This window comes from Copadichromis virginalis, linkage group LG3, assembly GCF_057382275.1.
Source record: "Copadichromis virginalis isolate Kocher_CV1m ecotype Utaka linkage group LG3, C_Virginalis_male_GT1.1, whole genome shotgun sequence".
Classification (NCBI taxonomy): domain Eukaryota; kingdom Metazoa; phylum Chordata; class Actinopteri; order Cichliformes; family Cichlidae; genus Copadichromis; species Copadichromis virginalis.
Window position 1 is genome coordinate 27,463,608 of NC_140620.1, and position 71,767 is coordinate 27,535,374.

Genomic DNA, 71,767 nt, shown 5'->3' on the forward strand with positions numbered 1-71,767 from the left:
AGCCATCTCCCTCTGCTGGCTGTAGCCTGAGCAGTAGCTATGCCCAGGGCCTCCTGGGCCCGCTCCTCCTGTCGGTTAGAGGGGGGCAGCCGGTGTGGGCGCAGACAGAAGGGTTGAGCAGAACCGATGTCGATGGTGCGCTGAACCTGCCTGCACTCTTCCTCACTAGCGGCAACGATGTCCACGTTGTCATCCAGGAGGCACCTCAAGCGCTGCCGCTGGTCAATGGTGAGACCGATGCTGCTGTGCTGCCACAGGTCATCAGCAGCTTGGGTTGTCTCGGTCGAGGGAAGGTTTGTCTGGCCTAGAGACTGGGGCTGAGGTGAGTAGAGATGGTTCAGAGCCACCGCCGTGAGAGTGATAGCCAGCTTCGCGGTGTCAACGCAGGCCCCCCAGCGGGTCAGCAGATCAAAGCCGATGATGCACTGGTCTTGGATGTCAGCAAGCCAGAAGTCGTGCACCAGCTCCAGATCCTTCACTCGGATCCGCAATGGTTTCTTCCCTCGCATGTCAGTTCTCTCCCCCGTCACCGTCATCAGCTGGGTGTCGGTGGGCGATCAACCCATCACAAGCGGCCCGGATGTTCCAGGGAGCACACCAGGTCGTATTAGGGAAATGATGGACCCTGTGCCCACCAGGGCCCGGCAGGGCTGGTCCTCAACACAGCAGCTCAGGTAGAGTCCCTTGAGGTGCCCAACTAGGCCCACCACCGTGCATCATTCCTGGAGGGGGGCAGGAAGCTGGAGCGGTGGTCCCCGCACTGCACCATTCCCCCTCTCATTTCCCTGAGGCCACATAGTTCTGGTCTTCGGGGCGGGCGCCAGGTAGTCGCGCGCCACGTGGCCAGGCTTATCGCACCGGCAGCAGCGGTCGGTCGGTCGACAGGGACAACTTCAGGGCACTGAGGGCTGCAGCTGGCATATCTTCGTGACTTCCTCCTCCCTGTCGCAGTCTGCGGCTCTGAGTTGGGTGTAGTTTGGGGGGGACACCTGCTGGTTAGGCCGCGAGGCCAGCACCAGCTCGGCCCTTTCAGCCTCATGGAGCGCCTCACGGAGAGTTTCTCGAAAAAGTCACTCTGGAAAAGGTCCTTGCAGAAAAGCATGCAGGCTAAGCTCCTCACTGGCTGCTGGGAACTCCGGGTAGCCACGACGAGCATACAGCAACACATCCGCTGCAAAGGTGCCCAGGCTCTCCCCCGGCCGACGGCTCCAGTTGGTCAGCTGCTCCCTGCTCTGATCAGTGGAGTGCCACTGCCCAAATCGCCTCTTGAGTGCTATAGTGAGGGCCTGGAGCTCATTCTGCTCTGACGGGGCTAGGTCTCCCTCCGCTCCTCTCCATCTCCCTATAAAAAGGGAAGGAAACCATTAACAGTCCAAATCGCCATCAGCTGTTCTCACCGGCATCTCCAGCACCGCCCCGTTGAGCCCACTGCACCACTCCTCCCCTGCAGCTGCGCCCGGGACCACACCTCCGCCACACACCCCCACCGCCGGGGAGCCGTCCGGCCGTACCTACTCCCCCCCCCCCCCCCCCCCCCCCCCGCAAGCGAGAGAGGAAATCGGCCACCGCCATCTGCGCCCCCGGCCTATGGACCACCTTGAACTTAAAGGGCTGTAAAGCCAGATACCATCAGGTGATCCGGGCGTTGGCATCCTTCATGCGGTGGAGCCACTGCAGCGGGGCGTGGTCCGAGCAGAGGGTGAATGAGCGCCCCAGGAGGTAATAGCGAAGGGAGTCGACCGCCCACCGGATATCCAAGCACTCCTTCTCCACAGTGCTGTACCGTCTTTCACGCTCTGCCAGCTTCCGGCTGATGTAAAGAACGGGACGGTCGGCCCCCCTTACCTGCTGGGACAAAACGGCCCCCAGCCCCCTGTTTGAGGCGTCGGTCTGCAGAACAAAAGGGAAGGAGTGTGAAGCAGCGGCTCCCCACAGAGAGACTTTTTCACCTGCACAAACGCCGCCTGGCACGGCCCCGTCCACTGAACCAGATCCGGAGCACCCTTTCAGGTGAGATCGGTCAAGGGGCTGGTCAGCTGCGCAAACCCCGGCACAAAACGGCGATAGTAACCTGCCAGTCCCAGAAACCGTCTCACCTCCTTTTTAGTCTTGGGGCGCGGGCAGAATGCTATAGCCGCCGTCTTCTCCACCTGTGGACGCACCTGCCCGCCCCCCAAGTGGTACCCCAGATACTGTACCTCCCTCCGTCCAACTGCACACTTCTTTGGGTTGGCCGTGAGCCCCGCCCTCCTCAGGGACTCCAGGACCGCGGCCACCCACTGCACATGCTCCGCCCAGGTGTCGCTGTGGATGATCACGTCATCCAGGTAGGCAGCAGCATATGCAGCGTGCGGACGCAGCACCCGGTCCATGAGGCGCTGAAAGGTGGCAGGGGCTCCGAACAAGCCGAACGGAAGCGTAACGAATTGGTACAAACCGTACGGAGTGGAGAAGGCCGTTTTCTCCCTGGACTCGGCAGACAAGGGAATCTGCCAGTAGCCCTTGGTTAAATCCAGTGTCGTGAAAAAACGGGCCGTGCCCAGCCGATCCAGGAGCTCGTCGACCCGGGGCATGGGATAAGCATCAAAACGTGACACTTCATTCACCTTGCGATAGTCGACACAGAACCGTATAGACCCATCCTTCTTTACCACAAGAACGATGGGGCTACACCAGGCGCTGTGCGACTCTTCTATCACTCCCATTTTCAGCATTTCAGCCAATTCCCTCTGAACGATTTGCCGTTTATGCTCAGGAAGCCTGTAGGGCCGTGAACGCACCGTCACGCCAGGCTGCGTTACAAAATGATGCTCAATGACAGATGTTCAGCCGGGCAGGGGGGAGAACACATCTGCAAACCGCTGTTGTAACGCGACAACGTCCGCTCTCTGGGCCTGTGTGAGATGGTCATCACAAGGGAGGGAGGCGGGGATGATGGAATTTGGCACCTCCGGCCCCAACTCATCTCTCTCCTTAACCAGGCTTACCAGAGAAGCAGTTTCAACCTCTCTCCACTCTTTAAGGAGATTGAGGTGATAAATCTGCGTGGCCCCTCCCCTGTCCGACCGAGCAACCTCATAGTCAACGTCCCCGACTCGCCATGTGACCACAAAGGGTCCTTGGCGAGCAACTTTGAGCTAGAAGAAGGGAGTAATACAAGCACTTTGTCTCCCGGTGAAAATTGCCTGAGTCTAGCCCCTCTGTCGTACAGGCGTTGCTGACGCTGTTGAGCCTGGAGCAAATTCTCCCGTGACAACCTCCCCAAAGTGTGGAGTTTCGCTCTCAGGTCCAACACGTACTGAATCTCATTCTTGGCGGGGCTCGGACCGTCCTCCCAGCTTTCTTTAATCAGGTCAAGCACCCCACGCGGCTTCCGGCCGAACAGCAATTCAAAGGGAGAAAATCCCGTGGAGGCCTGGGGCACCTCCCGCACTGCAAATAACAGAGGGTCTAGCCAGCGATCCCAATTGCGTTCATCCTCGTTAATGAACATACGAATCATGGACTTTAAAGTTTTATTCAGCCGCTCCACCAGCCCATCCGTCTGAGGGTGGTAGACGCTGGTCCTAATAGATTTAATGCCCAGTAATTCGTACAGTTCCCGCAGTGTACGAGACATAAACGACGTGCCCTGGTCAGTCAGTATCTCTTTCGGGATTCCGACTCGGGAGATGACCTGAAACAGTGCCTGCGCCACACTCTTTGCAGAGATGGTGCGCAGCGGGACTGCTTCCGGGTACCGCGTTGCATAATCCACCAGGACTAATACAAAGCGGTAGCCGCGTGCACTCCGATGAAATGGCCCGATGAGGTCCATACCAATGCGCTCAAACGGAACCTCTATGAGTCGGAGCGGGCGCAAAGGCGCTTTTGGTATGGCCGGCTGATTAACAAGTTGGCAGTCCGGGCAGGACGCGCACCAGCGGCGCACATACGCTCGGATGCCCGGCCAATAAAAGTTTTTTCGTATCCCATATGCCCTGCCATGGGGTTATAATGAGCCGCCTGGAAAATCGTTTCCCGGCGGCCCTGCGGCACCAACAGCTGGGTGTGAGTCTCCTCCGTGCGAGTGTCACGACTCACTCGATATAGCCTTTTGATAAAATGAAGCGCGGGTAGGTCCGCACGGCTTCAGGGCGCACCACGTGACCATCAATCTCAATCACCTGGTGAGCGTAGGGTGTCATCACGAGACTGCTCCAGTGGGAAATCACCCGTGGGGGAAACCTCTGGAGCCAGCGGGGATTCCCATGAAGGACCCGCCGTCTCCCCCTCCCCGGAGTCAGTGTCGGACGACCCCGCGTCACCGCTGAGCGCCGCGCAGACACTACATGCTACTAACGGTCGTGATCGCATTCCCGCATACTGTCCCAACAGATGATGAAACCCCGGCCAATTCGTGCCCAGAATCAGGGGATGCGACAGGCGCGGGCTAACCGCAGCCGTTACTCTATGCGTTTTGCCCTTATACTTTAATAACAGCGGAACTATGGGATACCTTTGAACATCACCATGAACACACTTCACCTCCACCCATTCTGCCTCCAGCAATGCCCCGGGGCAGACCAAGCCTTGGTGCACGAGGGTCTGCGTGCAGCCCGTGTCCACCAAAGCATGGCGTATACCCCCTCGAGTCCTTACCGGAAAGTTGTATGTCCCTCCTGGACCAGGAGAGGGTGCTGGGGCACCGGCAACCCGGAACACCTGCCCCACTTCCATCAGAGGACAGTCCCTCCTCAGGTGTCCCAGTTGCCCGCAGTTCTAGCACTCCTGCCCCGGCGTCTGTGCTGCTCTCCGTGGCTCAGGGGCGGCACCGCTCATGTCTGATCCCCGGGAAGGCACAAACGCAGCAAAAGGATTAGTGGGGCTCGGTGCCCGGCGCCTCGGTGCCGGCACTGGGGCTTGTTTGCTCGGCCTCCGGCCGCTGTCCCCGGGCTCCCCCGCTCTAGCGGCAAGGTGGTCCTCCGCCAACGTTACCACCACCTCCAGACTCGCGGGACGGTGGCATCATCTCGCCGTCTCCGCAGGCAGCCCATCCACGAACTGCTCCAGCACCACCTTGTCCACCAGCAGCGTCTCGCCCTCTGACGATCCCGGCTGCAGCCAGCGCACCGCCGCGTCGTGCAGCTGCCGGGCCCAAGCAAACAGCCAATCCGCCGCGGCTAGCCGACAGGCCCGGAACCGCCGGCGATGATCCTCAGCGGTGAGCCCCAACCTGTCCACCACCGCCCGGCTCACGTCCTGGAAGCTGCTCCTCGAGGTCGGCGGCAGGCTCAGGGCCGCCGTCTGAGCCTCCCCCGACAGCAGAGGAAGCAAACGTGGAGCCCACTCCCCCTGCGGCCACTGGCAGGCCTCCGCCGTGGCACGAAAAGTCTCCAGGAAAACCTGGGGGTCATCCCCGTTCCCCATCCGGGGCATCGCCACCGACAGCGGCGGAGGCTTCGGCGGGGCAGCGGCTCCAACCAGCCGCTCCAGAACCAGAGTCTGCCGGTCCGTCTGCTCCTGCAGCGCAGCCAGGTGAGCCCGCTGGGCCGCCGCTTGGTCTTGGCCCATCTTCGCCATCTCTGCCAGCATCTGCGCCAGAAACTGCAAAGGCTGGGCGGGCGGCGCAGCCTGTGGGTCGGACATCCCCACGCCGGCCGGACACTGGGTTTCGGCACCACTTGTGAAATGCACTATACACAGGTACACACACACACAGGTCTTTATCACCAGCTTCCACATTTATTTATAGTTTTCCCAGGTTATGATATGAACACAGTCTGACAGCTGTCGGTCTCAGCTGATTTCCCTCTCCCTCCGCTCCTCTCCGTCTCCCTATAAAAAGGGAAGGAAACCATTATCAGTCCAAATCGCCATCAGCTGTTCTCACCGGCATCTCCAGCACCGCCCCGTTGAGCCCACTGCACCACTCCTCCCCTGCAGCCGCGCCCGGGACCACACCTCCGCCACACAGGGCAAGTGGAGTTCAGCACACTGAGGACTTTCTCCAAAATACAAGGCAATCACACACAAATACATACTAGACATTTAGACTTAGATATTACTACTCATAGCTAACTAAATAATTTGGTGATGAAAGGAGAAAAAAAGCCTGTCCATAAGTACTTTAGGAAATGAGGTGAGGACACTCAGACGTAATAAAACTGCAGCTCCTGACCATGCCTGCTGGAAACCCCAGTCACATGAACACCTGAGACCTGGAGAGAAATTCAAATTCAAATGCAAGGGACCAAGAACAAGGAAAGCAAAAGGAGAGGGGATGGGTACAATGCCCTACGGAGCCATGACAAGTGTTGCATTTTTTTTCATTGAGCTATGTTGTTTGTCATACTTTGGCTGCAACACAAACACAGAAATTTTATTTTGACCTAAATAAAGCACATCTAATTGTAAAGACATTGCATGGACAAAAAAACTCTACTCAAAGTTCATACAAAGCGATTTAGTCTCCTGTGATCCTGTATGATCACATGTTAAACTTTTATGGCTTAAAACTTTCAAAGTACAGATTATAAAGTTTATAAGAGGGACAAGCTGCTTCCAAAGTTCAAACTGTGCTTTTTCCTGCACACAGCTGGGTATCCACTCTATTCTACAGCCAATCATTGTTGCTGAGAGGTGAAATGGCGCAGAGAGGAAATCAGCAAGATTCAAAAAGATTATCTTGTTCACTCTGTTTGGATCTACTAAAGGATCCAGTAACTATTCCCTGTGGACACAACTACTGCATGAACTGTATTAAAGGTTTCTGGGATGAAGAGGAGAAAAACAAGAAAATCCACAGCTGCCACCACTGCAGGAAAGCTTTCATTCCAAAGCCTGTCCTGGAGAAAAACACCATGTTAGCAGCTTTAGTGGAGCAGCTGAAGAAGACTGGACTCCAAGCTGCTCCAGCTGATCACTGCTATGCTGGACCTGAAGATGTGGCCTGTGATGTCTGCACTGGGAGGAAGCTGAAAGCCATCAAGTCCTGTTTAGTCTGTCTGGCCTCTTACTGTGAGAAACACCTCCAACCTCACTATGATGCAGCTCCATTAAAGAAACACAAGCTGGTGGCCCCCTCCAAGAAGCTCCAGGACAACATCTGCTCTCGTCATGATGAGGTGATGAAGATTTTCTGTCGTACTGATCAGCAGAGTATCTGTTATCTCTGCTTGATGGATGAACATAAAGGCAATGAAACAGTCCCAGCTGCAGCAGAAAGGACTGAGAAGCAGAAGGAGCTCGAGGTGAGACGACTAAACATCCAGCAGAGAATCCAGGAGCGAGAGAAAGATGTGAAGCTGCTTCAACAGGAGGTGGAGGCCATCAATGGCTCTGCTGATAAAGCAGTGGAGGACAGTGAGAAGATGTTCACTGAGCTGATCCGTCTCCTCCATAAAAGAAGCTCTGATGTGAAGCAGCAGGTCAGATCCCAGCAGGAAACTGAAGTGAGTCGAGTCAAAGAGCTTCAGGAGAAGCTGGAGCAGGAGATCACTGAGCTGAAGAGGAAAGACGGCGAGCTGGAGCAGCTCTCACACACAGAGGATCACAACCAGTTTCTACACAACTACCCCTCACTGTCAGCACTCAGTGAGTCTACACACTCATCCAGCATCAATATTCGTCCTCTGAGCTACTTTGAGGATGTGACAGCAGCTGTGTCGGAGACCAGAGATAAACTACAGGACATTCTGAGAGAGGAATGGACAAACATCTCACTGACAGTCACTGAAGTGGATGTTTTACTGTCACCACCACAACCAGAGCCAAAGACAAGAGATGAATTCTTAAAATATTCATGTGCAATCACACTGGATCCAAATACAGCAAACACACATCTGTTATTGTCTGAGAGGAACAGAAAAGCAACATTTAAGGAACAACAACAGTCTTATTCTGATCATCCAGACAGATTTCTTCCTTGTTGGCAGGTCCTGAGTAAAGAGAGTCTGACTGGACGTTGTTACTGGGAGGTGAAGTGGAGAGGAAAAGTTTATGTAGCAGTTTCATACAAGAATATCAGCAGAGCAGGGAGGCTAAATGATTGTGTATTTGGGTTAAATTACAAATCTTGGGCATTAAGTTGTGATAGCAAGAGTTATAAATTTTTCTACAACAAAGTCCAAACTGAGCTCTCAGGTCCCGAGGCTTCCACATTAGGAGTGTACCTGGATCACAGAGCAGGTATTCTGTCTTTCTACAGCGTTTCTGAAACCATGACTCTCCTCCACAGAATCCAGACCACATTCACTCAGCCGCTCTATGCTGGACTTATGCTTTTTGAGCAAGGAGACACAGCAGAGTTCATTAAATTGAAATAGACAGAGTGGGTAGGTTTATGTTAGAACTTCTGTTTGAAAGTTTGTGTCTAAAAAATATAGTGCTGTAAATAAACGTGTCGCTACATTTCTTGCATAAGTATAAACCTTAATTTTTCATTATAATCTAGAATTATAAGTTTAAAATATACTTCTACTCCTATTCAGCATTCTTTATCAGTCTTAAATTAATTAGATGTAGCAATACACTGGAGTTTGATTGGTTTGTTTTTAGTAAGCTGAATACCTTTGGATATCATTAAATATCTTTTATTATGATTTTTAAGAGAGATTTTTTTATCAGACTTCCTCATTTATACATCAAACTATGGTAACAAAATGATACAGGAAATATTTTATTTGCTCAGAAATGCATGCTTTACTCACCACACTCAACCAATCTAATGGTTGTTTTGGTTTATATGCTGGATGTTTCTGGAAGTTTAATGTCCCTTAATCTGTTTATGATCAATAAAATTGGTGTACTTTGGACAGTTTCACCTGCTATAAATAACACATATTTTATCGACTACTGTAGTGTTTTCAACAAGGATGTTGGGGACACCGAGTTAAACCACAAATGAAGACCCTGGAGTTTAGTTGCAGCTTGTTTAATTGTCTCCATGAACATGTGGTGAAAACTGAAATGACAGAAAATAAACTCCATCTCAACAGGCAGAAGCATATTTACATCAATAAAGTGCATTACTCTCACTAAAACATTCATGTTAGCAAAATATACATTAATATCCAAAGTTATCTGTATAAACTGTCATATAAAGTAACTTACGGCGTTCCAGCCTGATAATTCAGAGTAGATGGCATTTGATTCTTCTTTCTTACATTTGTATTGGCAGTTGGCAAACAACTGAAAGGTGCATTACCGCCACCAACTGGTATGGAGTATGGTCTGGAACGACGCTCAAAAAATAAATAAATAAATCCTCAAATCCTTCCAAACACGTCCCCCTCTTTTAAAAACTGAAATAAGGCCTGATAACTTTTACTTCCCGATTCCTTTCGCAACAAATCAACAAGACCCAGTTCGATTTGTAGGTTACTGAGATTTTGAATCAATTGTCTCCTCTCAACCTGATACCTCTGACACTGCAACATGACATGTTCTACAGTTTCCTCTACCCCACAGTAATCACATTTTCCGGTACTATGTTTCCCTGTCATGAATAATGTATTATTCAAGCCAGTATGTCCAAATCTCAGTCTGGATATGATCACCTCCTCCCTCCTAGTCCATCCTGCGTTTCTCATTCCTCCCTCCTTTGAATCTTATACAACCATCATCCCTTCCTTTCCTCCTCCCACTGCTTTTGCCATCTTGCTCTCATATCTTGCCTTACCATACTCCTTATCTCTGCTTGGCCAAAACTAACAGCCATGTCAACCACCCCATGTTTTACGGCCTCCTTTGCAACTCTATCTGCCTTTTCATTCGATGGCATTTGATTACATCTCCATACTGCCTTTAGCATGTGGAGCCTATGTCTAAATAAATAAGCAAAACTAAAATATACCTACCAGTTCTTGCAGATACCTCACGAAGTCTAAAATCTCATGTAACAGTGATTGTCAGTATCCCAGCTAGATAAGAATCAACCACCATACCGCATCCACAGAGTCACGTCGAGAGTCTAATCTCTTGTTTCCCTCATTCCGTTAAATGGTTTTGACACCTGTTCCCTTGTTACTCCAGGAAACATGAAGCAGATACAACAACTGGACTTCATTCAAAGTCTTGAACTTGCATTTGTTCTCTGGCGCTCTCAATATGAGGTCCAATGTGATAAACTTTTTTTTTTCTTTCTCTTTGTTTCTATTGCTCTGCCACCCTGAGCAATCTAGGGTTGCAGGTGAATGAATGAGCTTTTATTTCTTGCTTGCAGTTGCCTTCAGTGAAACTGGACCACTTCCATCCATACATACATTACACAAACGTCACATTGGGGAGACAGGTCAGGGTTAGGTTTAATCAATCAATCAATCAATCAATCAATCAATCAATCAATCAATCAACCAATTTATTATAAGGACATTTAAAAACAACACAGGCTGACAAAAGTGCTGTGCATAGTAAAAAAGTAAAAAGTAGAACAAACACACACAATTAAAAGCTAAAGAGTAAAAATTTGTTGTCAGACAGGCTTTTAAAATGTCGAGTGTTGGAGAGATCCTAATTTGAAGAGGCAGACTGTTCCAAAGTTTGGGCGCAGCAATCGCAAATGCCTGGTCTCCTGTTTTTAGCCTGCTTCTAGGGACAACTAGAAGCAACTTATCAGCTGACCTGAGAGCTCTATTGGGAGTATTTATACACTCTTAAAAATGCTGGGTTATATTCCTAACTCAACTGCTGGGTAAAAGCTGTAGGTTCGTAAGTTGGCTTATTGTGACCAAATATTGGTTCAAAAGTCATGACTCAAGAGTTGGGTTGGTAATGTGCCGGGTTCTTCAATTCACTCCACAGCTTGACTAATTCTGTTGGGTCATACTATGACCCAACAGAATTAGCCAATATTTTATCAAAGCTGCCCAACCTATGACCGTCATAGGTTGGGCAGCTTTGATAAAATATTGGGTCAAATTTTACCCAAATGTTTGGGTTGAAAATGAGCCTCAGAAGAAACCACATCATTAATCACAAACTGCCTTTTTCAATTAGACTGTGACCTGATCAGATATCACTGGACTTCTCCACTACTATGAAATAAAACATGGTAAGTAAAAAGTAAATTCTAATAGTTAAAAAAATCATGATGATTGATTATGCAATTTATTGGTTTAATTTAGAACTTTACCTACTCATTAAAGGTATTTTAACAGATAACACCAGCTGGGTTGTGATGATGAAAGTTATTTCTACTTAAAAATGCTTGATATCATCGTTTAAAGCTATAATTTGGAATGAGGCTGATGTTGCTCTGTTTGACAAACTGTTTAGAGATCACTGTATACAGAACAAAGAAAGTATGAGATAGGGTGTTGCATTTGTGGGAAAAAGGTAAAAAATAAAAATTAAAAAAAGGAACACAGTCTATGTAAACTATTTAATTATTTAATAATAAATTATTTTATTATTTAATGTCATTATTTAATTTAACCTAAATTACCTTTATGTTGATAACAACATCTTTTCATTTTAAAATATAAAGGAAATGATAATTTGTCCCATTAAGATTTTTTAAGGCTAGATTTTTTAAGGTTACCTTGACCCCCTTTTTTCCCTCGATCATTAGACCGCGCAAAGGGCACGTGCATCCCTGCACTTAGCTTGCTTGCTACTAATACAAACGTGATGGCAACACTGCCACAACCAATATTTAGCCACCATCTTCGATCCTCACTTGGAGATCTCGGTAGCTTTAAGGTCTGCCATCATAAGTTTACATGTAACCAAAGTATAATCTTTTTTTTTTTTTTTAAACAACAACAACAACAACAAAAATTACTGACTCCTGAATATCATTTAGCCTTATTAAGCCTTTTGGTTCTTAGTCAAAACAAAAGGCTAAGGTGTTAAAGGGTTAACCTGGTGGTGCTGAGAATGTTGGCTGCACTCAGACCCTGCTCAGTATACAGCTAATCTGCTCTGCACTTAGATGGAGGCAGTGCTACTGTTAGAGTTAAATTGTTAAATGTTTGTCATTTTTATGTTTACCATTTGTACAGTGTTTTAACTCTGATGAAAGAAATTCCACTGTCCTTCCCGCCAGATTCTCGAGGTTCCCAGGAATAGATGAATCCCAGGACATGAATCAAATATGATCAAATTAATGAGGGCTCTTTTAGCTATGATGGAAGTATAGAATGTTGCTCATAAAGGTGCATGACCAGAGCTGGATTCTTAATATATTCACATGAAATCACACTGGATCCAAACACAGCAAACACACATCTGTTATTATCTGAGGGGAACAGAAAAGTAACATTTATGGAACAACAGTCTTATTCTGATCATCCAGACAGATTCACTGAGTGGTTTCAGATCCTGAGTAGAGAGAGTCTGACTGGACATTGTTACTGGGAGGTGGAGTGGAGAGGGAGATTACTTTTAGTAGCAGTCGCATACAAGAATATCAGCAGAGCAGGGAGCTCACGCGAAAGAAAATTTGGATTCAATGACATATCCTGGGCATTACGCTGTGATGCAGACAGTTCCACCTTTTTTTTTACAACAAAGTCCAAACTGTCCTCTCAGGTCCTCGGTCCTCCAGAGTAGGAGTGTACCTGGATCATAGAGCAGGTATTCTGTCTTTCTACAGAGTCTCTGAAACCATGACTCTCCTCCACAGAGTCCAGACCACATTCACTCAGCCGCTCTATGCTGGACTTTGGCTTTTGGATTATGGCGACACTGCAAAGTTGATTAGTTTAAATTAAAATTCTCTTCACATTGTAGATATTTTAAATGTCTGATTAATCTGCTCACTGGCTTTTCTTGTCTACTCGCTGTAGTGGATTTTCCTGATGATTAAAATGTGATTTGTGACATTTCTGAACTATGATGCTACAATGATTTTTCTTGTCATATTACAAAAAGTTGATATCTTTGGTGTTTGTATTGTAACTCTTAAAATGTTAATAAGATATTGGAGTCCTTCAACCCCGAGATTATAATAGATGTGTCCTTGTTTCTTGATTGAATGCAGTAATTGATTTTGATTATAGAGTGTTGTTAATTTTTGTTGTTATTATTTTTACAGAAAAATAATAATAACTGCATTATCTAATCCAACATGTTGTGGAAGACAATGTTTGTCGTGAACACCATTTTTCAGGGAAAGCATCTGCAGCTATGAATGACTCATCTGATGTACTATTAAACTGTATAAAATAAAACAAAAGCTAAAACATGTTAAACTAAATTACTAAAATATGTTGAAGTTTAAAATTGGATTAAAATTGGTTTATTTAATTCTAAATGATACATATCTTGCTTTGGCTCTCGGAGGAGGCGGACACATCTTTCAAACTAATGAAGACATATTTGTTTCTTTTTATTTGCTCCCTGTTGAATCCAGACTTTGATTTAAAATCCTTCTCCTGACATACAAAATATTGACCCTATGTCAGGATCTGAGCTGGCAGACCATGTGGAGTGTAGAGTGGACACAAATGCAGACACCAGAGACTGAAACTAAATTAAAATTGATCCTTTATTGATGTCTGAACCATGCAAAGGAAAAAGCAAAAGCAAAACAAAGTCTAACCAAACAAAACCTAAACTGGAAAAACAACTAAAACCTGAATACGTGAAATTTGAAAGTGTGATGACATGAGACCCCAAGGCATGAAACCTGAAACCCAGACATGGACACCAGGAAAAATTAAACATGAAATACCTGAACCTGACACTGGCCAAACAGACAACACAACCACAAACAAAGGAAAACTCACACAACATACAAATTGGGGGTAACAAGGGAATACGCAACAAGACTGAGATAGAGCTGCACCTGATCTGACATAGCGAGACAGAGGGGAAGCAAAACTAAATATAGTGAACACAGGACAAGGACTATCAAAATAAAACAAAAAGAATGAGAAATATGTAGACACAGACAAGACACGCAAGCTTAACACTTTGACTGGGGGAATGAAAACAGAGACAAGATTGACGAAACACAGGACAAGATTAGACACTGGAGACGGAGAATATAATCACCATGAGCTGAAGGAAAACAAACTCACACTCTAAACATGTCAAAAGAACAAGTAAGAACCTAAGAGCTGCAACCTAACAGAAAATAAATGATCAAAAGAACACAGAAGTACAAGAAAACCAAACATACATTACCCAAAGAAGTAACTCAGCCTATTACACCCCAAAACAGAACAGTCCAAAACATAAACGCTGGGTGACTGATCCAGGGCCATGACACCCTATCATATTTTAAAGATCTCACAATTCAATTCTATATTATCCTGACAGATGGTGCAAAATGCAGCTGCTCGCATTTTAACAAGAACTGGGAAATGTGAGCACATTATCCCTGTTCTGAGATCTCTGCATTGGCTACGTTGTCAGGTTCGAGCAAATTTTAAGGTCCTGCTGCTCACCTACAAGGCTTTAAACGGATTGGCACCTTCATACCTCTCCGACCTTTTACACCTTTATGTTCCATCTCGTGCTCTACAATCTCAGGACTCTGGCTCTCTAAAGGTTCCTAGAGCCAGAAAAAAGACAGTTGGAGAGCGTGCTTCTTCTTTTCGTGCCCCGTTTCTGTGGAACAACCTCCCTCAAGATATTCGGCAGGCATGCTCTGTGGAGGTTTTTAAAACTAAGCTGAAGACACATTTGTTCACCTTATCCTACATGTCTTATGGCTTTTAGTTTTTACATTTTCATTGTTTTTAACTTGTATTGTGTCTCTTACCTGTATTGCTGTATCGCTTTTATTTTATTTATCCCTTTAGTTGTACAGCACTTTGTTTGAAAGCGCTTTATAAATACAGTTATTATTATTATTATTATTATTATTATTATTATTATTATTATTATTATTAGTTCACTCTCAGACTGTGGGCTTACTTTTGGTTCCTAGAGTATGTAAAAGTAGAATGGGATTACTCTACTCTTTATTTGCATATTATTAATAGAAAGACTTAATTTATGTTCTACAAAATCTATATTGTAATTTAGACAGATGTGATTATTATAAATGAGGATATATTTTATTATTCCAATCAAGAAGCAGTTAAATTAAAAGTTTTAGTTTGGACTACAAAGGAACTGAATCTACTGCCAATACAAATAACGAAAGAAACCAGTACAACTACATTATAGCTGTACACCTGGAATCTCTGAAATGTGGCTTTAGCTTACCTACCAATGATACCATGTATACACAAAGATATTATCATAGCTAGTACTGTACTTTACTGTACTTTGTCTAATGGCAGCATACCTGTGAAATTCCATTGTAACAGAGGATATACCACAGGATGTTACAGGCAGCTGCTCTCCTCTGTTTACTGGGACTGTACCAGAGATTACTTACTCAATATAGCTGAAAGCTATTATTAGCCTTGAATTCACTTCTCCTGACTTCCAATATTCCTAATTACTATACAGTCTTCTTCTGTATCTAAAGTTAAATTTAGTAGTTGTTTTTTCTACATGTGCATATGAAAGAAAGATGTAACAGTTTCAAAATAATTCCACAGTAAATGTCAAAAAAATCACAACAGTAATCACAGGCTGTGTTATGCAGTGTTTCTATCATTATTAATTTGCCTCTCATGTGAAGCATTTTTGATCCTTGGGGATCCTAGCAGCTGGAAATACAAACCCCTCCACCACGGTAAGGTAGAAATTCACAGAGGGCTACTTACATTTATGAATAAAGGATTAGAAATAGACTGTGAAGACATTCAAAGGGGAAACATGGTCCTGGTATGAGTCAATATCGTTAAGAAGCCAAGCAAGCCATTTTCAATACACAGTTTATAATTTATCTTTGTTTTGTTTTTTACACAGCAAACTAAAAATGAATGAGTAAAATGCATTTTAGCTTGTTAATGTTACTACTTCTGGGTTGAAAGTTCACCAGGAAACTGATGTTCCAGGTGTTTATTGGTCCTGTAAAGCTTTTTTTTGAAGAAGAAAAAAATCAGTTTATGATCATAACATGTTTGAATGGCTGTAAACAGTCATCTATGTCACTAGTTTGTGCCCTCCACTACCTCCATGTAGACCATTTAAGATTTACATGACGACATTTTTAAATGACTCACTAATAGACTTAAACTGACCAGACACAATACAACCAGTCCAAGTTCAAATCTAGAGCCACGTGAGTCTTATTAAAACCTAACAACATGTTTTAACATCAGCAGAGTAAAACTCGATGGTAAAAAGGAATTCCTGAATTTTGACCACTCACTCCTCACAGCATGCTCCAAATATTTTGGTTGCCTTTGCACTCACTTTTGTTTCTGTTGTTTCTGTTAGAAATTCATGTTGAGCTCAGTGAGCTTCATTTGACTTCATATGTGAAGACAAATTAAGCTCATTGATTAAACGAGCCAAGGGAGACACCTGGTGGACACATACAGTCAGAACGTGCGGAGACAAACAGCTGGAAATACTTGTTAGAAAGGATTGTCGAACTTCAAGAAAGAAAAAAAACAGCACACACTCTAACACTCCTTTATTTGCACTGAAGGAGAAATATGAAGATATCAGTTTGAAAGTAAAATTAGTAAGATTACCCAGCATCAACCAGCTTCTCCATCCAATTGATAACGCAGAAAAAAAATCATATAAGCCTGTTGTCTGCTGTAATTTGTCCTCTTTTGCTGTTTGAACTCTGCCATTGATAGCCTGTTATCTCTCTCTGCAGAATGTGGTCTTGCACCATACAAATATACAGACAGTAGCTCTTTGGGACTATTCATCATTCAGCCACATTATATCAGTCAGACCTTAACATTTATTGTTATATTTCAACATGAATTATCTTCATTTCAAAATATTCCTCACCATACCGCAAATTCAAGTGACAAATTTATACTCCAGGTTTACCACATTGGAGTATAAAATTGTGTTTATATGTATAATCACATATAAACACGTGATCGATGTAGATTTATATAGAATAGAATAGAATAGAATAGAATAGAATTGAATAGAATAGCCACTTTACTGTCATTCAGACATCAGTAAGTGTACATCATTGGACTGTATAAAATAATCTAGGATACATGTAGGAATGTGAGACAAATTTAGAATAAGTGTACATGTACGGTTATCCCACTGACACCGGGAGGAGAAAAATACTTGGCTTCATTTGTAGAAAGAAGAGGATCCATGAAAAATAAATACATAAACGCAGGTGCAGTCGTGTAACCGGAGATGACACAACTCTTCGACTCAACGAATCTGCGTGCGTTTGCTGAGTCACGTGACCACACGACAGCGAATCACAGCAGAGCAGGGGACTATGGGGAGGAGCGAAGTGTTGGCTCCAGAAACATGGCTGATGTGTGATGAATCAGGACCAACGGACCGACAAATCACGCAGGTACCGATCAGAGCATCAAGAAGAGGATGGTCCAGTATGAGGAGGAGAGCAACCGGAAACCCGACAGAAACTCACACATCATAGGTATGGACATGTTTTTAACTCTGTTCTCTTTAAGCTCCGATTCTTTGATGTTTGGTTGATTGGTGATAAATCTGAAAGATTATCAGCATCTCCAGGATTTCTCTAAGCTGATGTTAGCTGAGAGCAGGAAGCTGTCACTTTGGTGATGAATTCAGAGGAGCCAACGGTGATAGTTGAGGAAGAGCACACACACTCTTACACACCAACTGTTTATTCCCTTTATTCTCCATGAGAGCCTCAAAGTGAACACACACAGTGACAGACTTTCCAAAGCATCAGAACACAAGCTCTCCACATTACAAATAATGCTGTAATTAATGTCTTTACATCTGCAGCAAAAGCTAGCAGAGAAAATGAGTTTTATTGACTGGTTAAACAGAGTGATCGAGCTGGAAGTGGTGTGCAACAAGATAGGGTGGGTCAGGATAGAGATGGAAATACAAATAAGTAAAGAGTGTGATGAGAATATTAAAAGAATGAGGAGCTGATGAATGCAGAGAATGTCAGAGGAAGAACAGATGGGGCACAGCTAGTGAATCAGGAAGTGCAGGAATAGTAAGGAGTAAGTACTACAGAGGGATAAACTGATGATCAGTACCATAGAACTGGGAAAGAGCTGCTGAAGCTGGGTAAAGGTGAGAGGTGATGACTACATGCTGAGATAGAGAAAGAGCTCTACTGCACTGTTTGCTTTGAGAGCATTAAAGATGGTCAGGAATTACACTGTGCCATATCAGAAAGCATATGATGCAAATGAAACACATGATATTTTGCTGTCTTGGGGGTTGTTCAAGCAGCTACCTTGTCACTAATAGGCCATTTGAAGAAGGCAGGTAACTCTTGCTTGTTTTGTTGTTGTGCACATGTAACATAAGCTGAAATGCAGTAAGCAGTGAATATTCTGTTTCCACTGTGGTTTCACTTGTAGAGCTTGTTGTCTCATAGCTGGAAGGTTTGTGGTTTAATTCCCGGCTCCCCTAGTCTGCATGTGGTATCCTTGGATATGGTGCTGAATCCTGGGCTGTCCCTGATGCATCCATTGTATTGTGAATGTGTGAATTTCAGGAAGTGTTTGGGTTTAGAAATTAATGTGCATGAGTGAATGAGACCTGTTCTAGAAAAGCACTATATAAGTACAATCTGTTTAAGAAAAACAAAAAAATATCTGAGTGCCATTCAAGTGAGCCCCAACACAACTCGTATATTTGTTTAATAATGCAAATGATAGTTTCAATAGAAAGGCTTTCTTAACATAAGCTGACAAAAGCAACAATGGCAGTGAGTCTTTTTAATGACTCACTTTAAGTGAAGAAAAAAATTTTCCATTCATTTTCTTCACTGACATTTCAGAAAAATCCTTAGAAAGAGTTTTAAGTCTTGAATGAAGTGGTTCAGCTAAAAGATAAATGACAAAAAAAAAAAAGCAAAATGCAAAAAAATTTAAAACTGCAAAGATACAACGCTGTGTACATAATCACAATAATACTGCTTTCATTACTGTAGTGTTGTCTAATAATAGGTTTGGTTAAATTTTGTAATGTCTTCTGTGTGTCTGTGTTTCTACAGCCTACATAGTCTATAACTTGTGGCCCATTCTGATTTCCAAGTTTTCAGATTTTTGCTAAGTTTGAATTTCTTTCTAAGAGCTTTGATTGACAGCATTTACAAACAAAAGTAAACTTTTCTTCAATACAAAACATGTTTTCATCACAAAATTATTAAAGTCCACAATTGTAATTTTGGAAAAGGTTACAAATAATGAACTGAAAATGAGTTTCTGTATACCCACCTTTACCTGACATATTCTTCCTTAGCAAACAAAAGTAGGTGTAGCACATTTACAGAACAAACAAATGTCAGGTACATGCTGGTGTCATTACCAGTATAAATCCAACATCCAGCCTTTTCTCTTTTCCCCTTGTTTCTATAATTTCACTCCTAACTGTTTTGAGGCTTTGCTTACACTGAGGCTGCTAGCTTATGGTTGGCTCTGAGTTCTGGAAACTTTAGCTTTAGCCACTTTTCTTTTGTTAGCATTTTTTTTTTCCATGTTTAAGTGTCTGATCAGGTTTGTTGTTGCTGCTTGTTTTTGAGAATTGCACATTTAAGATCTGAAACTTTGAACTTGACTTTTTCAAATATGGAAACAAATTCATGTATTTTCTGCATCATCAATACCTGAAAATTTCTGCATCATTGATACATTTAAATTATACCCCAAACTACTGCAGTATCTCATGGCACCTGAGTGTGCCACCAGGGAGCACCTTATTTGACACGATCAACACCTCACTGCACACCACTCATATTGCAGTCTGTGGTTGCCGTCTCTCCAATACCTAAAACTATTTTCAGGTTTTAACACATGCTTTTGTAAAAATAGTTTTGTGTAATCACAGTAATGATCATTTCCTTCTTTTTATTTGTTCCTCAAGACCTCCCACAACAAAATGACTGTGAGGAGGAGGATGGTCTGGATGAGCAGCAGGAGATGAACTCCAGTGTGGACCAGGAGGACCCAGAGCCTCCACAGATTAAAGAGGAACAGGAGGAGCTCTGCAGCATTCAGGAGGGAGAGCAGCTTGGACTGAAACAGGAGACTGATACTTTCATGGTGACGCCTGCTTATGAGGAAAGTGAAGAAAGCCAACACGTGGACTCAGGATCAACTAGAAATGTAGAGCTGAAGAACAGGAGACGTTACAGAAAGAGAAGTTGCAATAAGAGAGTAGACAACACTGCTGTGTCAATGAGTCTGAGTCAAACTGGCACAAGGGGAAAGTCTTTTCAATGTGACGTCTGTGGAAAAACTTTTCACGAAAAATATAACTTTACTAAACACCAGAGAGTTCACACAGGTGAGAAACTCTATCCTTGTAGGACCCATGGTAAACAGTTTTTGTGTGTTTTTATATTATAAGATTAATAACCCTTTTGTGGTTCTTTGTTCCTCAAGACCTCCAACATGAGGAAGAGGAGGGTCTGGATGGGCAGCAGGTCTTTAACCAAGAGAAGAACTCCAGTCTGGACCAGGAGGACCCAGAGCCTCCACAGATTAAAGAGGAACAGGAGGAGCTCTGCAGCAGTCAGGAGGGAGATCAGCTTGGACTGAAGCAGGAGGCTGAAGGCATTATCGTCTGGACTGGGGAAGAGCGACTCAGACTGCTAAAGACCATCTGGAAACCTGTGATAAAGTTGCAAAGAGTAGGTATGTAAAACTGTGATGGACTTAATAACAATGAATATGAGTAATGTAGGATCCTAACCAGAGCTCAAAGTTACATTTAGTTTTAGAAGCACAGGAATTAAAGGTCAAACTGCAATAAGCAGCATGAATGCATCTTTTTCTACATCCATTCATCTTCTTCCGCTCATCCGGGGCCGGATCAATGAGGCAGCAGTCTAAGCAGAGAAGCCCAGACCTCTCTCTCCCCAGCCACCTCCTCTAGCTTGTCCAGGGGAACACCAAGGCGTTTCTAGGCCAGCCGCGAGATATAATCCCTCCAGTGTGCCCTGGGTCTGTCCCGAGGCCTCCTCCTGTGGGATATGCCCAGAGCACCTCACCCAGGAGGAGCCCAGGAAGCATCCCTGTCAGATGCCTGAACCACCTCAACTGGCTCGTTGGAGCTGCGGCTCTACTCTGAGCTCCTCCCGGATGGCCAAACTCCTCATCTTATCTCTAAGGGAGAAGCAAGCCACCCTTTGGAGGAAGCCCATTTCTGCCACTTGTATCTGCAATCTTGTTCTTCCGGGCATAGCTCGGAGGCCTACAGCTCATGACTGTAGGTGAGGGTAGAGACGTAGATCTATCGGTAAGTTGACAGCTTTGCTTTTACACTCAACTCGCGATGGAACAGTACAGCGTCTGCATCACTGCACTCACAGCACTAGTCCGTCTGTTGATCTACCATTCACTTCTCCCATCACTCGTGAACAAGACTCCAATTCAATTCAGTGTTATTTATATAGCGCCAAATCACAACAACAGTTATCTCAGGGCGCTTTATATTGTAAGGTAGATCGTACAGTAATACATACAGAGAAAAACCCAACAATCATATGATCCCCTATGAGCAAGCACTTTGGTGACAGTGGGAAGGAAAAACTCCCTTTTAACAGGAAGAAACCTCCGGCAGAACCAGGCTCAGGGAGGGGCGGCCATCTGCTGCGACCGGTTGGGGTGAGAGAAGGAAGACAGGATAAAGACATGCAGTGGAAGAGAGACAGAGGTTAATAACAAGTATGATTCAATGCAGAGAGGTCTGTTAATACATAGTGAGTGAGAAAGGTGACTGGAAAGGAAAAACTCAATGCATCATGGGAATCCCCCGGCAGCCTACGTCTATTGCAGCATAACTAAGGGAGGATTCAGGGTCACCTGGTCCAGCCCATGGAACCATTCCAGTGCGAGCTGGAGGGCATCACCAGATGAAGCCAACAGAACCACATCATCTGTGAAAAGTGGCGATGGCATTCTGAGACCACCGAAGTGAAAGCCTTCTACCACTTGGCTACACCTAGAAATTCTGTCCATAAAAATTATAAAGAGAATCTGTGACAACAGGCAGCCCTGGCGGTCCATCACACACTGCAAACAAGTCCGACTTGTTGCTGGCTATGCAGACCAAGCTCCTGCAACCGTTGTATAAGGATCGAACAGCCTGTAGGCCCACCACTCGCAGAAGGCACTGTAGGGGTTGGGTGCAGTGTGTGTGGCCAGTAGCGGAGGCCCTAGCTCAGGGGTCATCAACCTTTAACACCCAAAGAGCTGTTTGGACCCAGTTTCCATGGAAAAGAAAACACTGGGAGCTGTAAATACTTTTTGACATCTAAAATGAAGATAACACTGTTAATGTTTTTTACCTTTATGCTTTGTATAAACAACTAAAGTGTGTTGCATATGAGATACATGCAGTGCTACAGAGAAAATTTAATTTTTTTAATGTAATGAACACATTTTGAACTCTTAAAAAATATAACAAAAAGGAAAGACACCCAGTTGAAGGTCTCTTTTAAATGAATTAAAAAGCTGAACTTAAATTATTCATATAGCAAACAAAAACTGTAGTGAGCCGTCATCCTTATATCACCTTTGGGATTTCGCAGCCTGTAGCGGAGCCTTGACCTGACTTTTAAAAATAATTGGAAAAAAGCACTATGCTGCTAAAAAAATGAAAAATAAATATTTTGCAAATTATCTGCATAAATATTTATTTTACATGGTTAATGTGTGTGGCAGGGCGTGGTCTGCAGTGCCGCTGCAGGGGAGGCGGACGCACCTGAGCGGCATTTGCCGTGTGTGTTCTCTCTGCTGTTGTGTTGGTGTGTCGGGCTGTGAGCTGCAAAACTACAGTTGGCTGTGTGGGTACAGCAACCATGTGTGAAAAGTGGTCAATAAAGAAAAAAGCATGTTCATGCAAACATCATCGGGTCTGCTGTGGTATGTTGACAATGGGACTTCTGCTCCCGATCCTCTGCGCACAGTGTCTGCAGACTGGGGCTGTACGAAGTCGCTAGTAAGCTGTCGTCTGTGAGGCGTGAGCAGGGTTTGTTGTTACCATAGTTCATGGAGGAGAATAGCTGCTCGTATGTGGATCCAAAGATCCATACTTGGCCTGCCTGGGGTTGAAAGTCTCGATAAATGCACGGTATTTCGGCGGGTATGGTTTATTTTGTGACACTTATTTTGAGCGATGATAAATAATAACATAATTTTAGTTTTATATTTCAAGATCACAATAATCTTCCAATTCGTTTTTTCCAAACCACATGGAGCTGCAGTATAAGGACTAAAGAGCCGCATGCGGCTCCGGAGCCGCAGGTTGCCGACCCCTGCCCTAGCGGACCTATCCCCAACTACCAAAACTAGTGATTGGGACATGGAAAGTCACCTCTCTAGTGGGACAGGAGCCTAAGTATGTTAGGTTGAGAGGTACTGAGTAGATATAGTTGGACTCACCTCAGTGCACGGCTTTGGCTTTTGAACTTGTCTGCTGGAGAGGGGCTGGACTCTGTCTCAGTCTGGCGTTGCCCTTGGTGAGAGGTGGCAGACTGGGGTGGGTATCCTAATATCCCCTCCGCTTGCTGCCTGTACACTGGGGTTTCTCCAGTTGGACAAGACGGTTTGTTCCCTACGCCTTCAGGTTTGGGGAACAAGTCCTGACTGTTGTCTGTGCTTATGCGCTGAATGATGGTTCAGTATACCCAGCCTTTTTGGAGTTCCTGGGTGGGGTGCTTAAGGGTGTTCACCTGGGGACTCTGTTGTCCTCCTGGGAGACTTCAACAGTTATGTGGGCTACAACAGTGAGACCTGGAGGGGTATGACTGGAAGGAACAGCCTCCTGGATCTGAACCCGAGCTGTGTTTTGTTATTGGACTTTTATGTAAACCACAGTTTGTCCATAATGAACACCATGTTCAAGAATAAGGGTGTCTATAAAGGTACGTGGCACCAGGACACCTTAGGCCACAGGTCGATAATCAATTTTATTATCGTATAACCAGACCTAAGGTCATATGTTCTGGAGACAAGAAGAGAGGGGCTGAGTTGTCAACTGATCACCACCTGGTGGTCAGTTGGATCAGGTGGCGGGGGATGTTGGACAAACTTGGCACACCTAAACGTATAGTGAGGGTGCGCTGGGAATTCCTGATAGAGGCCCTGGTCCGCGAGATCTTCAACGCACACGTCCAGCAGAGCTTCAACAGCATTCTGAGGGAGACTGGGGACATTGAGTCCAAATGGATCATGTGCAGTACATCCATTGCAGAAGCCACTGCACTGAGCTGTGGCCACAAGGCACAAGGTGTGTGTTGTTGTGGTAACCCCCGAACCAAATGGTGGACACCAGAGGTGAAGGGAGCCACCAAGCTAAAGAAGGAGTCCTGTCGGGCATTGTTAGCCTGTGGGACTTCGGAAGCAGTTGATAGGTACCGATAGGCCAAGCAGAAAGTGGCCCGGGCAGTGGCGGAAGCTCTACCTGCAGTCTGTATAGTGTGAGTAAAGCACTGCTGACCTCATGGACCACATGAGCTAACTGTTATTTACTAGCAATTGCTAAGATTATTGACTAATGAAACAGAGGCAAATAATCTAATTTCTAAGTGGCTTTGGTCTCCTGTCAATGAAGACATCAAATTAACATCCAACGTTTTTCAGAGTAAAAAATGGTGGGAGGTGGGAATCACCAGACACCCCAAAATATGATACTATCACAATACGACACTCATGATTTGATATAGTGATATTTAGCATTTTGCAATATACTGAGTATACTGAGTATATTGTGATTTGTCATCTTTTTTCAGCTGCAAATTATGGCCCTTGGAGTTAAATTTTGTCAGCTTGTTTTATTCAATAAGTCAACGCTAACTGAATTTTGTTCTGCAAAATGAGCACACCAACACTGTCACTAAAACCTCCCGTAAATAGTGCCATAAGTCTGAGTCAGTCTGATATCAGTCTGCAGCTGAATGAGGTCAAGTTGGAAATTACATCCAGTCTGTGTCTGATAATACAACAATTAACTGTGATAAATCCTCAAAAATCCTATATCTGTTGCTGTCTACATTGACGGTAATTTATATTTCACATATGTTGTCTTTTCTTTTATTCATTTGTCTCTCCAGACCTCCACCAGCAGCATGTCTTTAAGGACGAGGAGGTTCTCACAACCCAGCAGGTCTTTAATCAGGAGAGGAACTACAGTCTGGGCCAGGAGGACCCAGAGCTTCCACAGATTAAAGAGGAACAGGAGGAAGTGTGCAGCAGGCAGGAGGGAGAGCAGCTTGGACTGAAGCAGGAGGCTGATACTTCATTCATGGTGACTCCGACTTATGAGGAAAGTGACCACAGGGAACCAGAACCAAACAGTAAGCAACTCCTTTTTCACAGCTCACCTGAAGAAGAGAGCCGGGATCAGGAAGAAAGCCAGCATGTGGACTCAATATCTACTAAAAATGCAGAGCTAAAGGAGAGGAGACATTACAGAAAGAGAAGTTACAATAAGAGAGCAGACAACACTGCTGTGTCAGGGAGTCAAAGTAAAACTGACATAATAAAAAAGTCTTTAAAGTGTGACACCTGTGGAAAAACTTTTCGCAAAAAAAACCACCTGACGACACATCTGCGAATTCACACAGGGGAGAAACCATATTCTTGCAGCACGTGTGGGAAGAGTTTCAGTCTGAACTCAACATTGAAAACCCACACAAGACTTCACACTGGTGAGAGGCCATATGCTTGTATCACCTGTGGGAAAAAATTCATTCACAAATCAGATTTGGAACGTCATGTAAGAACACACACAGGCGAGAAGCCGTATTCATGTGGCACTTGTGGGAGAGAATTCCGTCTGAACTCAACATTGAAAACTCATATAAGAGTTCACACCGGTGAGAAGCCGTATTCCTGTAGTACTTGTGGAAAACAGTTTACTGAGAAATCATCATTGAGAACACATATAAGAATTCACACAGGTGAGAAGCCACGTTGTTGTAGTATCTGTGGAAAAAGATTTTCTGACATCTCGGGAGTGATAAAACACATGAGATTTCACACAGGCGAGAAACCGTATCCTTGTAGCACATGTGGGAAAAGATTCAGTCAGAAATCGGATATGGCCCGTCATGTACGAATTCACACAGGTGACAAACCGCATGGTTGCAACATTTGTGGGAAAATATTCATTCAGAGGACCAGCTTAAAGAAGCACATGAGAATTCACACACGTTAAACTTTCAGACTTTCAAAATGTGGGACAGCTGTGTGTGAGCTCACACTGAGCAGAAATTAATCGCTGCAATGCTTGAATGAAAAGATGATCCATTTTAAAGTCAGTATTTTCTGTGCAGAATAGTGAAGAACTCTCACCATTATTTATTAGGCCTTTCCCCCTCATTCCTATAATTGTATCAGGCAAACTCTGGTCTTACATTTCATGAAGTTAACATTCTGCATGCTCGTGGCCTGTTGGTTCATTGTTTAGTTATTTTATTTATTATGTGTTCTTAAAGTATTATTGCAGGGTCTACCTTGCAGTTGTGATTGTTGCTGTTATTTTGGCGCTCTATAAATCAAAATCGAATTGAATTATGCTTCAAATAAAGATTTTATTCAAAATCTTTTGAGTGTTTGTTTTTTTTCCTGAGGTGTAATCTCTAATATAATCTCTGTGTAAGCAGCATGACAGAGGGTTCTGCTTTGTCTTTTTGGCATGACACATCTGTGGAGTAATGGAGATGCTTAGGTGAGAAAGCAGTGGACTTTTTGACAGTGTTGGGGAGTAACGGAATACATGTAACACCGTCACGTATTTAAAATACAGAATATGAGTAACTGTATTCTGTTACAGTTACTGTTTAAAAAGATGATATTGAGAATACAGTTACTTTGTTGAAAAAAGTCTACACGTGAGTCTACACACTCATCCAGCATCAATATTCATCCTCTGAGCTACTTTGAGGATGTGACAGCAGCTGTGTCAGAGACCAGAGATAAACTACAGGACATTCTGAGAGAGGAATGGACAAACATCTCACTGACAGTCACTGAAGTGGATGTTTTACTGTCACCAGCAGAGCCAAAGACCAGAGCTGGATTCTTAAAATATTCACGTGAAATCACACTGGATCCAAACACAACTCACACACATCTGTTATTATCTGAGGGGAACAGAAAAGTAACAAGAACAGAACAACAACAGTCTTATTCTGATCATCCAGACAGATTCACTGTATGGTATCAGGTCCTGAGTAGAGAGAGTCTGACTGGACGTTGTTACTGGGAGGTGGAGTGAAGAGGGAGAGCAGTTGAAGTAGCAGTTGCATACAACAATATCTCCAGAGCAGGGAGCCTATATGAAAGTCTATTTGGATATAATAACAAATCTTGGGCATTGCGTTGTGACACAACCAGTTTTAAATTCTGGCAGAACAATGTCCAAACTGTCCTCTCAGGTCCTCGGTCCTCAAGAGTAGGAGTGTACCTGGATCACAGAGCAGGTATTCTGTCTTTCTACAGCGTCTCTGAAACCATGACTCTCCTCCACAGAGTCCAGACCACATTCACTCAGCCGCTCTATGCTGGACTTTGTCTTTATGGAGCCACTGCAGAGCTGATTAAAGTCAAATAGACTCGTTCTCTGACATTTATATGCAAATAGTTTGGCTGTTATAGAACACTTTTCTGCTCTACTTGATAACACAAAGCACTACATACAACTTGACTCATTCAGTAGTTTTCCAAATCATGTGTAGTTTCTAAATGAGGCTTTACATTTTAAAAGCTGAGAAGTTCAGTGGTCCATTGATGTGTGAAAATAATATTGCACTGATTCAAACTGTACTTACATGAAGGAAAAACTGGTTCCTGTCTCAGAAATCTGAACAATATTAAATATTGATTTTCTCTATCATAAATTTACAGTCTTTGAAGTTTGAACTTTTAAAACACAATTTTGATTCCTTGACCATTTTGAAAATATAATGAAAAAAAATTTAAACTATTATTTAATATTCATACTAATAACACATTATTATATCTAGAGTAATGTGATTTAATGTCATTTTTTAAATTAAACTTTTGATGACTTGATCATTTATATATCTAAATATAAAAACTAAATGATACAGGTCTCTATACTTCAGCAGCCACTCATTCAGTCAAATGAATGGATGGAGTTGCATTACATGCTGTAAGTGACTTAATTCTGATTTTGTAAAATAAACTGTATTAAAAAGAAATACAGTTATAAAAATATAAGAATTCCTGAAATTATTGATGCTTCATTCAGACTTCGACCATGTTTTAATGAATAAGTGAAGCACTTTTCCTCTTTGGTGCTTTTGCACTTAGTTTTTATTAGCAGGAAGCTCAGGCTGAGCTGATCCACCAAAGACGCCATAGCCTTTGCTCTCCATACAGCACTGAGTCACCTGGAGAAACAGGGGAGCTATGTCAGAATGCTCTTTGTTGACTTCAACTCACCCTTTAACACAATAATACTGGACATTTTAATCATCAAGTTAGCCAACCTGCGGCTCCCGCCATCCACTTGCTCTTGGATAAGGGATCTTCTGGTCAACAGACCCCAGAGGGTGAAACTAGGCCCCTACTACTCTTCCCCTCACGCTCTCAGCACCAGCTCTCCCCAGGGCTGTGTACTAAGCCCACTGATCTACTCCCTCTACACATCTGACTGCAGCCCCGCCCACCCAGAGAACATCATAGTCAAATTGCCGATGACACAACAGTGGTGGGGCTGATTACAGGGGGAAAATTAGGCGGCCTACAGAGATGAGGCCATGAAACTGGGGGAATGGTGTGCATTAAACAACCTTGGACTTAACATCACCTCGACTTCAGGCAGAACAGCACTGCCCCCCTGCAGTGAATGTGTAGACCGAGTGGAGTCCATCACATGTCTCTGCGTCCACATCTCCGCAGACCTCTGCTGGTCAGTCAACACCACGGCACTAGTCAAGAAGGCCCAGCAGCGGCTACACTTCCTAAGGGTGCTCGGGAAGGAATAACTAAACACCCAGCTGCTGGTGACCTTCTACAGCTCCACCATCGAGAGCCTGCTGACATATGTAGTGAAATATCTGCACTGACCACTGATCCCATTTCCTCTAGACATAAACTACCCCTACTGTTTATGCTCATTCCATTGCTCCTGGGAGACTTGAACTCATGTCTGTGCTTATATTGTCGGTGCTGAAACTGTCTGTGCCGTCATTCTCTGGCTGTCAGTCTATGTCACTCCTGTACTGTGTATTTATATTATTTGTATAGTTATAGTATTGCATAGATTTTTTTTATAATTTGCTAAGTACATACACACTTTTATGGAGCTGTTTTTAATCTCGTTATACTGGGTATAATGACAATAAATTCTTTCAATTCAATTCAATTCAATTCAATTTAACTTTGAATGTAAGAAAATGATTACATACAACTGAACTTAAAGGAAATAATAAAGTGAGCAGAGGGACGGAAGGAAAGGTGTCACCCAGAGAAAGTGGACCGACGGAGACACCTGGTGGACAAACACAGACATAACAGGAAGAAAGACTAAAGTGCAGAGAGGTGACAAACAGCTGGAAATACTTGTTGGAAAGGATTGTCATGCTTCAGAAAACACACAGCACACACTCTAACAGTCCTTTATTTGCACTGAAGTAGAAATAACTTGAGAAGAATAAATCACATTACAAAAAAAATAATTATATTTAAAAAAAAACAACAACAACTACCTGTTCAGCCCAGTCAGTCGTGCTAGATTTTTTTTTAATAGAGATTGACAGACCACGTGACTTTCGCGCATTGCATTGTGGGTACGAGTGGCAACAAAATCAAAACACTGCATCAAGCGCAAGCATTTCCAGCACCGGTAATCATTAATTCTGCGGTTTTAATCCCTACTTGCATTTTATTTGGCCCCAAAACAGTTATGTACAAAACAATGGAGAACTTGGCAGGTCCGTATGAAGACAGACTTGACGAAAAGGCAAAAAAAAAAGTTACGAGGAAAAAATCAAAGGATTGAAAGGGTCAGACCCATACGAGCATACAGAGTGGAGTAAGGACGTTAGCGTGCTGCCCAACTTTCATCACCCACATATTTATTATTTATTATATGGTCCTAAGTTTTAGTGCGTACACTCACAAAATGTTTAGTAACTTCAGACCCCTGCAACAAGCCCAGGTCCAGTTTACTTTGGTGATTTGGACTATTCCATTTCACAGCTGTTGTTAATTTTTTTCCTTTATCTCCTGTACAGGCCAACGCAATCTATTTGTCTTTTTTCTTACTTCGGAAACATGGCTTAAACAATTTCTCTTCAACGACGTAATCCGATAAAAAACGATCTCTTTACCCGTCGGCTTCCCGAGGCTGTCATGCGACCGGCTATTGCAGTTAATAATACAACAGCTTCTTGCCATTCTTTGTGTTTCTTTTTATGGCTGTGTGACTGTTTTCATGTGAAAGCCTCCGTGCGCTAGTATCGCTTGCCACTCGTACCCACAATCCTTTGCGCTTTTACCCGTGAATGACGTCACATTTTCGATCAAACCACAGCAGAGAGAGAAGAGAGGACAGAAAGTGACGTATCAGGAAGTGTAATGAAAGGAAGTAGATGGCGGGAGAGATGAAGATGTTCATGACAGAGCGGAAATAAGGTGGAAAAATAGGCGAAAACAGCAAAAGCGAAAGTAAACCTGTAATGTGGAGGAAACGGACAGTGAGCGCAGTGTAACCGTGACAACGACACACGAGGACGGATTTAAAGTGATCATAAAATCGTCTCCAGACGGTCGTCGTTCGGTGAGTGGAACCAGATTCAGCTACAACAGCGATAAATATGCCTGTAGGGAGATGAAGAGTGCTAAAATACTGAGATACGGATCTCTGATGAGCACTTGTAGGGATGTGGTTCATCAAGGTACACAGGACTGAATTAAATAAGTGTAAGGGAGGTGTAGTGTGGGGAAAGTGTCCAAGCAGCAGGTTGAACCCGAGTCAGAGAGCACAGACAATAACAACAGATGTGGTGGAAACTGGCAAAATGGTGATACAGGAAGATCTTCTGACTGTGAGCAAGAAATAATTCATATTGTTTATGGTCGAAGGGATAAAGAGCTCAGCACAGACAGGAAAATGATTATTGTGAAATCAGCTGAGAAATGTTAAAGGACTACATGGTGAAACAGTGGAAGAAACGTTAAAGGGAGAAACTCCCATTTTTAGTCATGTCTGGTGGATCTTCGTGATATTTGCCTTTTTAACGTGCAAACCAAGAAACCTTGTAGCCAGTGGTAAACAAAAATAAACAAACATCTCAAATTTGTTGGACAAGCTTCGTGAGATATATTTTATAAAATATGGTTGAAACCACAGTGGGATTTCCTTGTATATGGGTGTACAGCCATCAAGAATTATGGGGAGACTGAGAGAGGTGGAGGTTAGGTCTGCAACTAAAGATTATATCAGCAGTTGACTAATCTGCCAATATTCCTTTGATTAGTCAGCGATTATTTCAGTAACTTAGTAATCAGTAATCTTATCCTTTTACATGATGTTTCCAGCTGCAGCTGATAACCATACTAAACATTCTCCCTGCCATGACTTCAGCCATTTGAGAGGTGCATCAGCCCTTTTTTCAGAACAAACTCATCTATACGCCTGTGCCTAATACAGTTAAAACAGAACAAAACAGAATCAGAATAAATAAAAGTATATTTAAAGTATATTTACGGCATGTACAAACTCCGAAGCACGTACAAAACCAAAGAGAAGTGCTCCAGAATGCTAGGCACATTGTTATTATCTATTATTATCTAGTGGCTACACAAGCCAGGAAGTACCAATGACTGGATTTGGTGTGTGGTAGTAGCAGGTAAATGAAATTTTTTTTTGAATCATTTGAATATATATGAGTGCTTGTGTATAAATACACAAACAATACACATATGCTTTCAATTGTGTAATTTAAGTGATCTAGGTAGCTCTGTTTTGGAAGTTCAGTTAACGCTAGAAATGTGTTTTGGAGTTTGTACGTGCTTTTTGAAGTTTGTACGTGCTTTGTCTCTAGGGGCCACCATATGTATTTATATATAAACATATATAAATAAAAACACTTTTTTTTTTTTACATTAGTAATTCCTTTTGTGCAAAACAACCTGAAGAGCCGGTTGGGAGCCGAAAGAGCCGGTTCTCTAAAAAGAGCCGGAAATCCCATCACTAGTAAAACCTTCGCATGTCCGCTTGTTTATTTTTCACATAAACCTTTCACAATAAAGCTCAAGATCCTGTTGAGACTTTTCAAAATAAAATGAAACACATGACAAAGTATGCAGAGTATTTACGGATGAGAAGCAAAAAAGACACTGGGACAGTGGCGCGGCTGCCCCTCTGTTGGTCTTCCTTGGTCTCTTGTGTTCTGGGGGCCTCTGGATGTCTGGAGTTTTGATCTCCTCCATACCTGCTTCATACCCTGGAGGACGGGGCTGTGGCTCCCCACACTCCCTAGCAGATCATTACATGAAGGAACCTTTGGAATGCAAGCATGCTGATCCACACAGGTGTACACACGGGTATTCACAGACGCGGACTACAGCTTTCTTGGCTGCTGCCTCAAAGCACACTGTGCGCTGTCTATCTTGCGTGCTGCACAATATCGTTTATTATTTAGTAACTATTGATATCTATGACTAGCTAGTTTATTGTGATGGTGCTTTTTTTTTCTCTTATTATGTTGCTCTTTGTTGTTTGCTTTCTCCTCTGTTTTTTTTTCTCCATACAGGTGACCCAGGAGTTTTTTGTTTTTTTCTCTCTTTCCCCCCTTCTCACCGTCTCTTCTCCCCTTTGGTTTTCTTTCTTTCTCTCCCCCTCTTTCTTTCATTCTTCCCCCCTGTCCTATCCCACAGTTATGTCTGTCCCGTTTGCAACTGAAAATAAAATAAATTCATAATTATAATAAAGGTCAATCAAATGGACCAATATGGCAAGGCCATGATGATCTACTTGGTAAAATAAATCCGCTTGGCATCTTTCTTGGCCTCAAGACAACAATTCTGATGGCTAAAGATCCAAACGGGACAAAAAAAAAAAAAAAAAAAAAAAAGAGTTAATGTTCGTCTATGATCCAAATCATGATCATTGTTCTGTGCACACTTTCAGCTACAAGATGTAAAATTGTCTGTTGACATCAGAGTGAAGTGTGTTGTTGTGTTACTCCAGTAACATGTTTAGATGTTTGCAGGCTGAGTTTATCTGTACCCGTCCTTGCGTTGCTCCGTCTCTGCAGGTGTCTCTACGAACCATGAGCTCCTCTCTACGAACCTGGAAGAACATGTGAAGTTTGTTCTGTTGATTTTACCCGGTGCATTTCACTCACTGACCTGCAAGATAAAAACTAAATATCAGTGTAATAGATTTTCATTTCATCAGAGCTCACAGATAAGTTGAGCATTAGCCAACAGGGGGCGTTTCTCACCAGAAAATAAATGAGGCAAAATTAAACAGGTCATGTGATCGGTGTTCTTTAAAAGTTCCTTTCAGACTCACTGGTTTATTTGAAAGTTGCAGGTTAGTGCAGGATAAACAGGTTAGTTTGCTGCACTGTGATGGATTTAACAGAACAGTGTGTGACTGCTGCACAGTGGCTGTGGCTTCATGCTCAGTTTGGTTACATCAAGTGTAGCAGAGATGAATTTGAAGTTAAGCTCATGATGCTTAGATGATGCTGGTCCTCTGTCTGTTCACTGCCTGCTGGAAACTTACCTGCTCACTGCTGCTGCTCTTCCTCTCAGCTTCCCGGAGTAAGTCTGAAAACTCACCCGCCTGCCCTCCTGTCTGCACCTCTGCTCTGAAAAAGGAAAGGAAAGGTTAGACATGTTGTTCTTCTCCTCACTCCACCACACACCTGGAGAAACCCCCTCTCTGCAGCACTTGGCCTTGACAGCACAAGGTCCTGGTCCACGTTTACATGTCTTCATAAGTTAACAGATGTGAAGTATTTTCACATACGGCCCTTAAAGCTTTTGTTAAAATGCTCCACAACACTTGGTTCAATCTGGCTTTATGCAGAGAAATGTGTGATGTTAAACTGAACCATCAGCTGATGCAAATGTTTATTATTAAACTCCTCGCCTTCATCTGTTGGAAGTTTAACAGGTACACGTCCCTCACTCCTCCTCAAAAGCAGATGCAACAGATGTTCCTGCCTTGGTTTGAAGACACCTGCATGCATACTTAGAAAATCCATCTGTACATGTCAGTAAGTGTCTCACATTATCGTTATCTGCACAATATTCACCCATATCAGCCAAATCAGCCTCAAACTGTTTGTCGATTCCACCAATCAAAACTCTGTTTCTGGGAAAAAGTCTTCTTGCTGGTTTATGAAGTGTGTAAGTATCCTCCCTCTTTAAACAATGACAATGTTTCACCTCCAGTAGTGACAACATTACACCTGCTTATTCCCCTGCAGCTTTGAGAGGGTTATTCACACTGCCCAAACCCACCAAGTGAGCAGGGTCATGATATCATTTATGTCATGTGTTTTCCACGATCGCTATGAGACACAAGTGGTCAGACTGTGAGTGTTAACACATCTTATTTCATCCCCATCACACAAAAACACTCAGCAGTGCGCGCCTGTTTTATGCTTCCCACATCAGCAGTTTCTCCTCTTGTGCAACAGACTTGCTGTGATCCAGGGAATTGTGCACCACATCATCATTTGCGTTACGCAGAACAAAGTGCACTTTATTCTGCTTGAGCCTGGAAGCTGATAAAGAGCATTCACTAATGTGTCGTTAATTCAAACTGGAAATGTAAGGCTGGAAACCTGTTTCAGAAATCCTCTGGATCGTACCATGAATCTCATTTGTTTCGCTGTTTAAAGGAGGGAAGGTGTGTTTAGATGATGCTTGCTGGTTGTAACAACCAGTATCCCCTGACACCACACCCTGAACCCACTGCTCCACTCCTCCCCTGCAGCCGAGCACAAACCACACTGACCACACACTGCTACTAAGAATCAACATGAACACGACAGAATTAACCAGCATTGTTAAAAGAACAACTATCGAGGGCACACATTTGCTGGCTGTCTTAACTTGTTATCAGCTCCCAACACACATTATCAGCACATTTCCACACATGAGTGTTGTGAACACTGAGTGTTTATGTCACAAAAGACAAACAAGCTAATTTTTCACACTTTAACGATTCACTGGATAAATTTACATCTGAGATAAAAACATGTTTTAGTGAAAAACTGCACATCCATGTTGTTTTCTGCAAGTGGGCGATGATTCTCGGGCACCGGGCGTACTGGTGGAGGCTTGGTGGGTGCAGAACCAGACGATGGTGTGGTAACCATAGCCAACGAGACTGGACCAGATGGCAACGTGGCAGCCGCAGGCGATGGAGCAGATGGTTGAGCAGGTGGTGGATGAACGGGCTCACCAGAGCCGCCAGCGGAGACGAGGAGGTGCCGGAGCAGTTCTCCTGAACCCCCAGCAGAGTCGAATGCAGAGCCAGCAGGTGCAGAAAAGTCCGGCTGAGGCGAAGCTAACTGTAGCTGCACAGGGCACGTACAGTGCTAACAGTCTGTCTGAGCTTTGTCAGAAAGATGCAGTCCTCAGCTGACTGAATGAGCTCACCAGAGCTTTCAGCAGAGGATGGCAGCAAGTGAACAGAGCTGGGCTGGAGAGGGACCTGGAAACAGAGCTAAAGCCTGAACAAGTAATAGAGCTAGAAACTGCTGCTCCCACCCAGGGAACTGAAACGGGTGCAGGAGTCAGTGTCTCTGTTAGCACTGTAAGGGTGCAAGGGGAAGCTGGGCCCGAGCTGCCCTGGGAACAGGAACTGGAAGTGCAGAGCGGAGCTCAGGAGCAGTAACAGTCACTGGGCAAACTAGGTTAATGGTACAAAGACAGTTTCAACTTGACACCGAGGTGTCACTCTGAATAATGTCTTTAGAGTTCAAACACACAGTAGCGGAGTTATCTGATTCAGGAGATACAGAGTCCACGGAAGACGAAACAGTGTTACTGTTGATCTATTTTTACTTATTTATTTATTTGATGGATCTGCCTTCCCCTTGTGTCGACCATTCTCACCTGCTGGTAAGCCTCAGTCCTGAACTCCTCCTCCCTGTATGGTTGAATGTGAAGTTGCTTTCCCTGTCTGGATAATAAATCTTGGAAACACATCTCCTCCCTCATTTTTAGTCTAAAGGACCTGTGCACCTGACTGTGTTGAACATATAAATATGCATTAAAGCCACTAAAGTGTCTTATAGTCCCTGTTAACACATGCCTGCTGACACATGATACACAGTAATGTGTGTTTGAAAACAACCTGAAAACTTAAACTTAAATGCAACATAAGCATCATGTCAGTGGCTGCCTTATCTGTATGTTTAGGATCATTATCCTCCTGCATTGACTGAAACTGAAGGACTGTTTGTTAACTTCAGTGAGAACTCTGACATTTTTAAACTGTCTATTTATTTACAGAGATAATGAGGTGAAGAAAAACTTTACATTCTTCATGAGACACTAAAACCTCTGCAGACTTTTCAGGCAAAGCATGAACAAAACGGCATTTGCCCTCCACTTCTACCCAAACAAATCCTCTGCTCTGCTTCTGTTTGTCCATCTGTCCAACCGATGTTTAAAAAAACATGTTCGTTCTACCAGTTTATAGTTTATGTAAAACAGTGGTATAAATTAAGCTCCTACAGACAGATAAAATTGTAAAATAAGCACCAGGTGCTCGTTTTGTTTCCAGTGTGAGGAGTAGCTGTGTACTGTTGAGTGAAGCCTGACCAGCATGTGGCTGTGGCTTTATGTCAACATGTTTTTTCTCTGTGTTGTTTTTTCTCTGAAATATGCAAAACAAACTCTGTTAGGATGTGTGTTAATGTAAGCTATACGATGTCCTGTTCAAACAGAGCCTCGGCCGCTCATTATAGCAACCAGCTGTCAACTCAAAATGACGTGTGATGAGTGAAAGACTTTAAATTGTGCTTCACTCATGATTCTTCTTCAACATGCAGGACACCGTTGTAAAGGAAAAATGCACTTGTACTGTTTAACCATGTTGATATAAATGACATTTTTATGACTCGCCTGTGTGGAATTTATACAGAAAACCTGCAACAATAACAACATCGTCTCCACCAGATGAAACTCCACAGCATGACCTGACATTCAGACACTGAAAAGTTCAGGCTGGTCGTCATTATAATTTATGGACTTTTGAACCGCGTCCGTGATTTGTCTTTGACTGTATGCTGACTCTGAGTTGCTGAGTCCCTGCTGTGACTATTTCAGCCTGGTGTTCATTCTTGTATTTGCTAAGGGTCCAGGATACAGACTGGAGAAGGCACATTTAGAGAACACATTTAAAACAAGACAACAAAATCGTTTTTCATGTTAGTAAGATTAATGACTATATTTTATGTATGAGAGAAGAAGAAAAGCTTTGGGTGAAGCAGTTTGAATAAAATAGATGTCTAATGAACAAACAAACAAACAAACATTTTCTAAAGAAGCTTTGGAGAAACGATTTCATCCAGTTTTGTCCATTATTAAAACTGATGTTTATTTGCCAATCATTCAACATCACCACTTGTTTATAACTCTGCTGATTTTATTCCCTTTGTGTCCAGGCTGAGATTCCAGGTGTCTCCCTCAAATCATTTTCTCCAAATCAGAAGCTTCAGATTTGTGGAGATGCTCTGCCTGCCAGACACAGCTCAGGGCAAAGCAACATGTCTATCCTCCACAACATACAGGCCTGTATCATTTAGTGTCTGTATTTAAATGTATAAATGATCGAGTGTGATCAAAGTTTTCATATGAAAAAAAATATTAAATGTCAAACATTAACTATTTAATTTTTGTTACATTTTAAAAGTTCAAACCTCAAAGACATTAAGTTTACAGTCATATATGATCAAGAAAACCAACAATCTTCACATTTCAGAAACTGGAACCAGCTTTAAATGTGACTAAAATAATGATAAAACAATCAATTCTCTAATCATTGACTAACTGATGAATCACTGCAGCTCCAATATATTGTTGCATTTGACAACCCACTACAGCAACTACAGAATAAAAGCACTAACCAGACTGATGACAGATTTCAAACATGCTGAATATGAAGAGTAGTATCATTTAAACTCACATGATTATCAGCCATAAGAACAAATTCAGATTTATATTGATGTAAGGTATATAAATGTAAGTACAGTTTGAATCAGTGCAATATTATTTTCACACATCAATGGACCACTGAACTTCTCAGCTTCTAAAATGTAAAGCCTCATTTAGAAACTACACAAGTACATATAATGGTCAGGGATCAACATGAACCTGTCTTCTCTATTTGACTTTAATCAGCTCTACAGTGGCTCCAGGTCCAAGCCAAAGTCCAGCATAGAGCGGCTGAGTGAATGTGGTCTGGACTCTGTGGAGGAGAGTCATGGTTTCAGAGACGCTGTAGAAAGACAGAATACCTGCTCTGTGATCCAGGTACACTCCTACTCTGGAGGACCGAGGACCTGAGAGGACAGTTCGGACATTGTTGTGAAAAAGTTCAAAACTGTTTGTGTCACAATATAATGCCCAAGACTTGTCATTGAATCCAAAACCACATTCATAGCCCCCCCCTGCTCTGCTGATATTCTTGTATGCGACTGCAACACCAACTCCTCCCCCTCTCCACTCCACCTCCCAGTAACAACGTCCAGTCAGACTCTCTCTACTCAGGACCTGAAAAAATACAGTGAATCTGTCTGGATGATCAGAATAAGACTGTTGTTGGTACATAAATGTTACTTTTCTGTTCCCTTCAGATAATAACAGACGTCTGTTTGCTGTGTTTGGATCCAGTGTGATTTCACTTGAATATTTTAAGAATCCAGCTCTGGTCGTTGGCTCTGGTGGTGACAGTAAAACATCCTCTTTAGTGACTGTCAGTGAGATGTTTGTCCATTCCTCTCTCAGAATGTCCTGTAGTAAATCTCTGGTCTCTGACACAGCTGCTGTCACATCCTCAAAGTAGCTCAGAGGACGAATATTGATGCTGGATGAGTGTGTAGACTCACTGAGTGCTGACAGTGAGGGGTAGTTGTGTAGAAACTGGTTGTGATCCTCTGTGTGTGAGAGCTGCTCCAGCTCGCCGTCTTTCCTCTTCAGCTCAGCGATCTCCTGCTCCAGCTTCTCCTGAAGCTCTTTGACTCGACTCACTTCAGTTTCCTGCTGGGATCTGACCTGCTGCTTCACATCAGAGCTTCTTTTCTGGATGAGACGGATCAGCTCAGTGAACATCTTCTCACTGTCCTCCACTGCTTTATCAGCAGAGCCATTGATGGCCTCCACCTCCTGTTGAAGCAGCTTCACATCTTTCTCTCGCTCCTGGATTCTCTGCTGGATGTTTAGTCGTCTCACCTCGAGCTCCTTCTGCTTCTCAGTCCTTTCTGCTGCAGCTGGGACTGTTTCATGGCCTTTATGTTCATCCATCAAGCAGAGATAACAGATACTCTGCTGATCAGTACGACAGAAAATCTTCATCACCTCATCATGACGAGAGCAGATGTTCTCCTGGAGCTTCTTGGAGGGGGCCACCAGCTTGTGTTTCTTAAACTGAACTACATCATAGTGAGGTTGGAGGTGTTTCTCACAGTAAGAGGCTGGACAAGATAAACAGGACTTGATGGCTTTCAGCTTCCTCCCAGTGCAGACATCACAGGCCACATCTTCAGGTCCAGCATAGCAGTGATCAGCTGGAGCAGCTTGGAGTCCAGTCTTCTTCAGCTGCTCCACTAAAGCTGCAAACATGACGTTTTTCTCCAGGACAGGCCTCGGTATGAAAGTCTTCCTGCACTGAGGGCAGCTGTGGATTCCCTTCCTGTCCTCTTCATCAAAGTGGGTTTTAATACAGTTCCTGCAGTAGCTGTGTCCACAGGCTGTAGTCACCGGATTTATCAGTAGATCCAAACAGATGGAACAAGAGAAGGTTTCTCGGTCCAGCTGAACTCCTTTCTGTGCCATTTCTCCTCTCAGTGTCAGTGACTGTGTGAGTTTCACTTCCTTATAACTGAAACTAGTCTGAGCTCTGATCTCAACAACATGTTTCTGCAGTGAATGGAGCCTGTCTTGTTTATCAGGCTGTGTCTCATTCCAGAAAGAGGAGCGGTGTCTGTTTAACCTGTTTTTTTTTTGTGCTCACATCAACTTTTAAGCTTGTTAACACCTTATTCTATATAAATAAACTTCAGTTTAGAAATGTCAGAGTTCTCACTGAAGTTAACAAACAGTCCTTCAGTTTCAGTCAATGCAGGAGGATAATGATCCTAAACATACAGATAAGGCAGCCACTGACATGATGCTTATGTTGCATTTAAGTTTGTGTTCATTTCAGTTGTTTCTCTCCCTCAAACACCATCAGAGGTGAGAGGGTGCAGCAGGTGTAGTAGTTGGTATATGAGGCAGTAAACAAATTAAAGGTTTTTCAAACACATTCATCTCCACAAAAATGTGATAAATGTTTGACAGAAATAAAAAGAAACTCTGATCCTTCTTTAAAAGTAATTTTCTGTTATTACGGTCGAGTTGATCACAACAATAATCTTGAGCAGGGACGTGGCTAAATACAGGTATGTGAGAACCAGTCAATATTAACTCTTTCCTGACCAAGTATTATACAGACTGCCTTATTTGGTTATTTTGGCTGTAAAAGGGTCAGAAATCATACTATAAGTGAATGTTTTTTGCCCCTTTTCTCAGAATAAACTCCACTTCCAATATCTGTCATTTTACATTATTGTATTGTTATTACAATGGAACAACAGCTTAAAGTGGAAATAAACGGACTCTGTTTTTTTTCAGATATTTAGTTAAGTCAAAAATGATATTCAGCAGGAACAAAATGTAACACAACATCAACGTTAAATATGAATTATAATAAATATTTACAAAAACGTTTTTTAGCCTGGGCCACTCAGGTTTTTAAATCTCCAGGCCTTTTTGGGGGGCATTGCCACTTCTCCACACCTGCGTCTCTGCTCCGTGCGTCATCAATTCTTACTTGTGATTGGACCATCGTTACTCGTGCTTTCTAATGATGCACCGTAAAGTTTCGTAAAGCACATCTTCTCCTCTTCCAGTAACCGTCTGAAATGTTTCTCTTGCCCAACTGGTCGAGGAGCTACAGTGGTGCAAATCACCCATGGTAACACCTAAGAGGACTTTTCTTTTTTCAGACAGCAGTAGCTTGTGAACAGTTTGTGCTACCATAATACACCAAATATCTCCGTAAAGTGCAGCTTTTCTTCTTTTCAAAACCTTTCATATTATATTAATAACATACACAATGACAAAGTTACAGTCATTTAAAAAGCACATGTAAAATGGGCCCACCAGTGGATAAACAGAGCGCACTGATATGAATGGCAGCATTTTAGAGGATTCATTGTAAACATGGCTGAACAGGATGGTGACACTACTTTGATGTAACGGACTACAAATCTATTCTCCACTCATGACTCTGTGCTGAGTCTGCATAATAAAGGAGGGTTTGTATGAAGTAGAAACTTTCATATAAGACATCTCTGTTACCAGTTGCTTCGTGTACAGGTTGATGGAGTGGAGGGTGATTTTCCAGCATCTGTGCTGAATAAAATCCTTTAAGTGCTGCAGGATTTGATGGACTGCCTCTGTGTGATTAACAGAGTGAAATAATGTTTCATCTTTTCTGCTTTGTCACAAATGGTTCTTTAACATCTTTAATGACTGAGCCTCAGGTTTGATACCTGAAGGCTCCAATATTCTTAGACACTACAATGGGTCAACTGACTATTTAAGTTGCTTTGGACGGTAACATTGTCTGGTTATCCAGTTGAAATGAGGTTTGCAAATGTCAAAAGGGTTGATTACATTTATATATTGCATTGATATTAATTACAAGGCTCTGCATGTGTGACTGGCAGCTGACTGGCAATCACCCTGCTGTCCATTATAAAAGCTGCCATTTATTTAACAATCATTCAACTTCTTCACTTGACTGATTCCCATAAATGTCCACATGGAGGCGATAAAGTCAAACACAATAAATAAATTGCACAGCAGTCCACTGATATTTGACATCCTGGCAGCTTATGAACCAATTGTCTCATTTCCACCTTAAATCCATCTCAGCTGGAAGAAAGAACAAAGAGGCTGAAGGTGGAAACACAAATGAAGAAAAAACTAAATGTTTGTTTAAAAAGATGCAGAGCAAACAGGAAACATTCGAATTTATTCATAGCTGCACATTATTAAAAACATGAGTGAATGTTGGAGTTTAGTCTGGACTCAATCAGAAACACAAAAGTAGAAATAAACACAAACCAAAAATCTATCAGGTTACTGGAACCAGTCAGAGGTCTTTGGGTCGTTTCATAAAGATCCCGATGGTGCAGAAACACACACAGCTGTAAACCTGCAGCCAGGTGAAGATTTCATTATAGAAAAAGTGCAATAAAACAACACCAGTGTTAACAACTCACTGATTTCATTTCAGACTGATTCACATTTACAGGATAGCAATTATTATCAGACAGAAAATATCAGCGCGCTGCAAGACACAGGATTAAAATCAGTGAATGCAGCAGAGTTTCAGATTAACAATAACAAGATTAATCTATAGTGTGTAAGAATTAAAGCTGTAAATGAATCCTGAAGGTCTGAACTCACAGCTGCAGTCTGACAGTTTTTATGAGATCAGACAATAAAGAAGCAGATCACTGTGGATCAAAGCAGAACACAAACACTGCAGCTTCATCAGAGGAGTCAAAAAGTGGCAGACAGCAGAAATATTACTGCAATATAAGTAATAATAAACCAACAGCTTTATAAATGGAAACACGGCAACAGAAACAAATCAGAAAAAAAAAACTTCTACCACAACTTCACTTATAGTTTCAAGGTGCATGGAGAAGAAGAGGCTCTGAAGACTCTATTCTTTCTCTAATTGCTCTTAATTTCTTTCTGCACATCCACACAACTGAGTGGATTTGGGATGGCTATATTTCATTGATTGTGTTTTTTATGCCTCTACTCAAACACGTGTTCTATTTAAAGTGATATCGACCATCTGCAGCAGAGCTGCTGTCAGTCCACAGTAGAGGCCGATCCTTCCTCCACTCTCTGTGTTTGATGTCTCAGGTTTTCTCTCCCTGCTGCAGAGACACAAACACATCTTAAACAAGTTTTTAAAATCACTAATAACCACTAAAATTATTTTCACACACATTTCCAAGCAGATTATTATTCATCTGAAAAGAAAGTCATGTAGAACTGAAGGAGTTTAAAATTTTACTTAATGACCTGATCCAGTTACCAGTGTCACTAAGATAAATCTGCCGAAGCCATGACATTGATCCACCTCACACAGGTACAGACAAGAGTCATCAGTCCTGATTCTGGACAGACTCTGAGCCTCAGTTCCTTCATGAACACAATATAGGACTGGGAGTTCAAGTATTATTTTGGCCACCCCCTGTTTATGTTTACAAAATGCTATAAAATTCATATATATTAAAACATTTTTCTACTTTCATTGACTTAATTTTTTTAAATTAGCACCGCTCCTAGTAATGAAAACCAAAATATAATTCAAATTCAGAAATTATACGCTTTGAATACCAGTCAGATTATATATTATTACTACATTTTGGGGGAGAATAGCAAATAAATTCAGCATATGTATGATGAAACCTAATATATTTTTAATCATCATTGTAGGTTAGTATCATTTTTTGGGGGGAATGAATGGCCAAAAAAAGAAAATCACACATGGTGTTTTAGTGGCCAAAAAGGCCATTTAATGACCAAATAACCACTGAAATGATCAAAATTTATATTCCAGTGTGTGTGAGCTTCTGTGTGCATCCTCATTAGCACCAAGATGTACTAACCACATTAGAGTGGTTTTTGTAGGCGCACTTTCTACACCTGGTGCAAGGGGCTGCTGTTCCAATCTTGGTGGTGCGCCTTTTGCACCTTCTTCTCATTTTGTTGGTGGGGTGTGGGTCACACTCTGGTTCAGACTACTGCATCTTGAGATCAATGGCAGAAGTGGCTGAGAATCAGGGACAAGGGTGTCTTGCAGTTGTTGAGGTCACCAGCATGTGCCCCAGCTCTCCCAGCATCACTCTTCATTTGTAGGTTGTAGAGGACTCCCCCACTTCAGTGAAGGTGTTTCCAACGGGACAAAGACATCGTTTCCCAAGACATCCAGGAGATTGGAGAAAAGAGCCATCAGTTAGTTTCCGTTCAACTCGAGGTGCCAACACAATCTCTAAATTATCCAAGCTGTATTTGTGCCTATTGTAGTCCAGGATTGCTTCTTGCTTTCACACATCCTTTATTCCCCATCACTGACTGCTGGTTCACTGTGTGTTGTGCTCAAAAGAAGAACATTCCTCCGTTGCTTTGGCATGTGGGACATCGCCGTGGTAGTTTTGGTGAAGACAGACAGACAGACAACAAAATCTTTCTCTGTTGCAACTGGAGGAGCTGGGGAGGAAGCTCTGGGTTGTTTCCCCTGCGCCCGTTTTCATCTGAGGAGTTCCTCTACCAAGGTGACCGAAGGAAAGACGTTGTCCTCGGAGCTCCTCCGTCAGTTGGAGTCTGAACCCCTTGAGCTTTTTTGCTTCCTGAGAACTTCCACTGTTGTCATCCAACGTGCAATGTATTGCTTTATTCTGGTGTAGGCTGACATCTCTACCTTATCTGTAGTCCTTTAATCCTCACACCTTCGCCTCCCGTGCAGGTTTGTAAGGGTGCACAAGAGCTAAAAGATCTCCTTTGTTATAAAAAAGTCAAAAGTAGATCTCAGGCTGCTAATGCAGGAAACTACATACAGGGTGACCCCTGGTTTGATACCAGTGGGTACTGGATTGTAGAGCAGTCTCTCTTCAGTAGTGGGACCCACATGGTTTTCCTTTCACGAGGGATCCACTCAGTCACCGGCTCCTCGCTCTCAGAAAATACTCCTTTTCCATCAGCTGCTCGGCCTCCACCTCCATGCCCCCCGACCCCAATCCTGAGGATTCAAGCACTGGCTAGTACTCATCATCTGTGATGTTGCAGTCAGCCTCTTTGGAGATTGTCCCCTCATCTTCTGGAGAGGAAGTTTCTTCATCTTGGGCTGATGTCTTTTCTTCAATGGCAGAGAACTGCTTGCTGTCCTTGCTCTCTGATCAGATCATATAGGCAGTGCTTGAAGCAGTGATGACCTTCTTGCCATATAGCCAGAATAAATGATCTGGAAGCTGTTAGGCTTACTTACAGCAGTAGCTCTGTCTGCACCTGCAGAAACTCCAGGACACGTTTAGTGTTTGTTGTTGTTTGTTTCTTTGTTTGTTTCTTTGAATTCTGCAAAATGTCCTGTGATTGGTGTTTTTTTGTTTTTGTTTCTAGACTTAATATTTTGGGTATGATATCTTTTTATGAAAAATACAAGAGTAAAAGTGCTTTTAACATGTGCTGCAAAGCTGAGTTTGACTGGGAACCTCAAAGCTCAATAGCAGCCACAGAAATTCACTGCAGCCTATGTAATATTTGATGCATCATAATTTATTCCAGTCTATCTTGCAAATATATGTTTGTGCTCCAATGTCATGCACAAACACAAACTATTAGATCCTTAAGATCAAACCTTTGTCAAAATTGTTTCATTATTTTGGTCCATTGGAGTGTGGTCAGCCATCAAAGGCCTACTAGAAACTCAGAATATTAAATAAAATTGCTTGTTTAACCAAAAATGGGTAATTGGTGCAATTTTGTAAAAAAAAAAAAATATTAAAAACTACAATTTTCATGTGTTGAGTTTAAAATGAAAGCATGTTTACCTAAATTGCATGATTTACTACTGTCAATAAAAAGGAATCAAAAAAAGTGGTTATAATGGGTTTCAATTGGTCAAAAATGGCCACGATAGAGTCAAGAGGAACAATTTGGTGTATAGTGAATATTATTGACATTATTAAGGAGCTGATGTTGAAAATTAAAACATCTGAACAAATATAAACCTTTGGGAAATTTCATTCCATTTGTATTAACAGAATGAAAATGGTTGGAAAAAGAAAAGTCCCAGGATAGAGCCCAGAGGGTTAATGCGTCAGCGTACCAAGACATTTTGGACAATTTCATGCTCCCAACTTTGTGGAAACAGTTTTCGGATGGACCCTTCCTCTTCCAACATGACTGCACACCAGTGCACAAAGCAAGCTCCATAAAGATGTGGATGAGGGAGTTTGGTGAGGAAGAACTTGACTGACTAGCAGAGTCTGACCTCAACTCGGTAGAACGCCTTTGAGATGAATTAGAGTGGAGACTGCAAGCCAGGCCTTTCTTGGCTGCTGCCTCAAAGCACATTGTGCGCTGTCTATCTTGCGTGCTGCACAATATCGTTTATTATTTAGTAACTATTGATATCTACTGCTAGCTAGTTTATTGTGATGGTGCTTTTTTTTCTTATTATGTTGCTCTTTGTTGTTTGCTTTCTCTTCTGTTTTTTTTTCTCCATACAGGTGACCCAGGAGTTGTTTTTTTTTTGTTTGTTTGTGTTTTTTTCTCTCTTCCCCCCCTTCTCACCGTCTCTTCTCCCCTTTGGTTTTCTTTCTTTCTCTCCCTCTCTTTCTTTCATTCTTTCCCCCTGTCCTATCCCACAGTCATGTCTGTCCCGTTTGTAGCAACTGAAAATAAAATAAATCCATAATTATAATAAAGGTCAATCAAATGGACCAATATGGCAAGGCCATGATGATCCACTTGGTAAAATAAATCCGCTTGGCATCTTTCTTGGCCTCAAGACAACAATTCTGATGGCTAAAGATCCAAACGGGACAAAAAAAAAAGAAAAAGAGAAGCAAAAAAAGAGAATATGACACGAGACTGGAGTAAAAGACATCCATGGATTGATACTTTATTAAAGAAGGAGCATGATAACAGCACAAACACTAACTACAACTAAACAAAATGGCTTCCCTTTATACTCTACCTTTTCAGGTGAGCATCCGGAATAGCCCAAGTATGGGGTTAACTAATCAAAATGAAACACATAACCCTCCACACAAACAAACATACAATAACATTAAAGCACATCACAAACATATACATATTTCCAACACGTACTATAAACAAACCAATAACATAAGCTTCACCCATTTCTATCTAAATTAAAACCCTCTTTATCCATACTCCCTAACCCGGCACACTGGTCTGCTCCAAGAGCTCTTAAACAGGTGATTGAGCTGCTTTCACTCTTTTGCTCCACATCCTGCAAGAAGCAACCAGGACAGGTGAGTACCTTTAAAAGTTCTCATTTCACATATGTTTAGGTTATTGATAAGTGATTAACTGCAAGCTAGTGATGGGCAGATGAAGCCCCATGAAGCACTGAAGCTTTTCATCCAATTGGTTCACCCCAATGCGAAGCTTCATGAAGCTTCATTTGCTCTAGCAGGACACCTACTGGACGTAAAAAATAATAGCTGGCATGAATTTGAAGAGTGTGGCCTTTTGCACACAGCCTGTAAATGTCAACAACAAAAGGAGTGTGTAAAACATGTATATTGTAGTGATGGCAGTATACTGTGTATATTTATAGTGGCAGTATGGAAAATGATTATTTGGAAATGCTTGAAATGGAAATGATCATTTACTGTGAGGTGAGGTGTGGTTGGGGTGTGGACAGTAGTTGTGCTTTTGTAACGTTGAGGTATGGACAGCTACACACTGAGGCATCAGTCCTGCCTGTTCACATTTTATTCTGTAAAAACTAAATTTTCACTGCTTTTATGACCTTTTAGTGGGGAGAACATAGCTAGGATTTAATGATTTAACAAATCTTTTAAATCCTTTGTCCTCCACAATGCTAAATGGCTGGAAGTCCTCAATCACCATGCTAACCAGGTTTTCATCTATTTGAGATCGTTCCCCTGAGGAAAGACAATAAAGACGAAGCACAAATATAAATATCACACACGTAACTTATAACAGCTGTATAATATTGTTATATCATTTAGTAACATTAAAGCATGCTATATTATCATGGCATTTGATGGCTCACCTGGTCTTGCTCCACAATCGGTGTTCCCTTATTCTCATGCAAAGCTCTGTAGTGCCTAAGCATGGATGAGGTGTTGTTGTTATATCCCAGCTCCCTGGCACATAGCAAACACTTCACCTTGTACAAAAGTACAGACAGCTTAACATAAATTGTATTGCACCATCAGTATTATGAAAATACATCTTCTGTGGAAATTTACATACCTTGTTGGGAGGAATAAGATCAAAATGTTCCCACACAGGGGAGGACATCCTCCTCTTCTTAGCTGGCTCCATTCTCTCCTGACTTTCTCTCCTCACTCTCATAAACCTCCAAACTGTCTCCAAACTCTCACTAACAACTCTCCATCAAACACCCACATTTTTGAATGAAGTCTGAGGGGTTTATATCGCTGTCATATCTCGCGGCAAAATTCGAACCACTTCATGAACCAGTCACGTGGTACAGCTGGGCAGCGAGGCTTCGGACGTCATCATTTTCAGCTCCTCCCATAAATGAAGCAAGCCTCTATCCGGTTGTTCAGTCTGACATCACTAGCCGTGTCTGGGTCTAAACTCCGCTGCAGGTCCATATATCAAACGATCACTATGGCATTACTGAGAGTTGAAAAACTGTCTAAAGTCTTTCATCTTTACCCCTGGTAGAACCTCAAAATCCCATCCTTTCGTGAACCTCGGGACCATAAATGGTCCCGCCCCAAAAGTGCTCTAAAAATGTTATATATCAATATTTTTTTCTACTTTAAATTAGTCAATCTTTTAAAACTACTTCTGCTTAAAATATCCATGTCAAGTTTTAATTATATTTTCATTGTTTTAACCCTTTAAATCCCAGTTTTATTACATGAGCGCCCTGTTTTTTTAGCCCCAAAAAACAAAAAACTTGAATATTTTCCAAAAAAAACATTTGAGGTAATATTCAATTGTTATTATAATTAGGCCTTTAGATGGACTAAAGATTGGCACCAAGAGTCATTTCGATCGCCTTTTATTTTTTTTCCAGGAGCGCATTTCATAAAATGCACACTATCGACCACGCCCAAAAAGTGCAATAAAAATATTAAATATTAATTTTTTTTTCACTTTAAATTGGTCAGTCTTTTAAAACTACTTCTCCCTGAAATATTCATATAAAGTTTTAATTATATTTTCGTTGTTTTAACCCTTTAAATTACAAAAAAACTAAAAAAAAAACTAAAAAACTAAATATTTTCCCAAAAAAACATTTGAAGTAATATTTGATTGTTATTATAATTAGGCCTTTAGATGGACTAAAGATTGGCACAAACAGTCATTTCGATCGCCTTTTATTTTTTTTTTCAGGACCAGAAAATGGTCTCCAGGCGGCAAATGCTTCTCCTCTAGCCCGGAATCGGTGCATGCTCCCGGGTTGACTCGCGACGATGACCGGGGCATGTTGCGTCGGACCCCTTTTTCCAACACACACATCCGGTACCACGTCACAACAAATACGTCATTTCCTGTTGATTAAAAAAAAAAAATCCAACCTCAAACGGTCCTGGGGCCGAAAATTGTCCCGCCCGATCAGCGGGCGAAGCCGCTGCAGCACGCCGGAAAAGAGGCGTCATTTCCCGCAGGTCTCTTTAAGCAGCCCGCTGTTTTCCAGCCCCGGGTCAAATGTGGAGCAAGGGCACCACCCGGTGGACAAATAAAAAAATTACAATTCTAAGGCCTCTTCTCCAAAACAAAAACGAAACCTAAGCCATCACCCAGATGTTAACGGTATAAATCCTGCAGTGAAAAATAGCGTTTATAGGGTTTCAATGGGGCACAAATCGGCCACGAGGTTCGATAGTGGATGTATGCCTTTTATTCAGCCATTTAAGCTCATTTAAAAAACTCCGACTGAAATTTCAAAATAAAATGGGAAAAAAATACATGTTAGAAAATTTGGCTATACTCCATTAAACACAGTGGAAATGGCGTGGAATTAAAAAACGCAAAGGCCACGAAATGGTCCCAGGTTCTACCAGGGGTTTAATAAAATGATCAGCGTTCTGCTCTACCAGGTGTAACAATTGAGTTTAACATCCAGGCATCCATGAAAACGGAATTTATGACATTTAACGGAGTTAGAAGTTAGCATGGAGTTAGCTTGCTAGCTTCTATCTAAATACAATATAGCATGTCCTGACTGTGGGGTTTTGGAAACAAATTAAAACGTACAGCTCTGCTATCACTTCCAGCATAAATGAAGACAGAAAACTAAACAGCAGTGACGTTTGTAGGGTTACTGAAGTTGGGCTAGCTGGTATATAATGATGTGCTACGTGACCGCTAGAGACACAGCTATGTTAGCATAATATAAACAAGCTAACTTTTTTCCACTGTAAATGTAATCGCATGGCAGGATGCTGTAAAAGGACCAAACTTCAGCCAGGAGAACAACTGAGATAATCCATCCACAATACGAGGTTAGTCATTCATATACTGCTGCATGGGCTGGGCTGTAGCTACATCCTAAGGTTTTAAAAACTGAGCTTAAATAAATGATTAGCGGTAATAAAAGCCGAGGGAGGTCAACAGTGATCGCTGACTGTTTTAGGAGCTTTTTGAGATCAAATAGAAGAAAATGCATAACATTAAACATGTTAACAACACAAAAGCCATATTAAACGCAGACTACTTTAGACCCGGAAGTAGGATTCGTCGCGTCATCACTGAACAACCGGATACGCGCATCGCGGAAACGCCCCCTCCATTACTCGACACAAGCTTCGATGCCTCGATACAGAACGTCTCATCACTAGCTCTAACTTTGGCTCTTCTCCGACACAGGTAGGATGGCCAGTCCCACTGTCTCTTTTCCGTTACCAGCTGTCAAATTATTAATTGTATGTCAAATAACCTAATAAAAGACTCCATAAGAACTAATGTGTTTTCTTTATTACCCTATTTTAAATTCCTAATCCAACAATTAATCACTAACAATACCAACCAGGTAATGGAACCCCTGGTCTCCATTACACATCAGTTAAACACTAGACTCCAGGTACACGACGCCCAGCTGGAAACACTTCAGCTGCCCAAGATTCACAGAATTTACAGAAAATTTTTACATTTTTGTGATTTATATCGTTATTGGGATGATAGTTGTCTTATATCGGTCCCATCAGTCTGAAAGCATGCAGTTATAGTGGCACTGGCAAAGCCTGTAAAAACCCATCGTATTAACATCAAATTTTGGGATGACCTGGGAGAGAATGATAAAAAATTAAAAAATTTTCCTGCTATTCTCCTGTCCACACTTTACTCCAATAGGTGGCAGTAATACACCTGTAAGCTGGTTTGCCAACTACTATCAAGCTCAGAAAAATGAGAAGCAAGGAGGTGGAGGGCAAGTGTGGCTGTTCAAGTGGAGCAGTGTGAATAGACATGGCTGCTGTTTGATGAAGAGAGACACAAACTAAAGTATCGATCTGTGGATCTGATCCCAATGTCGGCTTCACGTCATCGATGCTTATATCGATCTGTCCAGCCTCAGCGGAAGCAGCAATGAGTTCAGTTCAGTATCTGAGAGAGTTCATCAAGGAGAGACTAACTGCTGTTTGTGAAGAAATCTTCTCAGAGGTTCAAAAAACCATCGTCCAGTATGAGGAGGAGATACACCGTCAGCACAGACTGCTGGATATCAGCCGGAAACCCGACAGAAACTCACACATCATAGGTATGGACATGTTTTTAACTGTTCACATTCTAATTTCCTGAACTGAAGTCAGAGCACTAACACATGAACATGGACAGAAACATCCTTTTTATTTCAGCTATTGCTGCAATTACTGATTTTTCAAGAGATCAGACATGTGAACCTCTGGTCTCTGGACTGCTCACAAAAGGAGCCTGCTAAACAACAATAACGGCTGGTTTTGAGCTAACTTTATGCCAGCTAATGTTAGGCTCGAGTGTCCTAAAACACACTTCCCCTCTAATAAACAGTTTGATTACAAAAAAGAAAACAAAACACTACATTTTTGGAAACATTTGTGGGTGTTTTCTCATTTTTGTCTGTTTTGTTTTTTTTTTTTGTTTTTTTTGTAGTACCATACTTTTCAGTTCATAAGGCACATTAAGCTAAACAAAACAGTCAGATAACTCAAACTTTACTCAACTCATTCTTCTTGCGTCGTCCACTTCCCTACCATTGATTCATTAATGTTGAATTCTCTCACAGCTGCTCTATTCCCTTGTTGTTGCAGTTTATTATTGACAAACCTCGTATTGTGGATGGATTATCTCAGTTGTTCTCCTGACTGAAGTTTGATCTGTTTGCAGCATCCTGCCATGCGATTACATTTGTACCATTAACTTTTATCAAGTGGAAAAAAGTTAGCGTTCATACTCCAGCTTCACTGTGTTTATATTATGCTAACATAGCTGTGTCGCTAGCGATCATGTAGCATATCATTATATACCAGCTAGTCTGACCCTAAAAAAGTCACTGCTGTTTCTGTCTTCATTTCTGTTGGAAGTGATAGCAGAGCTGTACCATTTTAAGTTTTTTCTGAAATCTCTCAGTCAGAACATGCTATATCATGTTTAGGTGGAAACTAGCGAGCTAACTTCTAACTCTGTTAAATTTAATACATTCTGTTTTCATGGATGCCTGGATGTTAAAATTAATTGTTACACCTGTTAACGCAACAACACTGATCATTTTATTAAAGATGAAAGAGTTTAGACAGTGTTCATTTGATTTTGGGACCTGAAGCGGACAGAGCTTTAGACCCAGATTACTCCGCGAGGCTCCTGACTACGGTAGCTGTAATGCTCAGACAATCCATCGAGCGGTGCAGCTTCATAGCTTACCAAAGTCGTACTGAAACATTCTTTGACAGACTTTTGAGCGCCATGTACCACATAAGGACTTTCTTTTGCTGCTCTCTCACTGACAGAAGAGATGGTCACATTCAATAAATGTAACTTTCACATGACCTTCAGACAATGTTTCCTGAAGTTTACATTTGTAGAACCATTAGGGAACGTTTAGCCATTTTTCTTTTGTTAGCTTCTTTAACATGACCGTGTTTAAGAGTGTGGTCAGGTTTGCTGCACAAAAATGGTCACCTTGCAGTTTAGTTTGGTGGACTTTGGGTCTTTGCTCGCAGTGAGGAGCTTCAATGTCAATATATTAGTGTGTGGCTGTGAGTATGCACAACTGTTTGCCTGAGCTGCTGTGCGTGTGTTGTGCATGCATGAAACAGACGGGCTAACGATCAGTCAAATGACAGACTCTCTGGTCTGATCACCATTTATCATCACATAACTGACTTTTTCTTGTATTTATTTGTTCCTCAAGACCTCCCACAACAACATGACTGTGAGGAAGAGGAGGGTCTGGATAAGCAGCAGGTCTGTAACCAGGAGAGGAACTCCAGCCCAGACCAGGAGGAGCCAGAGCCTCCACAGATTAAAGATGAACAGGAGGAGCTTTGCAGCAGGTCAGGAGAGAGAAGCTTGGAATGAAGCAGGAGACTGATATTTTCATGGACACTCCGACTTATGAGGAAAGTTCCCACAGTGAACAAAAACTAAACAGTAAGCAGCTCCTTTCTCACAGCTCTCCTGAAGCAGAGAGCCGAGATCATGAAGAAAGCCATCACGTGGACTCAGGATTTACTAGCAATACAAAGCTAAAGAAGAGGAGACATCACAATGAGGGAGTGGACAACACCCCTGTGTCAGAAAGTAAAACTGACACAAGGAAACAGTCTGTACAGTGTGACACCTGTGGAAAAACGTTTAACTTTAAATCCAACCTTACTACACATCTGAGAGTTCACACAGGTGAAAAACCATATCCTTGTAGCACCTGTGGGAAACAGTTCAATCAGAAATCATCATTGAATACTCATGTAAGAATTCACACAGGTGAGAAGCCGTATCCGTGTAACACCTGTGGGAAAATATTCAATCAGCTGGCACACTTGAAAACTCACACAAGAATTCACACAGGAGAGAAGCCACATTGTTGGGAAAAGATTCAATGAGAAATCAACATTAAAAACTCACGAGTGCACACTGGTGAAAGGCCATATCCTTGCAGCACTTGTGGTAAAAGATTCAGTCAGAGGATGAACTTAAAGAAACACATGAAAATTCACACTGGTTAAATGTTTAATACTTTGAAAATGTGATACACCCCTGAGTCATAGCAATGTGTTGGTGGTAGAACTCACCCTGACCAGGGCCCTATTTCAGGAAGCCGGTTTAGAAAACTCAGAGTGAAAAACGATACTCAGGGTTGAGTAACCCCGAACTGTCCAACTCGGAATATTCGGTTTCAGAAAGGCTGATAACAATTAGTTCAATCAACGCGGAGTTGCTTTAACCCCAAGTTAAGCGCGCGCATGAGGATACATAAAGCCCTGATTAGTGGAGCACAGATTAAGCGAGTCACCATGGAGACGGAGGGAAAGAAGGCGCGGTCAATGTATTTCACAGCGCTTGACGCCGAAATTCTGATGGCAGCATATGCCGATAACATGCAAATCTTGCAGAAAAAAAGTAACACAGCCTCAGCTGCAAAAGAAAGTGAGCATGCATGGCAAAACATAGCCGACAGAGTCAATGCGTGAGTGTTAATTTAAACATTGATCTAGGGATTTCCACCCATTTAACACGTTATTTTATTATATTTTATTTTATATTTTATACATTTTATTTTGTGACGTGATGTGAGCGCAGGTGCAACCCAACAGGCCCCAAACGTTCCTGGCAGCAAGTAAAAATGAAATATAAAAATATAGTCCAAACAGGTAAGGTGTAATTGTATTATGAGCCATAGTGCTTGGTCTGTTTGTCCCATGTAAATCAATTAGAGGCTACATTAATTTTCTTTCTGTAAGCACTTATTGAAATTATCTGAGCACATTACAAGTACATATTTGCTTACTCTGTATGCTCAAATGTGACCCGTTATGGCCACTAGAAAAAAAACGGAGGCCCGAAAAACAGGTGGGGGTCCTCCACCACCACCACTCACAGAGCCTGGCCACTTGGCTTCCACATTTGTGATAATGTTGGCAGCATCACATATAATCTTCACAGTGCAGAGAACACAAATTAGCATCCATTACTATAATGAAATGATTTGTTAGTTTGAAATGCTACAGGGAACTATGTACCTGTACATTAATGCTGTGGAAAGACTTCCTGTTCACATAGTCTCCTTCATTTACTGAAGGAGCAATGATTGGAATGTGAGTGCCATCTGTACAGCCAATCACGCCTGGGAACCGTGAGAATAAATGTAAAATTTAAGTAGTAGTTCAAGTATCACCACATCATGAATTAAGTTTTGTTCATCCTGATACCTGCAATTTTGTGGCATCCCTCTTTGATGAATCTTGTGGGTCTATGACCGGGGAACACCACAAACGAGTGCAGGAGACGTTTCAGTGCAACTGTAACATTCCTGACTGCCCGACAGACGGTAGCCTTGGAAACGCGCTCAGTAGTAAACCTGCTAGGGGGCAGGTTAGCTTCACGGAGTGTGTCGTCATAGTGACTCACTCAAGATGAATCTAAACTCGCTTTGTGAAACTGAAAACCCAGAGTTTTCGTTAACTCAGGGTATACTTACTCAGAGTTTGCACTAAACCGGCTTCCTGAAACAGGGCCCAGAAGTCGAATCACTGCAACACCTGAGTGAAAAGATGATTCATGTTCAAGACAGTATTTCAAGACGTTGTTTATTTGGTTTCATGCTTTATTCTTATAATTGTATCAGCCAAACTCATCCTACATTTTATAAAGGTTAAAGTTCAGTATGCTCCTGTTCAGTAGGGCCGGTGTCCTGCAAGTTTTAGATATCAACACACCTGAATCACATGATTAGTTTGTTACCAAATCTCTGGAGAACTTCAAGACATGTTGAGGAGGTAATTTAGCCATTTGAATCAGCTGCAGGACCTGGCCCTCGAGGCCTGGAGTTACCCACCCCTGCTCTAATGTGTGAATGCAGCATGAGAGTGTTCTCTTATTCAGCTGAAGTTTTTCTTTGTTTCTGATTTTTACCCACTACAATGCCAGGAGTAGTGCGCAAAAGTAGGACTGACTAACCAGTCAGTGGTGAGAGAGGTCCTTGCAAGCTCAGAATGAAAGGTTTGCTTTGGTTTAAATTTTGTTATGATTAATTTACCTGAATAAATATGCTGGACAAGTGAACCACAAAAAAAAAGTGGAAGCTCACTGATGAAGATTTGAAGAGATTGGAGAGAGTTACAAGCTTTCCTTCTTTGGGAATTCACTTTGACTCTACAGTTAACCTTTGGAGCTGGAGTGTAGTGAAGAGGTGATATCAGTGCGGATGGGACGCTATAAAAAGATGTTTCTACATTGAGTCAAGCTTCTGGAGCACAGATGTTTTCAAACAACTCTGAAGCGTGGTTCAAAACACCCACGTCACGTGATCACGACTAACAGAGGTTTTGGTGCACTTCACCTCAGTTTCAGTAGGTGGTGTAGCTGCTGCTTATAGACATAGAGAAACAGACAGGTGGGTGAGCTCCATTTACTCATATCAGCAGAGAGAAAGTAGCACATGGTGCTGTCAACTCATAAAATATCTCAGTAAAAACTCTGCTTTCAAGGTGAAAATTAAAAAAAGTTAAAAGAAAAAGTTTTCAGCTCTGACTTTGCCTGGTCTCCATTTTTTCCTACTTTGAATAGAAAACATCATTTTCATCCTTTGCTAGCTTATGTGGTTGCAATTCTACTAGGTTTTAAAAATAGTTATGCAAAACAAAGTGTGCCTGCTCCGATAAGCCTTAAAGCAAGCCTATTCAAATGGCGGCCCGCGGGCCAAATGCGGCCCAGAAGCAACCTGTGAGTGGCCCTGCCTGTGGTCCTGGCAGAAACACAGAGAAATGGTCTGGATATGTCTGTTTGTGACGGATGGGGCTCCATCCATGGCAGGAAAAGTGAGTGGTCAGCGAAATATTTATTTTAATTTGAAAGGGAATTATCAATATGTTTTTTTTGTTATTATTATTATTATTATTATTATTATTTCAAATGTGCAAAAAATAGTTTAGTTATAGCTCCCTTTTTTTTAAATGGACCTTTTGGTTTGCATTTGTGAGAGGTCACCAGATTTACAGGGGAATAGGAATAAAAAAAATACTTGTTTTTCAGTACAGTTGTGTGGGTTTGAAATTGATCATGATCTGCTGCTTACTGGCTTAAAAAAAAATATCTGGCCCAGATAAATTCCTCGGTTTGAAAATCTGGCCCAACTAACTTCATAGTTGAATAGCCATGCCTTAAAGGGTTAACCCTCTGGGGTCCAGGGTGTAGTTGGCTGTTTTTGACTACGGTACTTTTGATTTTCCCTCTACATTTCACCTTTAAAAACAGTTTATCTTCCCTTGTTTGGTATCATTATTTTCAGCACAACCTATGTGAATTTACAGGTTTTTTTTTCATTTTGACATACTGTATTAACACAATTGATCTTAAATCAGACAAAAAAAACAAAATCAGAGTAGAAAAAAGTGATACTTTTTACTGTTACAACCACAAACATGTTTAACGAATCATTTTCATAATTTGAAATGCAAATATAAATCGTAAATATTAAAAATCTATGCATAAGTTTTGCAGACAACAAAGTTATATGCAGCTATTTACCCAAAAATGCAGCCACGGCTTTTTTGAATTAACTATTTTCAGACTATTTATTTGTTCTGCATTAAATAAGATTCCACACAAATTATTTGTGTCTCTCTTAAGAGAGAGAGAGAAAGTGTCCTGTTCTTTGTCGTTAGCTTGGCTCTGTCCCTAGTTCTCCTCTCTTCCAGGTTTAAAGCCACCGTTGACTTCGATGCCTGTTTCAGTGATGTGTCGACAGGACAGGAAATCATGAAAAAGGATTTGTGTTTTCAACCTTTGGAGCTCAGATTGAAAAACAAACCAGTTATTAAAAACAGCCTGGTGTCTACACTATCAGCCAGTTTCACTTCCTTAATGAAGCCAGATATTAGTGTGTGCTGAGTGCTTTTCTGATGCACAGCAATCCTTTCCTGGAGTTATTTCCAGCCGTTTGTCATCCCTCTGCGCTTTAGTGTTTTTTGTTGTCATGTCTGTGTTTGTCCACCAGGTGTCTCCCTCAGCTCTGTGTGACAGTTGTCTTTCAGTCTCACTTTAATGTTTTCTGCAGGTTCAGTTGTGTTTAATCATTTTCTTGCATATGAAATCAAGTCAGACACACAGAGCTCGTGAACTTACTGCCAACAAACTAAAATCAGCGCAAAAGCACCAAGGAGGAAAACTGCTTCATTTATTCTCTCAGATTAGCTTCACATTGTCAGATCCTGGAATGAACACAAGCCTTTTTCCTTTTTAAAAAATAACCTGAGTTTGTTCACATTAAATACAATGAACTCCTCATTGATTATAATAATGAAAAGTAAACTTCCTGCAGTGTTTGCTGAGTCACAAACAGCAGACAAACAGATCAATGCAGATGAAATGACACATTCTTCACAAATACACAAAGTGAGAAAAAAATCTTTGTGATCAATAAAGAACTACTGACTTCTCCGTGAAGTAGAAGAGAAACAACATAAAATTATTATTCAAAGAAATGAAGCTCTTGTTTTTTTATTCTACGAGTGCACTGACGTGACACTGTGATATTTTCAGTATACAGTTACATCCACACAAGACATTAGAGCTGCTGTTCTAACCTTCATTTGAATCCAAACGATTAATAGCACCAGCATTTCTCCCTTACCCAGTATCTACAGGTCCATAAAGTGTGTTCTCGCCCTCATAGGGAGGCCGCAAAGAGACTAAAGCAGCCAGAAGTTGAACCTGGATTTTTTTAAATCCATAGTCAGATGATTGTCCATTGCGCCACAGGGAAGTGTTCTAGACAGACAGGTTTGAGCTGATTATGCACTCGTTCTGATAACATGTCACCCTACAACAAATAAACACTCCTAGTAGCAGCTACAACAGGCAGAAGACATTTGCTGTTGGATTTCTTGTGCCACAGACTTTGTAATTCACAATAAGTGACTTAATAAAACATTTTCCTCCTGAAAGTGAAACTCTGTCAAAAGAAGTTTGAAGGTAATCTTTATTTAGTTTATTCTGCATTTAGCAGACACAGCTGGATTTTTTTATATTAAAAAACAACAACAACAACAACAGCAAAGTCCAAGTACCGTGCCTGAAAATCATTACACTGTGTGACTGTGAGACAATATATTCAAGTATATATAAAAACTAAAACCAGATGTTTGTCTGAGACTTAAAAACCTGAATGAACACACTCAGCTTTGGTTACTCTTGCTTTGATTAAAAAAGAAAAAGACGAGGCTTCAGTAGAACAATAACAGAACTCGATCCCTGGATAATAAACAAAGAACAAGTCTACACAACAGGAGCAGACTCCTGCAAAAGGCTGCTCCTCTGTGTCGGCTCTACCACCAGCACACTGCTATAACTCGCAGCTGTCCCCATATTCTCTAAGCATGAAACAGTTAATCAGTGTGAATTCTCCTGTGCCGTATTAACTGCATATTCCAGATGAAACTTTCCCCACAGATGCTACAACAATGGTGCTTCTCGCCTGTGTGAACTCTCGCGTGAGATTTTAGAGCTGATTTTTTACTGAATTCTTTTCCACAGGTGCTACAAGGATACGACTTCTCATCTGTGTGAATTCTCACGTGAGCTTTCAATGCTGATAGGTCAATAAACTTTTCCCCACAGCTGTTACACGAGTACGGACACTCGCCAGTGTGAATTCTCATGTGATCCTTTAACTGTATCTTCCGAATGAATCTCTTCTCACAGGTACCACAAAAATATGGCTTCTCACCTGTGTGAATTCTCCTGTGCCGTATTAACTGCATATTCCAGATGAAACTTTCCCCACAGATGCTACAACAATGGTGCTTCTCGCCTGTGTGAACTCTCGCGTGAGATTTTAGAGCTGATTTTTTACTGAATTCTTTTCCACAGGTGCTACAAGGATACGACTTCTCACCTGTGTGAATTCTCATGTGATTTTTCAAGCGTGTCAGCTGACTGAATTTTTTGCCACATTTGCTACAAGGAAACCGTTTCTCTCCTGTGTGGACTGTCAAATGTGCAGCCAGTAAGCATTTATACTGAAACGTTTTCCCACAAGTGTCACACTGTAGAGACTTTTCCCTTGCTTCAGTTTGACTCTCTGAAGCAGCAGTGTTGTCTGCTAAAGCATCAGCCTCCTGCTTCAGTCCAAGCTGCTCTCCCTCCTGACTGCTGCAGAGCTCCTCCTGTTCCTCTTTAATCTGTGGAGGCTCTGGGTCCTCCTGGTCCAGACTGGAGTTCCTCTCCTGGTTACAGACCTGCTGCTCATCCAGACCCTCCTCTTCCTCACCCAGACCCTCCTCTTCCTCACCAACATGCTGCTGTTGGAGGTCTGAAGAGACAAATGCAGAAAAACAAGCTGTTGAGAAAACATTTGATCTGACCCCTCAGTAGTGATCAGATTTGATGAGGATTTAGCTGTTCCAATTCCATTCTCAAATCACTTAACGATTCAAATTTTTAATGGTTCTCTTATTGTTATTAGGTTCTCACTGGCTCCACTTTGAGAGTCCCGACTATCTCCAAGCAGCATATCAAAGGCATTACATACATGCAAATTAATTGTATGTGTGTGCATGTCGAAGGCATTTCATAACCGTTCTTTAAAGTAATGCAGTATGCTACTATGGGAGGGGTGTGGTCTCTGCCCCGCTGCAGTGGAAGGGTGGTGCAGTGAACTCTTGAGGCGGTGTCAGGGCAGCAGAGGGGACAGGTGTGTGTGCTGACTAATGACTCTCTCCATATATATAGTAACAGGTGAGACTGACAGGAGTGTGTGCAGTGCAGGAGCTGCGGAGGGAGCTGACTCCTGGCTCGAGAGTGCCTTAAACCAAAAACGCGAACTGCTAAACCAAGCAAAATAAAAGAAAACAACACGTCAAACACTGTGTGTGTCAGGTCATTGTTACAGTTATTTCCACCTGGAAGGAGTTATTCGTTACACTGTTCATTACATTACTTTTGGATTTATATAAACTTACAGGCTACAGCCCCACACACCAACACAAATCCCTATCCTCATGCAGGACACACGTGATCTTTCTCTTAGTATTTAGGTTAATTTCAAGTACAGTCAAGGATCAAAGCCAAATAATATATTTCATATAGATATCTGCAATCTAAACTATGGCATAAAAAATTATTTTGTCCTCTTGGAAGACTTTCTGATTTTAATCAAAGGACAGTTTTGTGCTGTTGAAAAGAGAACAAGATGTTTTGATGGTGTAGATTTTATTTAATAATACTTCAGTGTCCAACCTAACAAGCCTCTGTTCACTCTGTTCACTCTGAAAGTGTTTTTTCTCTTTATAATATTTATTATTGTACATTAATGAGACAAAAGTACTTCTTATCCAATTAATCCATTATTTGATAGAATAATCAATAGCTGCAGGCCTAATTCATTTTTATTACGACCATCACAGTTTACATACCTATTCTGTGTGACATTATATCAGGTTCACAGATGGTCTCCAGCAGTCCAAGCTGCTCTCCCTCCTGACTGCTGCAGAGTTCCTCCTGTTCCTCGTAAATCTGTGGAGGCTCTGGGTCCTCCTCTTCCTTACAGTTGTGTTGTTGTAGGGGGTCTTGAGGAACAAAGATTCAGATTTATCACCAATCAACCAAACACTGAAGAATCTGAGCTTGAACAGCACAGAGTTAAAAACATGTCCATACCTGTGATGTGTGAGTTTCTGTCGGGTTTCCGGCTGATATCCAGCAGTCTGTGCTGACGGTTGATCTCCTCCTCATACTGGACGATGGTTTTTTGAACCTCTGAGAAGATTTCTTCACAAACAGCAGTTAGTCTCTCCTTGATGAACTCTCTCAGATACTGAGCTGAACTCATTGCTGCTTCAACTCAGGCTGAGCGGATCGATACAAGCATCAATAGAAGCGATACAGACGTTGGTATCAGATCCACACTGATGTGACGGGATCGATACTTTAGTTTGTGTCTCTCTTCCGACTTCAGTCCGCTTCGTTAAAAAGCAGCCATGTCTGCACACACCGCTCCACTCAAACAGCCACACTTGCCCCTCCACTTCCTTCCTTCTCCTTCTTCTGAGCTTGATGGCAGTTGGCAAACCAGCTTACAGGTGTATTGCTGCCACCTACTGGAGTGAAACGTGGACAGGGAAAAAATGACAGACGTCTGTGTCGGGCTCGTTTTGATGACCTTCGTGTTGACGTTCGGCCGTACCACGTGACTGATTCAGTAAACGCTTTGTGCGTTTGGTGTGTGGCTCTCTCTACAAAGGAGATTTAGGGCCACGTTGAGAAAAAAAACCCTCTGGCATTTCTTAAATTTGTGACTTTATTGCACGTTTGTTTTCAGTCTTTTTGAACTTCGTTTTTTGCGATGGAAGCGAGATGGGACAGCCCACCCACTCCGACCCCGAATGAGTTTGCACATACTAATACCTTTGTGCACTCTTTTGTAGGAGGGCTGGATTTCCCTGAGGCACACTCTGAAAATCAGGGTTCAAGATAAACCTATTTGTTTTACTTCAATCCAACTTTATTTATAGAGCACTTTAAAAACAACATGTTTGACCAAAGTACTTTCCAGTGAAAAACAGTGATAAAAGTTAGAAAACCAATCATTACACAGAAAAAGAAAATACAATAACAATAAAATAAATAAATAAAAAATAGTAAAAATGAATAAAATAAAATATACAATAAATAAAATGAACAAACTAAAGAAGATTAAAAGTGACCAAAAACTGAATGGTACTACTAATCAAATGCCTTGGAAAAAAGTTTTTCAAGTGATTTAACAATCTCAAGTGTTGGGGCCAGCCTAACATGGAGGGGCAAGTTATTCCTTAATTTTGGGGCCACAACAGCAAAAGTTCAGTCCACCCAGTGTTTCAGTCTCAACTTGAATGAACTCAGCAGTGACTCCATAACACACAAGACCAAGTCCAGCATAGAGCGGCTGAGTGAATGTGGTCTGGACTCTGTGGAGGAGAGTCATGGTTTCAGAGACGCTGTAGAAAGACAGAATACCTGCTCTGTGATCCAGGTACACTCCTACTCTGGAGGACCGAGGACCTGAGAGGACAGTTTGGACTTTGTTGTAGTAAAATATATAACTGTCTGTGTCACAACGTAATGCCCAAGATTTCTCATTTAGTCCAAATCCACAGTGATATAAACCTCCTGTTCTGCTGAAATTCTTGTATGCGACCGCTACATAAACTGCTCCTCCTCTGCACTCCACCTCCCAGTAACAACGTCCAGTCAGACTCTCTTTGCTCAGCACTTGTTCATATTCAGTGAATCTCTCTGGATGACAAGAGTAAAACTGTCCGCCTTCTTTTAATGTTGCTTTTCGGTTCCCTTCAGATAGTACGAGCTCTTTATGTGCTGTGTTTGGATCCAGTGTAATTTTATGCAAATATCTTAAGAATCCAGCTCTGGTCTCTGGCTCTGCTGCTGAGTGTAAAACATCATTCTTCCTTTCTGCTGCAGCTTGGACTGTTTCATGGCATTTATGTTCATCCATTATGCAGACCTAACAGATACTCTGTTGATCAGTAAAAAAAGAAAATCTTCATCACCTTATCATGACGAGAGCCCGAGTTCTCCTGGAATTCAGAGATCCATAGTGAGATGTTCTTTGTTGTCCTCTTTGCAGCAGTAAATATGCTGGTTTCTCTTTCTTCACAGAAAATCAAAGTGTGTTTCAGCTTCAGATTCTGAGTTTTTCCTCTCTGTTCTTTGAAGTTTTGAGATTACACCAGTCCTTCAGCTGGTAAATATGTCAGAGCAAAGGAACCAGAAAATTTGCTGTCAGTGGTCAGCTGTTGAACAAAAAAAAAATCAAGCCAGATGTTACAAGCATTTTTTTAAGCATGCAAAGAAAAAAAACTCCACAGGAGATGAAACATTAATATGGAGAATAGTTCACTGAAAGAAACTTTCAATACACCAAGAAAACTAAAAAAGACAAAACAGACAAAAAGGAGGAGATCAAGCTGTAGAGACACAGACCAGAACACAACCGAAAGTGAACTTCCTTACATCAAGGGCTCTCAGTTTTATAGAGTGGTTCACTCACCCACTCTTTATGTCAAATCCCCCTCATGATCTCATCATAAAAACAGGGACTTTCGTGCCCTCTGATTACCACCATTACTCTGAGCCATAAGACTTGATTATCTCACTCCCTTGCAAAAACATCTCCCATTAACAGAGCACAGTCCATCTTCCATTATGTTCAGAGTGAAAATGTGGGAATAAAAAGCTTTAATGAAGTCCCATAAATAAAACAAACAGACATTATATATTGATCACTCATGCTCAGAACAGTCTATATGTTGTGAGATGCGATCCTTCTCAAAGACGTGACGCATGAAATGAGAACAACAATAAATTGTCATCTAGTGCTGATCTATGTGATTTTCCAGTGTTGGATCAAGTTTACTGAGAGTTCAAACTGAAGGGGACTTTACAGTGCTTTCATTGGTATATCATCAGTAATAAACACAATGGTTTTACGCTCCACACATCATATTTCAAAATGGAAAGGGTTAAAGGTCAGAATGGTTATATTGATGAAATACAGAGAGCTGGAGAGAACGGAGTGACTATCAGTCTGGTTTCCTGTGAAGAAAAACAGGAAAACAGATCACAAAGTTTTTATAGGTTTCATTCAGAATTAATAAGCCAAGACTGTAAAAGAAGAAAAAATCTGTGTAAAAGTGAATAATTTTTCATAGTAGTTATCTTTTCTTCTGTACACATTTCTCAACTACTGCATTGCACTTGCACTGGTGAAAAAGTTCAAGGGTGACCATTACACCGACAGGCTTCATTTGGCTTGGGTTTCATCTGGAGAAGCTTTCTTTACCTTCTGTGGTAAATATTAATACTTTAGCTCAGTATCATTTTATATACAGACGACTATTATTGGAGTATCTTGTGTCTGCTGCATCCAGATAAATCAGGAATATTTAACAGACTCGTTTTGAAATACTAGTGATTTACGTGACTTAAGCTTTACAGTTCAGTAAATATAAATTTTATTTCTGGCTATGTTACCACCAGTTTTTGGACTCAGGTGGCCTGACAAGGACCAGTATTTATTAGCCACAGACAGGTGCCGCGAGAGCTGAGGCTCGGGTGTGAAATTTATGGTTTTCAGGGTTTTTATAGTTGTTGTTTTTAACGTGTTTATCATTAACTCTGTTTCCCTGGGTCTTTTCCCGTGTGTTATGAATAAAGCTTCAATTTTCTGGTAGCGGTACTGGTTTTATTTTGTTGTATTGATCCGTGAAAATATTGTCGGACATAAACTGGTCTGGGACCGCTGAGTTAAATTAATTCTGCACCCAGTATGTTTACCATTACGTGCATGCTGTAGTACATAGAACGGTTTAGTAAATATTTGCAGACAGTCTTTGTGCAACCGTGTTCATTACATTGCAGCGTAATATGTTTGTATTGAGGATTTAGCAGAACATTGAGCACATAACTGTGTGCCTTTTATTCCATCAATATCCTTAGATCTGAATTATTTATTAGTTATCTGAAATGTGCATTATGAGCTTTCACCAAATGAAGCACTCTAAACACTGCGCTGGAAAAGTCCCTTACTTCACTCACTGAAAAAGGATGAAGATATAAGCAATGATGACTCAGGAAATGAAGGAAGCCCCTGATTTTCTACAAAAATAAGCTAACTCAATCAGAACATTAAAGTTGTTTTTTTCAATAAACAGCTTGTAAAACACAGAATGCCATTAAGTGCTTATATTTAGTCTTGATGTATACTTAGTGGCACTTTAAGCACAGTCATGCAGCTCTACATCGGCACAAAGTCTCACTCTGTTTTATCCTGCTGGCTTTTTAGAAATCTGCTTAAATGAATGCTGTGATGATGATAATAATAATAATCCAGCTCAGACTAATCAATATTAAACTTTGTTTTATTCAATGCATTTCTTCTGTAACTGAAAAATAAAAACAGATAAAACATAATAGCATGTCTTCAGTCTGAAAAAGGTGAGTCAAAGGAAAATAACGTCCTCAAATTCATCCAGGCTGCTGGAATTTGTAAATTTCCCCCTCAGGGTAACTCTCCTCCTCATATCTGGTTGTCAAGTCTTTGCCTCGGTGTCATGCTATTTCTTTTCATATTGTTCAAGACCTTTGGATTCTGGAGTTAATTTTCTATTGATTTCATACTTTAAAAATAAATAAATAAATAAATATATATATATATACATATATACACACACATACATATTGTAGCGAACCCCCCCGAATGAAGGATGACACTTTACTGATGACGTTTTGAAGGTTTAATGGCAGTAAACCATCAATTTCACCATAAGAGCTGGGGATGTATACATAGAAACAGCGTGTAAGCAAAAATAATCCACACTCTTACAATCGTAAACCTTATAACACTTCCCCTGCCGGTGGCGGACTCCCTCAGACATCGGTGCGTTGGTGGTTCTTTGTGTCTGGGGATGGGCGTCCAGGTACACACCGGCTCACCCCTTGGCGGCCGCTTATCGGGGCCTGGAGCCTGGGGCTCGGTCACTCAGGCACGGCTGGCTGCCGGCGGAGCTCACGGGCGCGTCACTGCAACTCCCCCTGGCTTCTGCTCCGCGGCTGCTGAGTGAGCCCTCATCTGGGACTCTCCTCAGCTCTTTCTGGGACAGTGGCGCGGCTGCCCCTCTGTTGGTCTTCCATGATCTCTTGTGTTCTGGGGGCCTCTGGATGTCTGGAGTTTTGATCTCCTCCATACCTGCTTCATGCCCTGGAGGACGGGGCTGTGGCCCCCCCACACCCTCTAGCAGATCATTACATGAAGGAACCTTTTAAAAAACAAAAAACAAGCGCGTCCATGCTCACAGGTGTACACACGGGTGATCACACCCACAAACTACACCCTTTTTGGCTCCTACCTCAAAGCACACTGTGTTCTGTTGATCTTATGTGCTGCACAATAATGTTTAATATTTAGTATTTACTGTCATATTCCCATATATCATTGTGATGTTGTTTATTCTATTACTCTTGTTCTCTTCTGCTTGTTCTCTTTTTTCTTTCTCAGCAGGCGATCCAGGTGATCGATAGATGCATTTTTTTTTCTGCCCATTCTGTTGGTTTTTGTTTTTTGCCCTTCTCCCCCGTCCCTCTTCTCAGCTGTTTCTCTTTCCCTCTTTCTTTCTCCCCTTCTTTCCTCCAGTCAAATCTGTCCCGTATTCAGCAAGTGAAAATAAAATAAACAATAAAAGGTGAATCAAATGGACCATTACGGCAAGGCTGGGATGGTCAATTTGGTAAAGTAAATCCGTTGGGCATCTTTCTTTGCCTTTAGACAACAATTCTGATGGTAAAAGAGCCAAACGGGACAGGCCAAAAAAAAAAATAATAATAATTTCCTAAATTGCAAAATAAAATTATGTTCATCCACACATACATAACCAAAGAGGGGCAAATTACAAATTACTACTACCAGACCTCATAAATAGTCACATAGTCGACTCTTTCTACAGAGGTTACCTTAACATCTTTGCACATCTGTAATTTCAACCATTGGTATCCCAAAAGCACCAAAGGAGTTGAGGACTCTGTTGTAAGGGTTTCAGCAGAGGCAGTAAGCGTCATTACTTAAAAATGACATAAGGATGAAACTCAGTGGGAAGCCGAGATGACAGCGAGAAGCATGTTTATGCAAAGTTTCTAGTCTGTCCCATGGACTGATATATAAGGAGACTCAACATTTTGTTCTATATAACAGAGGGCATAAGAAAATGATACACCCAATAATTTTCTCTTGTTACTATACTGGATGTTTTATGTGTCATTAGGCCAATTATAAATAAAGGATATGCATTGACAGAATATGTTGCAGCTCTAAAACCATGGGTCCACTTTATTTCACCTTTTTCTGAATATCTTCAGCTCATGAAACGGCTGTTATGAGTTTCCATCACTAGTGGATGATCTTCCAGTACCTGATGGATTGGTTTAAAAGTTCAGTTTGAATTTATGATCACTTTGATGATCTACTGACTTTCCCCCCTATAGTCTGAGTAAATTTTCAACAACTACCAGATAGATTGCCATGGATAAGTGACAAGAGTGCCTATCAAAATCTGTGACCAATTAGCCTCAGCATTACTCTTTGCTTGTGATAAATGTGCTGGTGGCACATAGAAAAAATGACAACCGTGGTATTAGTTATAACTACATGACTTAACATCATCATTGATGTTAACGTTTAGCTTGTGTAGCTGGTCTAAAGTTCCTGACAGAGCTACACTTTTTTATTAAAATATTCTTGGCCGAGCACAATTAGGAAATATGGAATGAATGAATGCTCTTCTAAACTCTTGTTTTTTTTTTTTTTAAACAAACTGTATTTAAGAGCTGAGTCAATTAAACACTGGAAAATTTCCCATGGGATTTGAGGGTGGGTGCGGGACCTCAGTATGGCCCTGTGGAGCAGACCTTTTGATGTACATCCTTCTCCTTAAAAAGAGAAAATACAAAAAAGAGAAAAAAAAATAAAAATAAAAATAACATGAAGTTCGTTTCAACGTAACATTTAACAAATGTAGCGACAGTCACAAAAACATCTAAACGTGTCCTTATTTATATCATAACCATACCTTGTGCCTCTATCAAGGGGGCTTCTAATGACAAAAGAAATCTCCATAGGCTCCGTTAAGCCATCACATTTCAAAACTCCCGCAACTGCTGCTGAAAACTGCGCCAAAACAGTTTTACAGGAAATCGTCCCATCAAAATAAAAGCTTCTACACCCGAACAGGAAGTTGGTAGTAGAAAACAGCAATGAGTGCCAAAATAAGGTGCAAGGAAAGGCATTCAGGGTTATTTACATATATATATAATTTTGGCACCAGGAATCTGAATTTGAGTATTTTTCTGTACCACATAATGACATAAAATCTAATAAAATACAAATAATGACTGATTTGATGAGCAAAAAGCAATGAGAAAACTCAGAAAAAAATTTGTTACTGCAGCTACAACTCGTGCATCTTGTTAAAGGATGGAAAGGCAAACAGAAACTATAATACACCGGGCCGTATTTATCTGAAATCCAGAGCAGGGAAAGCATTTTCTAGAGATACCACAGAAAAAAAATACTCAAAAGAAGTTTTGATGAAATATTTATTTAAACTTTGAGAAAGGATAATTAACTCCAATAAACAATAAAATAAAAGAACAGGAGCATACTGAACTAGAACCTTCATGAAATGTAAGAATGTCAGGTTTTCCCTGAAACAATTTTAACAGTGCTTCCTGGTGGGCCATGATGGTACTGCATGTGGGCTGCAGTAATAACAACAGAAATTCAGCTTTACATTATTTAGGAGCAGGTCAAGTTGCATATTTATAAAAATACATTTATTCAAATAAAAAGTGAATTACAACCAACATAGAACATGATTAGTTTACTCAGAACGTACTGCTCTTTTACTGACGTTTGTGTCCCAGTGGCAGGTGGGTCACACTTTAGCCTTAATGCTAAGTATGAATGGGCAGCATTATCAATTTATAACCAACAACCTTTGTTGCTTCTGTTTTACGAATAAAAGTCTCAACAAATAAATCACTCTTGTGTTTTGATTGATAAAGAATTACAATGTTTCTGGGTTGTTGTTTTTTTAAGTGAGCTTCTCCCTTCACTTTGAGAATGGCTTTTCACTCAGGTGTCGCAGTAATTTGACTTCTGGTCAGTGTGAGCTCTACCACCAACACGCTGCTATGACTCACAGCTGTCCCACATGAAACCTTAACCAGTGTGAATTTTCATGTGTTTCTTTAATTGTATCATCTGAATGAATCTTTTCCCACAGATGCTACAACAATGCGGTTTCTCACCTGTGTGAATTCTCACATGTCGCTCCATACCCGACTTCTCTCTGAATTTTTTACCACAAATAGCACAAGAATACGGTTTCTCCCCCGTGTGAATTCTTACATGACGTTCCAAATCGGATTTCTGACCAAATCTTTTCCCACAAACGGTACAAGAATACAGCTTCTCACCTGTGTGAACTCTCAGATGTGTAATCAGATGGGATCTATAGGGAAACATTTTTCCACAGGTGTTGCATTGCACAGAATTTTTCCTTGTATGAGTTTTACTCTGACTGTCTGACACAAGAGTGTCGTCTAGACTTTTACCATGATCTGTTCTCTTCTCCAGCTCTGCTTCAGGAGAGCTGAGAGGAAGGTACTGCTCACTGTTTGGTTCTGGTTCACTGTGGTCACTTTGCTCATAAGTTAGAGTCACCATGAAGGTATCAGCCTCCTGCTTCAGTCCAAGCTGCTCTCCCTCCTGACTGCTGCACAGTTCCTCCTGTTCCTCTTTAATCTGTGGAGGCTCTGGGTCCTCCTGTTCCTCTTTAATCTGGAAAAAGATTAAACTGGAGTTCATCTCCTGGTTACAGACCTGCTGCTCATCCACACTCTCATTTTCCACACAGTCGTGTAGTTGTGGGAGGTCTTCAGGAACTAAAACAAACAGAAAAAAAACAAACAAACAAGGTCACTCATGTAATTATACAAAAACTACAAAGCTCAGCATAACTGGTGCCACAGTGAGGTCCCAGTCATGCTCAAGAAATATATGAATGTATAATATTTTCATCACACGAGGCACCCCGGTGGCACCCTCAGATGCTAAGGGGGGGGGGGGGGATTTACAGGTACTGATGAGCAGAAAATATATACATATTTTCAATGCTTAAAATTAAAAGTTTCAGGGCTCAAATGTGTAAATGTCACATCAGAAATAAAGAGCACATAGCTTATATATATTAGTATATAAATATATAAATTTGTGAATATACAAGCTTAATAGGGTTCTGCTGACACTGCTCTTGTCATATTTGCAGCATTTATGTTGGGTTTTGGTGTCAGGAAGCAGAAAGACTGTCTGAACAGGGAAAGTTAATAACCACCGTCACAATAGAGCTCAACAGTGAAGCTCAAAGTGAAAATCGCATTCAGGGATTTTGATTATGAGCATAATGTTGTGACCATATAAGTAGACTTGCTAAAGGCTACGACACTGTGAAACGATGGTATGTGCTACGTGATATCAAGCATGTTTGAACAAAAAAGCCTTTGTGGAAAAGAACAAAGCTACCTACGATCGCAAACTGAAACAGTGATGTCTCGATTGGTAAAATTTACAGTTACCACGTTTTGTTAATGTCAAAGCTCCTCACTGTGAACAAAAACGTCAAAGTAAACTGCAGGTTGACTGCCATGAAAACATTTCTAACAACCCTTATCAGAAACTTAAACATGAACCTGTTAAAGAAGGTAACAAGGTTGCTGAAAGTGGCTGAAGCTAAAATAGCCAGAGCCAGTCACAAGCCAGTAGCCTCAGTATGAGCAAAGGATCAAAGCAGTTAAGGAGGAAAGTTAAGGAGATTATGAAAAAAATTACCCAAATTTTTTCTTATATTTGCTGAAGTCAGGGTTATACGGTGAGGTGCTGATGCAATGACCTGAGCACCCCCCAATTGCTCATCTTAACCTAAAGGAGGTGGAACACTTAACTGTTTCTACCCTAACAAACCTCT

General features: G+C 41.9%; 5 protein-coding genes and 1 pseudogene across 9 annotated transcripts in view; 4 read left to right on the top strand and 2 right to left on the bottom strand.

The window, feature by feature from the left end:
• Nucleotides 1-6,614: 6,614 nt before the first annotated feature.
• On the top strand, nt 6,615-8,306 carry LOC146713841 (tripartite motif-containing protein 16-like). 2 transcript variants are annotated; one of them, XM_085450449.1, is made up of 2 exons: nt 6,615-6,824; nt 7,227-8,306. In XM_085450449.1, exons 1-2 carry the CDS (start codon nt 6,627-6,629, stop codon nt 8,304-8,306), a joined length of 1,278 nt encoding a protein of 425 aa, XP_085306575.1. In that variant the 5' UTR covers nt 6,615-6,626. The 2 variants fall into 2 exon arrangements, with proteins under 2 accessions (XP_085306575.1, XP_085306567.1); XM_085450441.1 differs by having other exon boundaries at nt 6,627-8,306.
• Nucleotides 8,307-17,268: 8,962 nt separating this feature from the next.
• LOC146713842 (uncharacterized) lies at nt 17,269-26,540 on the top strand. Of its 3 annotated transcripts, none has more exons than XM_085450395.1 (4): nt 17,269-17,425; nt 19,861-20,283; nt 20,382-20,633; nt 25,055-26,540. In XM_085450395.1, exons 1-4 carry the CDS (start codon nt 17,368-17,370, stop codon nt 26,158-26,160), a joined length of 1,839 nt encoding a protein of 612 aa, XP_085306521.1. In that variant the 5' UTR covers nt 17,269-17,367; the 3' UTR covers nt 26,161-26,540. The 3 variants fall into 3 exon arrangements, with proteins under 3 accessions (XP_085306521.1, XP_085306528.1, XP_085306532.1); XM_085450402.1 differs by having other exon boundaries at nt 20,382-20,629; nt 25,055-25,283; XM_085450406.1 differs by lacking the exons at nt 17,269-17,425; nt 19,861-20,283 and having other exon boundaries at nt 20,560-20,629.
• LOC146713843 (tripartite motif-containing protein 16-like protein) lies at nt 26,245-27,558 on the top strand. The gene is given in 2 exon segments (XM_085439049.1): nt 26,245-26,259; nt 26,830-27,558. Coding segments are annotated over 2 exon segments (744 nt in total).
• A 10,259-nt stretch (nt 27,559-37,817) lies between these two features.
• Nucleotides 37,818-40,097, bottom strand: LOC146713844 (tripartite motif-containing protein 16-like). Its single transcript, XM_085450504.1, has one exon. The coding sequence runs from the start codon at nt 40,002-40,004 to the stop codon at nt 38,334-38,336; it is 1,671 nt and encodes a 556-aa protein (XP_085306630.1). The 5' UTR covers nt 40,005-40,097; the 3' UTR covers nt 37,818-38,333.
• Nucleotides 40,098-51,584: 11,487 nt separating this feature from the next.
• LOC146713845 (uncharacterized) lies at nt 51,585-54,199 on the top strand (annotated as a pseudogene). Its single transcript, XR_014916379.1, has 2 exons — nt 51,585-51,756; nt 53,386-54,199. The product of XR_014916379.1 is annotated as an uncharacterized LOC146713845 (transcript).
• Nucleotides 54,200-58,354: 4,155 nt separating this feature from the next.
• LOC146713846 (uncharacterized) overlaps nt 58,355-71,767 on the bottom strand; it is an 18,016-nt gene continuing 4,603 nt past the window's right edge. Inside the window, exons 2-5 of the mRNA XM_085439072.1 lie at nt 69,966-70,688; nt 61,851-62,033; nt 61,607-61,759; nt 58,355-60,504 (exon numbers count right to left, since the gene is read on the bottom strand). Coding sequence (XP_085295198.1) covers nt 59,579-60,504; nt 61,607-61,759; nt 61,851-62,033; nt 69,966-70,688 — 1,985 coding nt within the window. The 3' untranslated portion in view covers nt 58,355-59,578. The remainder of the gene's footprint in view (nt 60,505-61,606; nt 61,760-61,850; nt 62,034-69,965; nt 70,689-71,767) is intronic.

Excerpts from the sequence above, each read along its gene's own strand:
- LOC146713842 (XM_085450395.1), top strand. The coding sequence starts at position 17,368 with ATGGTCCAGTATGAGGAGGAGAGCAACCGGAAACCCGACAGAAACTCA. Across the intron at positions 17,426-19,860 it reads CAGAAACTCACACATCATAG|ACCTCCCACAACAAAATGAC; the intron begins GTATGGACATGT and ends TTGTTCCTCAAG. Across the intron at positions 20,634-25,054 it reads GATAAAGTTGCAAAGAGTAG|ACCTCCACCAGCAGCATGTC; the intron begins GTATGTAAAACT and ends TTGTCTCTCCAG.
- LOC146713844 (XM_085450504.1), bottom strand. The coding sequence starts at position 40,004 with ATGGCACAGAAAGGAGTTCAGCTGGACCGAGAAACCTTCTCTTGTTCC.
- LOC146713841 (XM_085450441.1), top strand. The coding sequence starts at position 6,627 with ATGGCGCAGAGAGGAAATCAGCAAGATTCAAAAAGATTATCTTGTTCA.